The sequence below is a fragment of the Enhydra lutris genome, unplaced genomic scaffold (genome assembly GCF_002288905.1).
Source record: "Enhydra lutris kenyoni isolate GAN:26980312 unplaced genomic scaffold, ASM228890v2 scaffoldscaffold12, whole genome shotgun sequence".
NCBI classification, from domain to species: domain Eukaryota; kingdom Metazoa; phylum Chordata; class Mammalia; order Carnivora; family Mustelidae; genus Enhydra; species Enhydra lutris.
Genome location: NW_019154096.1, coordinates 47144843 through 47214059, shown reverse-complemented (window position 1 = coordinate 47214059; position 69217 = coordinate 47144843). Strand labels below are relative to the sequence as shown.

Below are 69217 nucleotides of genomic sequence, written 5' to 3'. Positions count from 1 at the left end.
ATGGAATTGTTGACAGAATTAAATAGATCTAAAGTGTTTAGCGTGGGGTCTGATACATGGGGACGACTTGTTACCATCATCGTCATCATTGTGGCAACAAGACTTGAACTCTGAGCATGTGACTCCCAAGACCTGGGAAGCCAAAGCTCTCAAATAAAAATGGGTTTATCTTAAGTCTGTATTCACTCTAAGAAGCAGGGACTTGTGGACTTGTGGGGGGCGGGGGGTGAGAGAATGAGGCCTTGCCAAGAGTCTATTTGCATAAAGCAACCAAGGATCCTCCTGGGAAAAGAACTCACCAGTCTGGGTGAGAGTAAGAACATCCAAGCCTAGTCCAAGGGCAAGGTCCAGAGCTGGAGAAAAAGAAGGTTGTTTTGGTAATGAACGCAGGACAGAGATTGTTGTCAGCCGGCTGCCCTTGAACGTGTGTAAGTTAGAAGGGGTAAGAAGAATCTACTTTCGGGTCCCTGGAACAAAGGGTTTTCTTTCTAGGTTAGTGGCCATTATGGCCTTGCACATGGGTGCTATGAGGAACTGTGCCCAGCGTTGTGGCACCAGAACTGCCATGGAGATACAACAGCGTCCCTGTCCAAGCCCGTGACTCATACGTCACCAAAGGCCCTGGGTTTTCCAGCAGGAGCAGCTCGATATTAGTGGCCCAGCCACAGTGACAGCCACACAGAGGAGTTGGCAATGATCCCAGCAGAGAGCCAGAGCACAAGAGAAGGGAGGTGAGGTCCTGGTGTGTGTTAGGGAGCACATGTGGGAAGTTCTCCAGGCATCCTCAGGAACGGGACAGGGGCTTTGTGGAGGGGCTGGAGTTTCTGGGAGAGCCGATGAAAGCAGAGGGAGAGAGGAACAGCCTGTGCTGGTTCTGATCCCAGCTCTCCCCTCAGGCTGGCTGTGGCCTAGGAAACACGCATTATGCAAGTAAACAAATCATTATTATGAGCCTCAAAAGCTCCAGCTTAGCCCTGCCTCCCTTTTACAAACACTCACACATGCAAATGGGTGTCAGTTCTTGTGTGTGTGTGTGTGTGTGTGTGTGTGTGTGTGTGTGTGTGTGTATGCATGGTTGTGATGTAAAATGTTGCTTACAATCAGTCTAGGACCAAAAAAAGAGAAAGAAAAAGAAAACGCTTCATCAGAGTATGGGAAAGATCTTCACCCACCCCAGGAGTCTGTGAAATGGCTGAGAAATGTTGATCTCAATTCCAAAAGAATTCACTTACTGATTGAGGGCAGTAAGTAGACTGGTCAGAATATCATTTCTGTTATTTACTAGCTGTGTGACCTTGAGCAAGTTGCTTGGCTTCTCTGTGCCTCATTTTCTACATTGATAAAGTAGTAGTAATGCCATCTTTACATAGTTGATATTAGAATTAGTGATAATGCACGTGGAAGGCATGTCACAAAGAAGGCATTCGGCTACTGATAGTTCTGCCAGAAATTAGATGGGAAGTGGGCAAGGGCAGTGAGCAAAGGACCAGATTTTAAAGATTACTTAGAAGGAGTGTGTCACCGAGGACTCTTTGGTAGAATGTGTCAGACATTGATTCTGCCAGTCTTAGTATAAAAGGCCCTCATTGCCATGGTGATAGAGTGACTCGCAGAATCCGAGGATGGTCTGTCTAAGCAGGTTTCAGAAAGGAGAAACTTGGGGGAGCTTGAGGATCTAGGGGGCAGGAGACAAGAGACAAGGTCCTCGGGTGAATCCACTCCAACCAGTTCTTGTCCCCATGTCCCTACCCAGAGGAGAGAGCTGTGGGCTGAGCTGGAGTCAGGTACCCACCCATCTGCTACGGGAACAGACACCTGGGCAGCAATCCCACCAAGTGAGGATGCAGTGGGGGGGTGTGGCACCCCAAAGGAAACTTTGGTCTTACTACCAAGAGCAGAGAGGAGGGCTGGGCAGGTAAAACCAAGGGATACTCACTAGGGGACGGTATGTGTGCTAGCATCTGTTAGCCAATATTGTACCCCTTGGCCCCAACCTATCACCCCAACCAACCAACCATATAATTTTTAAGAGAATGACCAGAGGACAATTTAGACAAACAGATATGGGTAATTTCTCAAAAGACAGCTAAACCCTTGTGTCCTGACTATGGAATTGGGGACTTTTTGACTCCTATGGTCCAACTTTGGCCAAGAGAGGAGTTAGAAGACAATAGGAATAAGGCTAACACTTAAAGAATGCGTATTTTGTGCCATCTGCTGTTCTAAGCCCTTTATGTAATTAATTCATTTAATCCTCGTAACAATCTAATGGGCTAGATATTTATTATTATTGTTGTTGCTGTTATTATTTCCTCTCCACTTACAGAAAAGAAAACTTAGGGCCAGGAGATGAAGTAGTGTGCCCAGGGTACTGTAGCTGGTGAGGAGCGGCACTGGGATCTAACCCAGGCATCTGAGTCTGATGCCCATGGTGTTAGCCACTACAGGGCGCTACCTCCCCAAAGGGTCAGTGGGATGCGGGATCCTGGGTGCTGCTTTGGAGGTCCATAGTGCCTCAGGGGGAAAGTGCTGCTCTTGTACTACAATTCCCAGCATGCAACTGGGCTATCATCTTAACCCCTTCCTCACCAAAAGTTCCTGGTGATCTTGAGTAAAAAAATTTTTAAGGGCAAATGTGGCCAAATCTGGTCTCCTTAAAGGATGACTATGCAATTGAGGCATGAATGCAGCTATAAGTGGAAGTAGATAGAGGAGAAGGTAAAATTCTAGTTTAAAATATCCTCTACATTTTTTTAGTGTTACTGAAATTACTGTGGGAAAGATGGTTTTTATTTTTATTTTTTTTAAAGATTTTATTTATTTATTTGATAGACAGAGTACACAAGTAGGTAGAGAGTGAGAGGAGGAAGCAGGCTCCCCGCTGAGCAGAGAGGCAAAGGCAGAGGCTTTAACACACTGAGCCACCCAGGCGTCCCAGGAAAGGTGGTTTTTAAACTGAGAAATGTTTACCGTGATAATATCACTAAGGGCATTGTAAAGCACCCATTCTCAAACTTTGTTGCACTTTGTAATCACTTGGAGAATTTCTAAAATACTTAATGCTGGGGTCACATCCCTAGAGGTTCTGATTTAATTGGCCTGGAGTATGACCTAGACATTGAGACTTTTAATTCTAAATTGTAGCAAATTTCTAAAGTGCAGCAAAATTTGAGAACCCTTGTTTTGAAGAAGAGAAATATTCAGGTGGGGTCATAAAGGTAAAGCAAAGTGTGACTAGCTCAGAGACCTTGTCAGGAAAATGACAGGGAGACAGAATAGACTATCAGGCGGTGGTTTTCAATCCTGGCTGCACATTAAGATCACCAGGGAAATGTTTTTAAAAATTACCTTACCCCAGACCAACTGAAGTAACATCTCTGAGGATGTATTCTGGTGAGAAAACTGAACCCCAGAACAGTGATTCTCGAAGTGTTCCCAGACCAGCTATCACCTGGGAACTTGGTAGAGCTAGAAATTCTTGGGCCCCATCCCTGACAAATGGAAAGAGAAATTCTGGGGGAGCACCCAGCATTTTAAGTTTTCACAAAGCTTCCCAGTGATTCTGATGCACCGTCAAGTTTTGATAACCACTGCCCTGGCATGGAGGCTTCATGGAGAAAAGAACTTGGTCTGACGTTTTCACTAATGATCCTAGGGAAGTGGTAGGTACAGAGAACGTGCTTTCTGTAGTCTGTTCCATTAAGGGCCCTCAACGAACCAGGCCTCCCATTACTCACGTCCTTGTGCCCTCTCCCCTGGGAGCAGGACTGGCCCTCTTTAACCAACAAGATGGGCACAAGTGATATACTGCCAGTTCATGGCCAGAGTCTTAAGAACTAGCAGCTTCTGCTTTCGTATTTTTAGAAGGCTTGATGTGCTTTATCAATAGTCAGGCTGTTTGTGACGAGGCCACATAAGAGTTAGAAATCCTGAGTCTCCATAGAGAGACACAGCCACCCCAGCACCCAGGCTGAGTTCAGCTCCAGCCAGGTTTACCAGATGAATGCAGCTGCAAGAGGGACCACTGGCAAGACCAACAGCAGGAACTCCCAGCTGAGCCCACACCAGATCAAAGAGCCGTGAGCAAATAAAATTATTTTAAGCCAGGATGTGTTGGTTGGTTGGTTAATGTAGCAACAGGAAACATGAAACAATGCTCAATACATACCTGTTGAATTAATGGTAAAAGTGCTTTGGGGACATGGAGCTAGAACACAGTCTCTCTCCTTTGTCAAAGGAGGAAAAAGAGGAGTTAGATAAAAAGCAGGGACATACTCGCCAGTTGACAAAAAGAATGGCTGAGGAGGGGACTTTGACCAGATGCCATTAATACTGCGCTCTCAGCCCAGCAACAAAGGCCCACAGTGCCCAGCCAAGAGCAGAAGTGTCAGATAACTAACTCTTGCTACCACACACTGACTACTGATTATATGCCAGGCATATGGATAAAACATTTTTCCAATATTAATTCTAGGCAACAAATATTACATATTTAAAATACATAATTAACTATGGGATGCCTGGGTGGCTCAGTTGGTTGGGCAGCTGCCTTCGGCTCAGGTCATGATCCCAGCATCCTGGGATCGAGTCCCACATCGGGCTCCTTGCTCGGCAGGGAGCCTGCTTCTCCCTATGCCTCCGTCTGCCAGTGCTCGCTCTCTCTCTCTCTCTGACAAATAAATAAATAAAATCTTTATAAAAAATAAAATAAAATATATAATTAACTCATAATATTCTATATAATTGTATTATGTATATTTGAGTTATATATTAATTCTTCTCAACAGATTTGCATAAGTACTATTATTATCCCATCTTACAGATAAGGAAACCATGTGACACTGGTGTGTCAGAATCAAGGACAAGAGAGAGAAGGGTCAGTGGGCTCGTAAGCTGCTTGGAACTGTTTACCTGCCCCTTTTGATTGCTCTTCATTCATTGGTTCAACGTGTACTTCTTCATACTCTGTTATGCATGAGGCATTGGGGAACGCAAGGACACATAAGTCTCTGTCTTCAGCCAATGGAATGAATACGGAGATTATAAGACGGTAGATAGCTCACTCTTCCTTCTTAGTTCTCGCTTTGCTTCTTGGGGATGCAGAAGTAGAATTGTGGATACAGATAGATCTGAGTTCAAATTCTGACATTGCCCCCTACAGGCTGTGGGATCATGGTCAGTCACTTAGCCTCTGTCTCAACATCTTTGTGTGAAATCAGATTAATGTTGACTTCACAGGCTTTTGCCAACGGCTGGATGAAATCACATCAATGAAAACATTTTATCAACTCTAGTCTTTTACAAGTATGAGGGGTTCTTTTGCTGTTCTAGTCATGTTTACTAAATTGAAATCAACCCTTCATCCCCAACAAGCTCCTTTTTTAAAATTTTTTTTAAAGATTTCATTTATTTATTTGAGAGAGAGACAGAGAGAGTACATGCCGAGGGAGATGGAGAAGCAGATTCCCTGCTGAACGGGGAGCTTGATCTCAGGACCCTGAGATCATGACTTGAGCCAAAGTCAGAAGCTTAAACGCTGAACCGACTGAGCCAGCCAGCCACCCCTTCCCCAGCTGACTCTTATCTCTGATTCTCTCCCCTTTTTATTCCCCGTAAGAGGATAAAAGTAAAGGTAGCCAAGATTTGTTTTAATCTGGTGTAGTACAACAGGCAGACATGGAAATGACTGTCATGAAGGAAGAAGTTGCGGTACCCAGCCCTGGAGTGTGAAACAGGAGGCAGGGCATGCCGTGCAGGAAGCCCACATGAGGAAGCACTAGGGACCGTCAGGAGGCAGAAGTCATTAAGGGAAAATGTAGACAAGAGACTTTATTGTGCTAATTTGAATAATCACGGTGGGCTTTGGGACATGGGTGCTGTCCCCCATTATCGGGTACCTGCTTCTGGGATGATTAGGGCAGGTGGACATTGGCTCAGAGTAGGAGAGCCCAGTAGAGGTGATGGTTGGGGAGATGGACTCTGCCTTGGTTGGTTCACATATAACAGATATTCTCACAGATGAGTCATTTACTATTTCTAGGAACTGGTGAACTCTGGCCGGGACAGTCCCTCCAGTGTCAGGAAGGCCCCAGATGTCAAACCATCAGAGTAGAGAAAATAAGAAGACGTGTTTAATACACCCTTCCAAACACTCCTCACCCTTCCAAACAACTGGCTGGGCTCTACAACAACTAAGACCAGTGTGGAAGCCTGGGGAACCACCCCACTAAGAGTGGGTTAGGGTTAGGGTTAGGATTAGTGGTCTGTAAGGAAGGGAGCAGGAGGGACAGTGAATCCAGTGGGATTTTGGCTCTCGCACTCTTTACTGTACCAAGATTCCAAGCCCATCACAGAGTGAAACCCAGGTGAATGGGATGAAACGCAGCAAGTTGTACTTCTTTAAAAAGCCTCCTTGAAGGCAGGATCTGCAATTAATGAATCTTTCTAGTCCCTGGATTGAAGAAGGTGATGATGTGCTGCTGTTGCTGACAGATAAAACTTAGCAGGTGCTTACAGTGTCCCAGGCGCTGGTGTGGGGGCTTGGAGCCATTACCCCATTTAATTGTAACACAGTTTGGCTACTCTTGACTCCTGATTTATAAATGAGGAAACTGAGGCACAGAGGCCAGGCAGCTTGTCCAAGATAAGAGGTCCACCTGGCTTGAAACAGAGACATCCACACTCTTCCTCACTCCACAGTGCTGTCTCCTTGCTGCAGAGCGGTTTCCTGGAACAAAGGTGACCCCACCTTACTCACACAAGGATGGGCAGGAACTGTGGGTACGGAACCTCTGGGAGTGATGGGTATTGGGCCCTTGTGCTGGTCTGGCCGTGTACCCAGGGCTGATCCCTTGGAGAAGTGGTGGCACAGGGGAACAGGGGCACAGGCATAGCTCTTGACATCGAGGCTTTGCTTTTCAAAGGAAGTGCCGGGGCTGGGTGAGATCTAAGGATCCTGTACATGTGAACGGCCTCTACCAGGAGTCCTGCGGGAGAGGTTATTGGAAAGGCAGGGAGAGTGTTGAGCAGGTTCTTGAATGTATAACAACAAGTTACTAGTAGCTCTTTGGGTGCCCTGAGTTGTGCTAACATTGGCCTAGTTGCCTCCTGCTTCACCATGGCCGCAGCCGCCGGACTGGAGATGACAACATCCTGAAACTCTGGAACCTCCACACACGACGAGGAATTGTCCTGCCCCAAAGCTCTTAGCGTTCCCGCTGAGAAGGAATAAAAGAAGTTCTCATAGTGGGAACATAAAAAACTTCCTTGTGTATTTTTCTGAACATTAATCAATAATCCATTAACCCAAGGAAGCTGAATGCTCTACACACAGAATCCAAAACAAACTGACAGATATCCTCTGGCAAGAACTGCGGAAGGGCTGTGTGGCCGTGGACAGGCACTTTGTTTTCTCAGGTCTCAGTTTCTTCAACTTTCTTATACTAACATTCTAGAACTTCCAAACTTTTCTCCTCAGGCAGGAGAAATGCCTTATCAAAAACAGAAGCTTGAGGGGTGCCTGGGTGGCTCAGTGGGTTAAAGCCTCTGCCTTTGGCTCAGGTCATGATCCCAGGGTCCTGGGATGGAGCCCTGCATCGGGCTCTCTGCTCAGCAGGGAGCCTGCTTCCTCCTCTCTCTCTGCCTGCCTCTCTGCCTACTTCTGATCTCTGTCTGCCAAATAAATAAATAAAATCTTAAAAACAAAAAACAAAAAACCCAGAAGCTTGAAAAGACTTTGTTTTCTTCGTTTTGTGTATAGTACATGCACGTACCACAGTTAAATAAAATGCCCATGGCAGTGTTTATTTTATTTTTTTTAAAGATTTTATTTATTTGAGAGAGAGAGAATGAAAGCAAGAGACAGAGCATGAGCGGAGGCGGAGGGGAAGAAAAAGGGAGAGAGGGAGGGGGAGAAGCAGACTCCCCGTTGAGCAGGAAGCCTGATGTGGGGCTCCATCCTAGGATCCCAAGACCATGACCTGAATCAAAAGCAGACAGTTAACTGACTCAGCCACCCAGGCACCCCACACATGGTGAAGTTTAAATCAAAATACAAAAGCATACTTTACCGAGTATATTGACTGTAGTTAACAATACCATACTGCATATTTGAAAGTTGCTGGGAGAGTATATCTTAAAGGTTCTCATCCCAAGGAAAAAAAACTCTTTTGTGGTTATATATGGTGACAGGTGTAGATTACATAGATTAATTGTGGTGATCATTTTGCAAAACTATATATAAATGTCATTATGTTATATGCTGGAAATTAATGTACTATTCTAGGTCAATTGTACCTTAATTTTAAAAAAGTGTACAGAAGCAAATGATCCAAGAATATTTTTAATAAAGTCTGATTTTAGGGGTGCCTGGGTGGCTCAGTGGGTTAAAGCCTCTGCTTTCGGCTCAGGTCATGATCCCAGGGTCATGGGATCGAGCCCCGCGTCGGGCTCTCTTCTCCACGAGGAGCCTGCTTCCCTTCCTCTCTCTCTCTGCATGCCTCTCTGCCTACTTGTGATCTCTATCAAATAAATAAATAAAATCTTTTTTAAAAAAGTCTGATTTTAGCTATTTAACATTTTCTCTAGAAATGTATTTGAATATTTCAGAGCCAAACACCAAAAAGGCAGGGAAGATCTCAGTAGGCTGCCCTTCTTACCGGCTAGACTTGAAGAGCAAAAAAATGTTGTTAGTGAATAAAGCAAGCATAATTCTCTGTCATGAGCAAGATGAATGAAATTGAGCCAGAAATATGATTTGGGGTGGTACTAAAGGGCCTCTGAGAGGCATTGCCCTAGGGAGGACTTGTTTATTGGAATATAAAGCTGAAAATATGATTATTCTCCTTTCTTCTTCTACTTTATGCCCAAATCACTCCCATGGTAGTTATTAACAGTCCTTTTTTTCCTTAAAGGAGACACTTCTTCACCATTTCAAGGAGACCATTAAGGGCTTTTTTGTTTAGTTATTTTGGTTTAAGAGTCTGAAATTGAAGGTGAAACCTGCAACTAGACTGTTCATGCTTTGGAAATGTGAACAACATGATGCTGGATTTCAAGCTTGTCGCTTTTGCCTTATCCCTTTAGAAAGGCCCTGTTTTGTTTTGTTTGGCTTTGTACTCTCGTTCTGGAAGAACTGAGAGCTTTCCATTGCTGCCCGTGACTTGTGGCCTGTACTACACCCATTAAGTTGCCGTAGGAATGATGATCCCAGAAGCTTGGAATTTAACCCCAGAACATGGCAAGGGAATGACGGAACTGGTTATGACTATAGGATTAGTGCCCTGCTGATCTGGAGCAGGGAGAAACATCGGCAGCAGGGGAGCCTCAGGCTTCTGCACCAGCCCCTCTCCTGGCCACACACTTACCACTGCCTGGACCGCTCCCAGTGGTGGAGCCAGGGAGACGAAGAAGCAGAACTTATTGGACCAGTTGATCATCTTACCTGCCCTGCGTGCCAGGCATTACCATCCTCACTCTGCAGATGAGAAAACACAAGCTCCCAGAAGTTCAGTGACTTGCCCAAGGCCATTTAGTTTGGCTTCAAACTGACTTCTGTCATCTTTTTCCAAGATGTTTATCATAGGATTCTTTAGTTTTGATGTATATGAAATTATGGGCAGTTCTAGAGCCCTTCCTTGTCCACGTGAGGCGAGTACTGTGTAAGATGTCTGTAGAGTGTATGGCATTTGGGGCATGGAAATGAGTGAGGCTGATACAGCCCTGGCTCTGGAGGCTCTCAGGGGAAGCCTAGGGGAACCCTTGGGTCATCCCAAGCTAGTAGGATGCAGTCTAGTGTGGTGGCTACAGCTCAACAACTGGTGTTGACATTTACTGGCTGCATGACCTTGGGAAAATGTTTAAACTTCTTTATCCTCAGTTTTCTCACCTATAAAATGGAGATACTAGTACTCATCTCACAGGATCTTTAGGAAAAGGAATAGAGATAACTATGTGCAAGCTTAACACACAGCAAGCTCTTATCATTCGGATCTGTCTCTCAGTCTCCGAGGTACCCTTACGAGAGCATCCCTCCTGAAGCTGTCAGAATGAGTGAGGGGAGGGGGTGCCTGGGTGGCTCAGTGGGTTAAGCAGCTGCCTTTGGCTCAGGTCATGATCCCAGGGTCCTGGGATGGAGCCGCGCATTGGGCTCCCTGCTCAATGGAGAACCTGCTTCCCCTTCTCCTTCTGCCTGCCACTCTGCCTACTTGTGCTCTCTGTCTGTCAAATCAGTCAATCAATCAATCAATCCTAAAAAAAAAAAAAGTGAATGAAGAGAGAAATCAGGCCTGGCCATGGGGGAGAACAGCCTGGAGTGGCTGCCTTCCCGACCCAGGCTCTACTCTCAACCCCAGGCCTCTGTGATGGGTTTCCTCTGGCTAGTCTGAAGGTAAGTCAGAGGATCCTGAAGAAACACAGTCCAGTGGTGGCCTTCCTTCCTATCCCCACTCTAGAGAGCAGCCAGATTTCAGAGGGGCTCTCAAATGATGTCATTAACTCTCTGAGACGATTGTTCAGGTTTTTCTAGGAAAACCCCACTTTCCCCTTTTGTCACTTTTCTGGACCTACGTTGAAGTGATTTGTGCTGGACATGGGCCCTCCTTTTTTTTTTTTTTTTAAAGATTTTATTTCTTTATTTGACAGAAAGAGAGATCACAAGTAGGCAGAGAGAGAGGAAGAGCAGGCTCCCTGCTGAGCAGAGAGTCCGATGTGGGGCTTGATCCCAGAACCCTGGGAGCATGACCTGAGCCAAAGGCAGAGGCTTTTACCCACTGAGCCACCCAGGTGCCCCAGACATGGGCCCTCCTTAAAGGGACTGTTCATCATCTGATATTTGACTATAATCATGCCACTCAGATTAGAACTAAGTAAATGCTGGATTTTTTTTTCTTCTTTTTACTGTGAACAACTGGATCTTATTCTTACTCAGCATAATTATCTAAGTTCATTCATTCAACAAATGTGTGCTAAGTGTGATTTCTAGGTGAGGCACAGCCCAGCACTGGACATTCAGTACAGGGCAAGACCCACAGAGTTCTGCCTTCAGGCATCACATAGTCTAGAGGAGGGGTCAAGAATTAAATAAGAGGAAGCACTTGGGGGCCGAAGGCAGTGTCAGGGGAGAGTCAGGTCGGTGGAGCAGTGATAATAGCACAGAGACTCGACTGAGGTGTCAGGAAAGTTTAAACTAAACCCAGAGGACTCCGTTTCTGTTTTGGTCCATCCTGGCAGCCTCCCCAAGGTCCCCAGATTCCTTGTGGATGTCAGGTGGCTCTCTACTGAGATGGTCCCACTGTAGTACATGTGTCCCTCTGCTCCCAAAGATCTGGGAAAACTCCTCAATCCTTGGCCTCTGAATCCTCCCCACAATGGCCAAGGCTTCTGAGGGATGGTTTCTAGGGTAAACCAGGGAACACAGACCATAATGTGAAACAAGAGAAAAATACGAGAGGAAAAGGTTTTCATGCCTCTGTTAGGAAAGGAAAATCTTTTCTCTTCTAATCTCTTAGAGTTTCTACCTGAGCCCTGAAAAATAAACTGACAAAAGGCAGATTAATAAGAGTTTTGTTTTTTTTTTAAACAGAATTTAATTATATACTTATGCACAGGACTTCACAAACAAGCATGACTTAAGGAGGTGTTAGAATTTGGGGCTCAGGTATCACCTTAACAAACTGTGACACTGTCTGGAAAAGAGGTTAGACAAAGGAAAATGGGTTTGGGGCTTCTGGAATGTGGATAAGTTATAAGAGGAAACAGATGGTAAATAAGAGTTGTTTAGGGGCTCCTGGGTGGCTCAGTCAGTTAGGTGTCTGCCTTTGGCTCAGGTCATGATCCTGGGGTCCTGGAATCAAGCCCCTATATAGCTCAGCAGGGATCCTACTTCTCCCTCTCCCTTCCTTGTACATGTTCTCTCTCTCTCCCTCTCTCTCTTTGGCTTTCTACTCAAATAAATAAGTAAAATCTTTAAAAAAAAAAAAGGTTTTAATAAGGTTTGTTATATAGATAAGAGTCCTCTCAGGTGATAAGAATTGTCCCAGAACATTTTTTTCTCTGGTACTGGAGAGGTAGGCACATTCACAAGTGAAAATTTATATTACATTTACAAAGGGAAATGTGTGCCCTGCATTTAGACAGGAAGGGAAAGGGCAAAGAGATAATTCCTTTCAGCTCAAAACAAACCTTATTCCAAAGTGGTATATATTGGGGTGGCATACTCTGATATCTTTCACTGGTCCCTGTGTGGGTATTGAGCACTGTGCTGAAAACTTTTCACATATATTTCATTCCATCGTTTTATTCCTCATTATAACTCTATGAGGCTGGTGTTCTTAGGCCCATTTTTCAGGTCAGGGAACTGAAACACTGTTGCTCCTGAAAAGGGGTATTTAAAAAGAAGTAAGAACTGGGACCCTTGGTAGGAATGGTAAGTCCTCCTCACCTGGGAATATGGGTCCCAGGAAGAGCTCCATCAGCATGAACTGAGTAGAGCAGAGAGGGAAGGTGTGAAGACAGGAGTAAGAGGAGGAGGGAAGCCCCTCAGCTAGTCTCTCCCAACTTACCAGGACCCTTCCAGGCTCTCCTCCCACCAACCCCAGTCACAGTCCAGCTGCCTGCACGCTCCTCTCTTGTACCTGCCTGCTCCCAGGAATTTGGGGGGCTTGGTGGCTGGTTTCCATCACTCTCTCTGGTCCCTAAAATCCTGATCCTCAGGCACTTGACAAAATACAAGGAATACTTCACAGTATTAGCCTTAAACATCAATGTTCAAAAAACAATAATCTATTAGCAGCAGCAGAATTTGATTCCCTCTACAGGCAGAGTAAACCTGAAGCAAAATGTAAAGTTGGTTTTCATCCTTTTTTGTATTCCTTTTCTCCTTCCCACCTGGCCACACACTAACAGGGCCCTTCAACCTGGGTTTGCTATTCTATCTCCCTGTCTCAGCTACTAGGAAATTATCTGATAGGATACGATGTATGAATGACACTAAGCGGTTCCTCTAAGGCCATTTGTATCAAAATAGGGCACAGCTGCTTTAAGCTAGTGGATTTTGGACTGAATTTTTTGGACTGTGCATTGAATTCCCTAAACTTTCCCTCTCCCTGCCTCTCCTCCCCATAAATACACTTTGACCAGAACAACTCCACATGTTCACGAAGATTCAGGGTCCCACTGAATTTCATTTGAATGATCAGTTAAGAGATGCCCTGAGCCCAAAGAAATGAAGTTTTAAAAATGGCAGAGCCAATTGTGCTGTTAAGAGCTCCGAAGCTACTAAACACATTAAGGGTCCCCATTCTGCTCTTTCCAGCTGTGCAATCTTGTGCACATCACTTGATTTCATGGAGCCGTGGGGTCCACACTTATACCCCGACCTTGTTGGAGAGTTGGGAACAGTAAGAGAGATCCTGTAAAAGGACATGCATTTGTGAAAGGTTGCTGTGAACCATTTTTCAGGCATTGCCAGCATGCGATGGAGGAGAAGTTTGGGGGTCATGGGGGGAACCCCTGAACTCCTCAAATCATGCTGATTAAGTGGCCACCTAGTCACATGACTATTGATTTAACTCTTACTGTAGAAACACTGGCTTCCTCATTGACTTAAACTCCTTGCATTTGTCAAAATTCCTTTTGCCGCCCATCTGGTTCTCCAGTGTCTAATAAAAATTTGGAAGTTTTGTGAAAACTCAGCAGGAACACTTTTTATGGAATGTTTTCTCCTAACTAACCCAGAGGGGCAGCAGATTATGCTTCCCCTCTGGGTTAGTCCTCAACTGAATTCAGCTCTCGGCCCTGTAGCCCTCATGTGGAAAGGCAAGGAAAGCAGAGCTGAGCTGTGGGGAGCAGTGCCAATTGGAATGCCTCATGCTTCTGACTCATTTAGCATGTCAACAGAAGCATCTCCTCTCTCCCCATATTTTTTGCAAGGAAATGTTATTAGTGAAGCAAGGTCCAGGCAGAAGTATTGCACTGACATTGTGATCAGGCTTAAAGACAAAGCAGAGAGAGACATCCACATATGCCTTGGTCACTGGATCAAAGGGAAAAAAAATAACATTAGAAAAAAATGGGAAGGGAAAGTCTAGGTTCCCAAAGCGCAAATATCACATGATGATAGATAACTATTACCTACTAAACCTTTGCTGTTCTTGACATTCTGCTTCTACAGAAATTAACTTGTTGAATCTGTGATTGCTGTAAAGTCAGGGTAGGCTAACGGCCATCGCAAAAACTCCCCAAATCTCAGTGACTTAATAGATTAGAGGCTGACTGCTTACTCACAGCACACCCTCCTCAGGACCTTGGAGTCCTCCACTGGACTCTGCCTCCCAGTAGCAGATGAGGGGAGAGGGAGAGAGTGCAGGCGGGGAGGTTCTGGAGCAAGGTTTTCTTCAGGTCTAGCCCTGGATGTGGTGTGTATCACTATAGCCCGCATTCCATTGGTCTGAACTCAATGTCATTGTCCTTTACAGGAGAAAAAGGAGACAAGATTTGGGGACTACACAGCATGTGCCATAACAACCATGGCATCCTTTCTCAAAGATTTTTTGAGATTCCCTTGTTTAATAGCCTCTGCTGTGTTGTGGCTGCAGGGACATCTACCATAGTGTAGATTTGGGGACAGGGAATTAAACCCTACACCATTACCTCCATTTTGCGCTGGGCAGTAATGACCCCACAATGTCACCTGTTGCTTCATTTCCCTATTCTGTGTTCCAGGCACCTAGAACCGTAAATAACCCTATAAACTACCCTGTTCTCCAGGCCTTCTCACTCATTATTCCTTTAGCCCAGAGGCGTCTAGAATCACTGGAATGGGCCTAGACATTGGGAATTTTTTTTATGTATTTGAAAGAGAGACATGGAAAGAGAGAGAGAGTACAAGCTGGAAGAAGGGGAGAGGGAGAAGCAGATTCCCAGCTGAGCACAAGAGCCCAACACCTGCACGATCCCAGGACTCTGGGATCATGAAGTGAGCAGAAGGTAGACACTTTACCGACTGAGCCACCCAGGCACCCTGGGAAATTTTTAAGCTCCTTAGGTGGATCTGTTTTATGGCCAGGAAAAAGAACCAATGAAAGGATTTGTTGAATGAATGTACTCTTTAACCAAACGGTAAGATCGGTAAGATTTTGAGGAGTCCACTCTCATGACCAGGATTATCTCTCTAATTATCTTAGGCTGACACGGGTATCTTTTAAAGGGCTTTTAACACCTTTAATCTATTCTTCTCATAGAGCTAATAGTCCATGTTAGGTGATTGACTGGCCTGGACCACATTACCCTAACAATTTGGAAGACTGGCTATTCCCAATGTGCTGTCACAGCTCTCTAGTGCTCCCTGAGTCCATCACTGCTCTATAGGACAATAAAGTGATGGCAGTGGGTTCTGGGTTTTGCCCCAAGTCTAAATGTGGTACACACAGCACCTTTTAAGTTATCTCTGTATTCCAAAGGAATACCAAGGAGAAGGCCCAGGTTGCCTGTGGGCAGCTCCCTGCCACACAGCACCATCATGTACATAAGACTTGCAGATTTCAAGGCTCTCTACCAGATTGGCACCACTATGATGAGTCACTAGAGGAAAACGATGACAGTGCAAATGGAAAACACTACTGTGAGTGCTGGGCCAGGGACGATGTCTTCATCAAGCCATCAGTTGTGACAGTGGGGGACTTCCCACAAGGAAGACTGATGATGAGATGTGATGCCCAAAGGGGGGCATTCCCCTGCCCCAGATCCTAACTCGTCCACTTCTTACCCCTCCCTGTGCATGCCTATGGCCCTCCTCCCTGATCCCATTTCTATTTTGTTCACCTTTTCCTTGCCATTGAGTTTCGAATGTTGTGCATTATATTTGTTAGAAATCCAAGGAAAACAAAAAACTACTCTGTTGTTGGTGATACTTTCTGCTTTCCTAGGATACCTATCTGCTGTTCTCCTTCTTATCCTTGAAGGTTCTACTCAAATGTTACCTCCTTGAACTCAAACTCAGGGTTTCTAGGCTCTCCAGGAGAGACGACAGTCAAGACAAGGGTTCTCAGCATGGGGTGAGGCTGATGCTGGACTTGCTGGTCTGGCCACGCAGGCACCCTAGACATGCCTTAGGATAGGCTCTATGTGTGTGAGTGTGTATAAACTGGTCAGTGACTAATGCTGGAAGCACTGATCTGTTTGGTGCAGAATCTCTTAGGATTGTCAATGGCTGTCTGTCTTGGTGCTGTAGCAATACCTAAAAAAAACGAAAGGCTCCTTCTACACAACTTCATTTCTTTTGCACCAGTATAAATCTGTACCAACAGCCAATGACAGAGTCCTTAGGTGGATGGACCAGACTTTCTGGCTTCTCCTTCTTGGAGGCCATATTAACTAATTAACAAAGAACAGGTTGCTCTCACTCTTACTTATGTGCCGGGCACACTAGTAAGAAGAGCAGATGGACCCTTGATCAAGAATGAAACCTCAAAATCATTATATTTTTCTTTTATTGATGTATAATTGATGTAAGACATTGTATTAGTTTCAGGGGCACCGCATAATGACTCAATATGTGTACACATTGGGAAGCAAACACCACAGTAAGTCTAGCTCTGTCCGTTACTATGCAGAGTTAGGAATCTTTACGGTCTAAATCCTAACACAAATGTGGCCTCATTCTGAACCAAAGGCAGAGGAAGCAAGACTACCAATTAAATTGTTGAAACAGAGACCTATAATCTGATACCTCATTTTCTTCCTCATATCTCTGATGTGCGGAACTCCTTCAATGAATGTGCCCTGAGGGCTCGTGAAAGGTTGGGCACTCTTGCCAGTGCTGGGTGGTGCTGGGTCCGTGGCAGGAAAGGGGGTGGGGAGGTCCATGCCTTCAAGGAGCCTCTGGTCTGCAGCCGGAAGGTCTTGCTTCATTCTCAGAATTTCTCTTTTGCAGGTATCTGGCTGTGTTAGGAGGACTTTAAAAGCAGTGTTAACATTTCCCCCTGGAGAGCAGAGCGGTAATAATCAGTATAGGAAGAAAGGGATGGTTGCTACTCTGGTACCCATGAACTGAAGGATGAATGTCTTGGTTTCATGTCTGTTTTCTCCACGTGAGAAGCAGTTCGCTTCCCTGATTCCATACCGTTGAGGGTGACTTTTCCATTCTTCTCTCTTGGAAACATAATTTAATGGGAAGCATCTATTGGTGGGCTGCAGGTACGAAGAATTCTAGGATGATGTATTTAATTTCCCTCTTGAAATCAAGTCACATTTATTAAGTGTTTTTTATATATAGGAGGCACAGAACAAGGTGCTTCACATACATTATCTCACTTAGTCTCCTGTAAGCCTTCCAATTGCCCCATGAGTGAGGCATCATTAGCCAGCTTTCACAGAGAAGATAAAAGAGGAAAGAGGAAATGGTGGCTCAGGGCTCTGAAAAGTGCTAATTCACTTCCAGGGGATGAATGCGCTTACTGTCTACTTTCTATTCGACGGATTTCACTAAGCATGTTTAATATTAATACCTGTCACGTATTTGCATAATCCTTTCAACTTTTCAAAGCACCATAATGTCTTCCAGATCTTGTTTGATGCTCATGCTAGTTCTGCACTGTTAACAGTCTAGAACTCCTCGATGGCGTTTCTTTTCTAGCCTGAATGTCTGCAGAGAAACTTGCTTTTTCAGCCAATGGAAACCTTGCTTCCAGAAATCAAATCTACATCTTATCTGCTGGGTCTCCCTGGAATGGCGTAGTCGACTGCTTAGCACAAGCAGCAGACATTGGCACTCATAGCGGGGCTGATTGCTATGGTTACATCTGCCCCCAACATTCTCAAAAACTCCAGATTTTAGAAATGTAAGTGCCTTTACTACCCTGCCTTTGTCCAGATCTTCCTGCTACTCAGTTCACCCCAGTTAATGACAGCCCAAGAAAAAAGAAAGAAAAAGAAGGGAAAAGCACATTTGTGGGCTTGTGCACTGAGGTGCATTTATTCTCAAAAAACAAACAAACGAACCCCCCCCCCTCAAAACCAGAAACCAGCCTAAATGAAGCAGGGAGGGGTGATGAGAGATGAAACATAAAGCAGGTGCTTACTTAATTGCTGCAGCTGGTGTCAAGCATTTGGAATAATTTTTCTCCTCATTTTATTGGCACGGGTGTTCATTTAACTACTAGCTGAAGCATCTGAAAGGAGTCTAGGAACCCACTCTGTTCTTGGTTTTACAGAAAAGCAAGCAAAACAGTTTTCTTTTTTCTTTTTTTTTTTTTTAAAGATTTTATTTATTTATTTGACAGAGAGAGATCACAAGTAGACAGAGAGGCAGGCAGAGAGAGGGAGGGAAGCAGGCTCCCCGCTGAGCAGAGAGCCCGATGCGGGACTCGATCCCAGGACCCTGAGATCATGACCTGAGCCGAAGGCAGCGGCCTAAACCACTGAGCCACCCAGGCGCCCGCAAAACAGTTTTCTTAAAATATTGTAAGTAAATAACAATCCTAGGATTTTTATTTATTTATTTATTTTGGTTTCAAAACAACTCATTGATTATAGAAAGGGAAATTGGCTTGAATGCCATTTTCCATCTTATTTGATTCTGCCCTAATGCCATGGGTCAAATTTTTAATATGTTACCAAAGACTTGATTCAACTTGTTCAGACTCATTTATGTGATATGGATTTCAGAACTGTATGTGTGAGCTCAAAGCTTTCCAAGGTGTTTTCTTTGGAAAAGCAACTTGTTAGATTCTCCACTTGATGTGGCAACATTCATTTTGCTGTTTGTCTTTTCTCCTTTACATGGTGAAGGGACAAGTCGCAAAAATGTTGGCTGCAAGTTACTTTATGCTCTGTCATTCCACAAATGTTTGTAAGGCGTAAACACGGGGCCAAAACCTTTTGAAGAATAAACAACGTGCCAAAAACAATACAAAGAATCGTGAGGTATACAAAGATAAGGTCTTTTCCTTTCAGCAGATTGGGTCATGGAAAGAAAGGGAAACGAGTACCAGGAATAACATAACGTAGTTCCAAGGGAACTTACAGTAGTGTGCCAAAGAAAAGCACATGTAGACCCGTTACTTCTGATGGCAGATCTAGCTTAAAGGAAAAAATTCTTCTTTTTCCCCTTTCTTAAAGTAATTTGATTTAAAGAATGCTGTTCGATTACTGCATTTAAGGTGATATTTGAATTACTACACATTTACTATAACTTTTTAAAGATTTTATTTATTTGGCAGAGAAGATAGAGCCATAGAGCACAAGTGGTGGTTGTGGGGGGAAGCGGTATCAGATGGAGAAGGAGAAGCAGGGTCCCTGTCGAGCAGGGAGCCCAATGTGGCTCAATCCCAGGACCTTGGGATCATGACTTGGGCTGAAGGCAGATGCTTAACCACCTAAACCACCCAGGCCTTCCCCCCCAACACTTACCATAATTTTATTGCCTTCTATTGACTCTAATCTGTATATATGAGATATATATTTGTATATTTTACATATTTTATAATAAGTGTGTAATTACATCTTATAGAAATATGTTTATATTTTATATATTCTCTATATATAATTAATACTTTTTAATTATTTATTATTATTATTATTTATTATACTATTTTATTAATTTTTTTTAAATTTTGGAACTTTATCTCAGGTTGCATTTCATGGAGGGGGAAGACAGGTTGTAGTGCAGAGAGGCCTTTAAGAGACCTGGTCCTGGTCTTGTTTTCTCCTTCACCACTTGTGTTTAGGATCTGTGAGGCCTTAGCCCAGAACCTTGCCCTAACCTTAGCATAATGCCTCCCATTTTCTCAAAGGAGCCAAGGAAGCTGGAGGCATGAGGGAGGAGCAGAGATGCCAGAAGTGGGACAGGAAGAATAGGACTGGAGAGGAGACATCCCAGAGCTCTGCTCTGTCAGCCTTCTCTTTAAATACCACAGTATCAGGGCGCCTGGGTGGCTCAGTGGGTTAAGCCTCTGCCTTCGGCCCGTGTCATGATCCCAGGGTTCTGGGATCGAGCCCCACATCGGGCTCTCTGCTTGGCAGGGAGCCTGCTTCTCCTTCTCTCTCTGCCTGCTGCTCTGTCTACTTGTGATCTCTCTCTCTGTGTCAAATAAATAAATAAAATCTTTAAAAAAAAAATACCACAGTATTTGTAGAAGGCCACGAGGTCAGGACCACTCACCATTTGTGGTGGGTATGATTCCTCTTAATTACCAGTGGGTATAGCCCTGGCTCTGGAAGATGGGGAGCATGGTCTAGCAAAAAATATCGGAAAGATCTACAGGGTGGCTAAAGTCTGTGCGGAGCTGTGTCCACAAAGCCTTGGAGACAAAAAAAAAAGAGTTCTAAAGGATGGGTGGAAGGAAACGGGATGGTGTGGATTGAGGGAGGAATGCCATGTCTCTCTGGGGTTCTTTACTAATGGCACAGCCAGCAATTCATCCAGGCCCTAGTTGACCACATGCCTAGAGATTGCTGCTGGTCCCCCAGTGATCCCCTCCCTTCACACGTGACTGTCCTTCCTCGGACACTCCACTCACCATGTTGCTTCTTAGGCCGTGATTTCTCATGAATCCCTGTTACCTCTCACATCTCATCTCGACTTTTCAGCTCGGGGTTTGTTCTTTTAGCCCAGGAGGCACAGTAATAAAATAGGAGATCTAGCTTCTGCCTTGGTCTTTGCAGTTTTCAAACTGTGTGACTCTGGGCATGTTCTTCAACTTCCCTTGCCTTCATTTACCTGATCTATAAAATGACTGGGGACTCCAAATGTAAATGGTCTCCTAGAACTGTTTGTCCACCATGACCACCCTTGCCAGGGGTGCCCAGATTCTGTTTTGCTGGCCCACACTCCCAATAGCATCTATACTCCCAAGAGGTCTTGGGTCACAAGTTTGGGTTTTAAAAATGTCATCGCCCTAGCTTGTCAAGACCATCTCCTGTTATTCTCTATGGCAATCTTCTACTCCAGACGCATGGGTAGCCTCAAGGACTCTGAACAAACTCAAATGATTCCATCCTAGCTGCTCTGGCTCTGGACCATAGCAACTGCCAGAAAGCAGCTTCTGGTGCCTCACCACCCCGTGGCTGTCAACTCCCAGATGAAAGCCTGTCTTACCCAGAAGTCCTCGCTGACTAACACTTCCTACCAACGGCCAACTCTTGCTTCCACTGTGTCAAGTATAACAGCCATGTTCTTGGCTCCAGTGGCCTTTGGCAATCTATTTTAAAATTCCAATCATCCTTCCAAAAGTGCTTCAAAAAAAAGAAAAAAAAAAAACCACGATTGTTATTATACCTATGTACAGTGTTGGAGGCTTCCCCCCCGCATTGTATCATAGATATTCTCTCTTGTCTCAAAGTCTGCACAAGGTGTAAATGAATGCCTTGGGACTCTGTTAATGTATCCCTTCATGTGGGGCAATTAAGTGTTTAGTTTTTCAATATTATACATACCTCAGTACATGGTGCTTTTGAATTTTTTTTTTTATCACCTCAGATGTGTTGTTACTGTAGGACAGAAATGTTCTTACCTGCTTATAGCATCTTGTGGTTTAGAAACCCCCACACAGGTCTTACTGACACTCTGGCACACATCCAGGACAGTTGTCCCAGCCTCCTTCTCTGCTCTTTCAGCCTCCCCGTGTGCCCACACTCAGCAGATGGCCTGCCCAGGGCACCATATAGCTTGGTTTCAAAGATCCCTGCCTCTTCAGCTCCTGCCTAATCCAGCGGTTCTCCAGCTTCAGGTACACTGGAATCACCTGGAGGGCTCGTTAAAGCAAAGATTGCCCCATCCTCCAGAGTTTCTGATGTAGTGGTCCGTGGTGGAGCAAGAAAATTGTGTTTCTAGCCAGTTGCTGATGGTACTCATGCTGCTGGGACAGGGTCCACACCTGGCGAACTCGGGCCGTAATTCTTCCCTCTGATGTCAGGGGAAATGGTTTAGCTTCTCTAACTCATACCCACCCAACTATCCATCCTCTGAAACTCCTTCTCATCTTCTCTGAGACTGGACACCTATTCCCATTTTCTTCAAGTGCCTCCTATATCTGTGCCACTGAAACTGTCCTTACCCGGTCCTTCAAGCTCCCTCCCATCCCTGCCCCTTCAATAGTCACCTTCCTCTTAACAACATTACCCCGTTCTAGTTAGAACTACCAACCCCAGTGGCTTTCCTTCTGCCGCACATTTTTCTGAACTTAAATTTGATCTTTACTTGCTACTTCTACTTCTTATCCATGTATTTGCTTTCAAATTACCAGAAATTTCCCAAGCTACTCTCTTGAGACTATCTGAAAAATTGAAAATAACCCTTCTTCCCAAATCCCATGGCCTTTCTTTATTATGTAACAATAGCAATTGATATTCATTGACTTCCAACTGTGTTCCAGGCATTGTGCTAAGCACTGAATATATAGTTTGTATATATAAATATAATCTCATTGTGAAGATTATCCTCATTTCAACCCTATGGGGTAGATATTATTTTTTAGATTTAAAAAACTATGCTCTGAGAGGTTAAATAACTTGCCCCACAGCTTATGTGAAGGAACCAGAATCACACCCATTTCTGATTCCACATCCCATGTTTTACACATTACTCTAGAACATGCATCAGTATCTCTGAGCACCTATTAAAATGCCAATTCCTGGGTGCCCGGGTGGCTCAGTTGGTTAAGCGACTGCCTTCGGCTTGGGTCATAGTGCTGGAATTGAGTCCTGCATTGGGCTCCTGGCTCCTGCCTGCTTCTCCCTCTGACCCTCTCTCCTCTCATGCTGTTTCTCACTTTCTCTCTCTCTCAAATAAATAAATAAAAATCTTAATTGTCAGTTCCTGCTTGAAGGACCAGATGTTCCAAACCAGGTGTGGCTGAGGCCTGGGAATCTGAATTCTTAATAATGCCCCAAGTGATTCTGATGTAAGCGTTCCCAGATCCACACACATTTTGAGAAACAGTCCCTCGGTATTGACATAATTGGCCACTTCCTTTCTTTAAACATTTCCTTCGGTTGCTATGATACAACATTTTTTTTTTCTGGTTCTGTGGGCTCTGAGTCTGTTGTTCTCCATCTCCTTCTTCCTCTCCTGGCCGTATCAGTGGTCTCAGACTCTGTCCCCCGCCTTCTCTTCTCCCTGCTGTCTCTCCCCGTGCGCCCATCCACTTGCAGCACTCCAACTCGGGCAGATGGTCCCCAATCCAGCCATTCTGGTGCCAGCATCCTGGTGAGAGTCATGGAGCAGCGTGATATGATTTCGGAACAACGGTGAACTATTGCCAGGCTCTGGACAGAATCGTGAGGCAGATGATACGTTGATCTGGGTGCCCCATCACCCGACACGACCCTTGGGTCTCTCCCTTTTGCCTGTAAGAGACCAGTGCCTTGCAGCTTTGTCATCAAATCAGTTCAGCAAAAAGATGATCATTGTACACAGTCACACTAATGTGTTAATTCTCATTTACCCCTCGTTTGCATTTTTAAAGCCTTTTATCTTTTTGGGGGGGTTCAACCATTGTTCACAAGTTGAAGACATTTCAGGCTTCACTTAGCAGATGGGGGTAGTCAGAGGGAAACTGGGTCAGAAGAAGGAGGACAAGCTGGTTTGGGAGCAACCCTTCTCTTCACCTTTGCATTTTTTGAAGCTTAAACTCAAAAGGCAACCAGTTCTGCCACTGGGAAGTCAGGACCTGGCCTTTGTTGCCTCCCAAGCACGGGGGCAGGTATAAGCAGTAACTGTAGCTGCTGCGGACCAGTCCCTAGAAGCACAGAGGGTGAGGACAGACTGAAGAGTTGGCTGCTCTCTTGGCTTCCTGCCACGCTCCACACTCGGAGTAGCTGGCTCTTCTTCATTTTCAAGTCTCGGCTGAAATGTTCTCTTCACAGTGGCCATCCTGACCACCCTACTTACCCAAATCCTTCTTGGGGATTCTCTACGTTGACAGCTATTTGCCTTCGTTGCGGTTATTAGTTTGTAATTATTTTATTTGTCTATTTATTATTCTTCCTGCCCTATTTGGACAGGAAGGCTCCAGAGGACAGACATCAGTCAGCCCAATCCCCACTGTGCTCAGAGCATAGTGCTGGCTCAGAATCCATAGTAAGTATTTGTAGCAGAAATAGCTGGATGGCTGTACCTCCACCACACGGCCCCCCATGAGCAGTGCTTGAGCTAAAATAACTGTCCCCAGGAGCCATCAGAGTGCTGACAGACTAGAGGCAACCTGAGAGCAGCTGGTGCCCCTCACGGGTGGGGGAGTGGTGCCGGGGGTGCTCTGAGAGTGGCATCAGGAAAAATTATGAAAGACACTGAGATAGGCAGAAAAGGGTTACTAGGCTGGCACCCTATTGAGTTATTGGGACTTCGATCATCTTTGAGCTATTTTACAACATGTTAGGTTGTACAAAACCAATAGCATACAAATGATTCTTACCAATAGAGATGCAAATGCATTTTGTCAGGTGAAAGCGCAATTGATTATTGCCCTTGGATATTGACCAGTTTTACATCTATTTGTAAATTCCTGTCAGCTTTTCTGATTGCCTTTATGGGTGGGTTCTTTAGATTCTTCTTCGTAACTGATGGTAAACTCCAGCTGGTTGTCTCATGAATTAGGTAAATAAAATCTCTGATATGTGTTTTTATATCTGTATATTTGTAGTCATGATTTTGGCTTTTAAAAATTATCTTTTTAATTAAAGGGTACTATCAATAAAGCAATAAGATAGCATGTAGAATGGGAGGAAATATTTGTGAATCACATATCTGATAAGAAATGAATACCTGGAATCCATACAAAACCCAAACTCAACAACAGAAAAAAAACAAAGAATGCAATTCAAAAATGGGCAAAGGACTCCAACAGACAGTTCTCCAAAGAAGATACAAAAATGTCCAATATGCACATGAAAAGATACTCAATATCATTAATCATAAGAGAAACCAAATCAAAACTACAATGAGCTACCACTTCACACATACTAGGATGGCCCTAATAATAATAATTTTTTAAAAAATTTATTTGACACAGAGAGAGAGCACAAGTAAGCAGAGCAGCAGGCAGAGAGAGAGGGAGAAGCAAGCTCTCTGCTGAGCAAAGCCTGATGTGGGGCTCAATCCCAGGACCCTGGGATCATGACCTGAACTGAAGGCAGCCGCTTAACCGACTGAGCCACCCAGGCACCCCTTAATTTTCAAACATAACAAATATTGATGAGGATGTGGAGAAAGTAAGAATGTAAAATGGTAACTGCTGTGGAGAACAGTTTAGTAGTTTCTCAAAAGGTTAACATAGAACTCCCATATGACCCAGTAATTCTACTTCTACATATATATCAAAGGAATCAAAAGCAGGGACTTGAACAGATGTTCATACTGTCATTATTCACAATAGCCAAAAGGTAGAAACAACCCAAGTACCTTGTCAATGGATGAATGAATGAATAACAAAATGTGATATATATGCAACAGATCGTATTCAGCCGTTAAAAGGATATAAATTGTGGCACATCAGCATATAGGTGGACCTCTGGGCCATGGCCATGTCTGTTGGTGCAGGTAGAAAAGAGCACCCAGCAGAGCCTCAGGAGTCTGAGAAGGCATAGACTCTGAGGAAAAGGGAAAACTGAGTGTGGTGTGATGGAAGCCAAGACAGACTAGTGACTTACTGTTGACGTCTTGTAACTCACTGTCCAGTTACTGGGGGCCACTTCAGCTGCTGTCTAATTCTTGTCATGTGAGGGCATCGTCCAACAGAGTAATACTTTTGGTTATAAACAGAACCTTGTCAACAACACACCTCATTGTCAGAAATTGTGCTAAATAGTATAGGCTGAGTAAGGACACCGTCTAATAGAAAACAAATCAGGATGCAGTTAGAAGAGACTTTTATTCAAAGATATTTACAAGGGAGGAAAGGGACTATTGCAACAGGGGGAAGCTACAAGTGTCTCAGGGGTCAGGGCACATAAAGGTTGTCTTCTGCAGAGAGGCATGAGCAAGGCTGGAAAGAAGCGAGTGTGGGGAAAATGGAATGAAACAGTGGCATGATCAGATGGTAGATCAGAGAGGATTTTATGCTAAGGCCAGTCTGTTCTCAGGAGGGGCTTGGTGCTGGCTCAGGCTGTGGGTGGGTCAAAGTTCAGGGGCTTGGAAGATGGAAAGAAGCTTACCCAAAGTTTGGTTAATAAGCAGTGTGTTCTAATTGATCAGTGGAATAAGCAGTTCAGCTCATCATTTAAGAGGCAAAGAATGGGAATTTGGAAGGTCTGTGTGTAGCTTTGTCACAGGTTAAACAGGGGTTATCTGAGTCTTATCTAAGACTTATGGAAAGAATAGTTCTTCACAGTAAGCTGTTTTCCAGAACACAAAAATGAGGGGATTCCTTTAATTGTCCTTGTTTTCTAGGTTGTCAGCATGTTCTGGGATGTGAGTTCCTTCCCCCCAGTCTGGGAGTCACCCTGCCTTTCTCAGCCAGCATAGATATTCCTGACCAAGGACTTAGGGACCACTCCTTGCTGTGGCCCAAGCTGTGACCTCTCCAAGCCCCCTTTCCTGAGTATTTATTTAACGCTTTGATTCCTTCTCCCTGACTTGCCAGGAGCCTATCTTGTCCCCAAGAGATTAAACCCAAGATAGCTTCATAATCTTCATATCCAAAGAGGATAATGGACCACCCCTTGGAAATTGGCATCCTATGGGCTGCTGGATGCACCTCACAGAAGTGTTTTATTCCAAATGCTGTTTTTCTTTGATTTTTAAACTTGAATTAGATGCCAATATTAAAAATCAGCCTACTGAATCTGAAAATCCAGATTTCCAGCCTCTCTGGAAAAATGGATTGCTCAGGTAATTCTGGCCTACATTTCTATTGTAAGCCACCCTACAGCATTTAACAGAATTCCTGACAATAAAGTATGTCATTGAAAAAGTTCTATTTATGGATCCAAATATGACTTTGGGTGCTGTTGCTCATGCTCATGGCATGAGATCTCCATCTCCTGTTTACCACCGCTCCTCTGAGCCTATTCAGTCATTTGTGTTATTGTGTGTGTTGAAGTGTTTCTATTTCCTACCACCAGTGATCACTTTCAGTACCCGAACAACTAGTCAAAGAGGTTTTACTTTCAAGAGATTATGTAATTAAGGCATCATTTAGGAAAATTGCTTGCTACTTATATATAATTGCCTGAGCACATAATAATGCTGAGATGTGTCCTTAACCATGCCCCAGACCTATTTCACCAGACATTTTCCTTGACTATACCAGCATTCCTTCTACGTGGTCAACGTGTGTTCATACACTGTGGAATCATGGGATTTGGTCAATTCCTCCTTGGTTTTTGGTTTTGCCTTATAAAAAGAGAGGCTGTTGGTGGTCACTGGTGAATGTGGAAGGCCTGGGAAGTCATACTGTCCTTTCCTCTGGATGCAAAGTCAATGCAGTTTGTAGCATAGAGTTAAATCTGTGATTTAAGCATTTGGAACATAAACACAAAGTCCTCTCTCTCTTAAGCATTTCCAGTCTTCCTATTCTCAGGTCTAGAAGCCTCTCTCTGGCACTTCCACAGCCTTTTGGGTCTCTCCCAATCACTGCCCACAGCGATGTAATCTAATGACTTGTGTCTGTGTCTGTGCCCCCTAGAGAGCTTGGGCCTTGATGGGGGAATTATGTATTTTCCATGGTGATGGGCCCAGGCCTAGCCAGCCCTTGAGGCAGAATCCAGAGATATGACACCCATCAACCTTCATTAGTCCAGCGAATCTCTCTACTTTGCACGTGCCTGAGCAAGGCATGAAATCTTTAGGCACACAGATATTATATGACAAAAAATAAGTGCATCAGTTTTCCGGTGACTTTAGTGTTCCTGGTGTCTGCTTCTCATCTCGTCTGATCTGGCGTCTCCCTATCTCTTAATCACAAGGCTCCTTACCCACGACTGCCTCAGAGAGGAATTTGATAGACATCCTGTCTCCATTCTTGCCTCCTGGGAGCAGGCCTAAAGATGACAATCAATTCATTTGGTAATTGGTATCTTGCTGTCTCTCCACTTAACTTCCCAAAGTCCATCCAACCTCAGTGTTGGTGCTCTGGCAGTTTCCTTTGGGCGTTTACACAAGTAAGTGCCTGACCTCTGACCAGCTTGTGAAAGATACCTATTGGACTGTATCTCTGTTCACCGACAGAGCTCTACCATGGAGGCTGCAGGGCTGCCCTCTGCCCGACCCTGACTTGTAAACATCCAGGAAGCACAGGCTGACCTTGCTGAGGATTCTAGGCCTGGGGGCTTTCAGTCCTTTGGGTGCTGACTAAGCACTTACAGAGCTCCCCCCTCACCCCCACCCCCTGGCTGCCCCCATCTCAGGGCCTAGGAAATTTGTCTTTGACTATGTAGCATTTATATGCCATGATTTCCCAGGAAATCCCACCTCTCTATTGCCCAACCTATTCTGTTATGCCTGACACTCCTTTAATCACTGACACTACCATTAACCCATTAAAGCCAAAATTTTTAAAAACCTCTAGGAATAGTTCAATTTTTTTAAAATGCAAATTTTTTATTGAAGTATAATATTCACACATAAAAGTACGCAAACCAGGAGCACCTGGGTGGCTCAGTCAGTTAAGCATCTGACTTCTGATTTCCGCTCAGGTCATGATCTCAGAATCATGAGATTGAGCCCCACACCATGCTCCACAGGGAGTCTGCTTGCGATTCTCTGTCTCCTTTCCCTCTGCCCCTCTCCCCGTCCTTTCTCTCTCTCTCTAAAATAAATAAATCCTTAAAAATGTACACAAACCATAAGTACAAATGAACCACTCATGTACTGAATGCAAGGATCAAGAAACAGAATATTGCCATCTTCCCCAGAAGCCCTCCCCACCACTGCCTTGTACCCCCTTCTTGTTACTTGCTCTTGACCCATCAGGGAAACCATTTATCCTGACTCTATATAGATGAGATTGTAGTATGTGTATTCTTTTGCATATGCAATGTTTCTTTGCTCAGTATTATATTTATGAGATTCATTTCTGTTGTTGCATATAGTTGTGGTTTATTTGCTATTATTGCTCTATGGTCTTCCATTGTGTGAATAAGCTACAATTTACTCAACTATTCTAATGCTGATGGACACTTGGGTTGCTTCTAGTTTTTTATTTATAAATAGTGCAGTTATTTGTAACTAGCGTTCCATAGTTCAGGTCTTCCAATGAACATATGTATAGTCTTATGTTGAAAATACACTGAGGAAAAATTTAAAAAAATTAAAATTAAAAAAATTAAAAAAGAAAATATACTGAGGAATAGAATACATGAGACACAGGATATTCATCAGTGCTAGATCCATCCTTTCCATTTAACCATTCTGGAGCATGTGTAATGGGGTATGTTGTGTTCATAGTTTCCATTTCTTTGATAACTACTAAAGATGAGCAGTTTGTTTTATATGCATTGGCCATTTGGATATCATTTTTTGGTGAACTATTCGTTGGAGACTTTGGCTAAATTTTCTATTAGGTTTTCACCTTTTACTTAATGGCTTTTAAAGTTCTTCATATAATCTGATAATTTGTGAAATATGCATACTTACTTTGTGAATTAAGTTTTCATTGTTCAATAGCTTTCAGAATGAACAGAAGTCGTTAATTTGTTGTTTTTTTCCTTTATGGTTAGCCCTTTGTGTGTTCTGTCTAGGAAGATTTTTTTTAAGATTTTATTTATTTATTGACAGAGAGATGGAGAGAGCACAAGTAGGCAGAGGGGCAGGCAGAGGGAGAGGGAGAAGCAGGCTCTCCACTGACCAGGGAGCCCCCTGCGGGGCTCCATCCCAGGACCCTGGGATCATGACCTGAGCCGAAGGCAGTCGCTTAACTGACTGAGCCACCCAGGCGCCCTAGGAAGATTTTTTTATGCCCTAAGGAAGACATCATCAAATATCATGAAGATGTTTTCCTGTGTTCTTTGAAACTGACTTTTGTGTGTGGTGTAAAGTAGGAATCAGTATTTTCTTACATATTATTTAATTGACCCAGAACTATTTATTGAAAAGTCCACCCTTAAAACTATGTCATTAATCATGGGATTATATATGAGTGGATCTGTTTCTGGGCTATATTCAAGCAGCAGTTAATTTTTAAACTTATTCTCAAGAAAGAATGCTTGTAATCTGCTTCTTTCCTCAAGTAGTATTCATTACATACTCCTTATGAACTAGGCATCATGCTAAGCATTTTTGCTACATCATTTAATTTTAAAACTCATTAACCCCCTGTAAGATAGCTACTAGTATAATCTCTGTTTTGTAGATGAAGAAATTAAGACTCAGAGAATGAAAAATTTGCCCAAGATTTCCCACCTAGTAAGTGGAAGACAGTCTGGCTGACTTTGATATGTGTCTCTTTACCATACTATTTCCCAGAGCAGCTTTCTGAGCGGGCAAAAAGAGTATGTATGTTGACAGTGAAAGGTAATGCAGAGGAGTGAGACTAACTTCCCTCACCCCCACCACATACCTATCATAGTATTTTGTTGCTTTGAGTTATATGGCACATGGCACTGGTGTACATTTAAATTTTCACATTCATTGAAATAATACACTTTATAGATTAGGAACTATAGGTTTATGCCATTTGCTAGGTAGTTGGCATATGATAGAATATATATTCCCAACATGAGGCTTGAACTCACACCCCCGAAATTAAGAGTCTCATGTTCTACTGACTGAGCTAGCCAGGCGCCCCCACAGAATATATTGCTGTTATTATACTATAAATTCTTTATTACTTGTTAACCTTTGAGAGTAAGGATTGGCTTTTATATATTTGTAACCCTTATATATTTGCAACTCTACCCAGAGCAAGCACTACAATTAATATTTATGTTTTTATAGTTGTTGAGCTGATTATTAACTTGAGATTTTCTGTTCAGGTAGCTTTTCTATCCTGTACAAATTATTTTTAGTTCAGATTGTGTGATTCATCCCTAACATATATTTCCTATTTTTTTCTCTTTCAATAATTGCTGCCTCAAAGGGAAAAATACAAATCTTTAGCTGAATGATCTGGCACAACAAATCTAAAATTCTAGTGTTAGAATCAGAAGCTACTTTCCACACAATCAATGAGTTAAAAGAGAGGGAGAAATTGATAGATAGAGACACAGAGACAGACAAAAAGCTGAGTCTTGTAGAGAGACAAGCACTCCTAGTTCTAGACCTTCACCAGGTCTGTGGTTTTAAGTTCTGTGCTTTAATTTCTCACGTGCAAAATGGGGCTAATAACAGGGCTTGTTTTTAAGAGTAAAATGAAGCAGTGGACAAAAACATACCAAGAATGGTAGAAAAATGCTATTAAATGTCAAATACTGGTAGAAAGTAAATTGAATACCAGGTACAGATGTATTTTATGTATTTTAGTGATAATAAAAGAACTAACTATAGATTTTAGATTTTTACTAAAATAAGGAACTGCTTGACAAAGTAATTCATTATAGTATAAGTATAATGTTAAATTGTGAGGCTTCCTATTACTGCAAATTTTTTGAGTAAATGTCTTTATTGAAGCATAATCTGGGGCCCCTGGGTGGCTCAGTCAGTCTAGCATTGATCTCAATTTCAACTCAGGTTATCAACTCAGGGTCCTGAGCTCAAACCCTGCATCTGGCTCGGTGCCATGTGTGCAACCTGCTCAAGGCTTACTCTCCTTCCTCCTCTGACCTTCCCTTGCCTGCTCAAAAAAAAAAAAAAAAAAAAAAAATAGTATGATCTGATTGTATTTTGAAATAACTGAATTTACACTACTTTGACTTACAGATTTTTAAGATCACATTCACTGCATTGAGTAAAACAGGATTTATCTATAATTTACTGTCAGAAATAGAAGGGGGCCTTGAATATCGTTATCTTCTGTTTAGCGCAGAAGATGTAAAATGATATGTATGTTAAGTGCCAAGGTTTTCTCTGAAATAGGCCCACTGTAAAAGTCAGTGGCGTGCCAGTTCAATTCACCAAATATTTAATTAGCGCTTCTGATTTCCAAGGAACTGTGTAGGGGGCTGAGGAGGCAGCAAGGATGAACAGCATCCTCTGAAGGCAGGCAAGACCTGAACCCAGTAACTAGTCTGCAAAGCAGAATGAGGCATCATAACATAGAAAAGGTACAACACAGGGAGAACCTAGTGGAGCTCAAATAATTAAAATTTCCTGCTTACTTTTTTCCCCCCTTTTTCTTCTTTTTTTTTAAAAGAAGTCTTTTGGATCCGTTTTCACATGTGCCAGGTGGCTGTCTTCAGACAATCTGCGACCCTGTGAAATCTCCTATTCCCTCTTCTTCCTTTCCTCCCATATTCCAAGAGCTCTTCTGCCACCAGCACTGCATTTGGAATAGTATCTATTGTGTGGGTGGTGAAACGATGGAAAGTTATTTTTGTTCTAATTATGAGAACTGTTTTATGGAGTGGGGGAGGAGAGGCAGATTAGAGACACGCAACGAGGATGCTCCGAAGAGGCGTTACTAAGGTTACTAGAAAGAGGACGGCAGGTGATATTCAGGCGGGGTTTTTTCTAAAACAAAACATTTTCAAACGACGGGCGTGGGCGTAGTGTGAGCTGTGCCACACGACAGTAGATGACGGGCTCTCGAAGGGAAGGAAAAAATTGAGGGCTGCGACTTGAGATAGCAGAAAGCCTCTGCTTCCCCTCCCGGACCTGTTCTCCGTCACCTTTGTTTCCCGGGGCTGGTTCTGGCAGTAGCACAAGGTCGCCGCGCCCGAGTACGGTGTTATTTAAATGTGACACGCGGCCGAGCCAGCCCGGAAGCAGCGCCCAGTCGGGATCCGTAGGAAGAGGCGGGGAGCGGGCTGCGGCGGCTGTCTCTGTGGCTAGGCTGCGCGGCCGGCGCGAACCAGACGGGCCCTGCAGCGGCTCACTGAGGCCGGGGTCGTCTCTGCAGCCTCCGGGAGAAAGGGAGAGGACTCTGCAGGGCGTACTTGGCGGAGCAGGGAGGAGGGAAGGGGTGTGTGATAAGGACCTTGAGTGTAGCCTGGGTTGGGGAGAAGGACCTCCAAACTTGTTCCTCTTTTGCTGTTAGTTGATTACTTTTTTTTTTTTTTTTTTGGTAGGTTCTAGAGACACCCGGCGTCTCTTCCCGAATTTCTCTCGGCCCTTGTCAGTCGATTCGTAGCCCGAAGTGAGTGAGAGCTTCTTAGTGCAGTCCCTGATTTTTGATGGGTATGGGAAGAAGGAAGATGCCAGAGAAAAGGGGGGAGGGGGAGCAAGGATAGGAGGTGGTGTCGCGGGTTATGGGAACAACATGACTTTAGTAGTAGTCAGCATTTACAGGATTTTACCGTACTGGGCTCTGTTCTAAAACTCTTTATATGCTGTAGCTTATTTAACGTCCAATCCTATGAGACCAGTACTCTTATTAGCCTTGTTATATAGAAAGGGAAACTGAGGCTCAGGTTAAGGAACATGCACAACGAAAGACATGAAAATTTCAGAGCCAGGATTTGTACTCTGGTAGGCTGATGCCAGAGTATTTCTCTAAGCTCCACACAATGGTTGACTCCCATCAAGATGTAAAGAAAATAACATAAAGGGTGAGAAGCCGGTATGGCTTGAATAGATGGGATAAGACAGCTGGAACAAGGAGTTGATATGATAAAGGGTGTGAGATCTGCAGGTGTTGACAGATGTAAGGGAGGGTAGAGTTGAACTGTGGCCTTCTAACCTTTATCTCTAACCTGGGCTAGGACCTTCCTCTCTAGAATTCTGGGGGACAGGGAAGAGGGTGTACACCCACACACCTAAGTTTGAAAAAGTTCACAGACTTTATTCAGGGTAGCCAAGACTAGTGCTGTTGTACCTTTTCGTAGGTCCAGTGCATTATAGTTTAGGGAGTTCTTTCCTCATTTTCCTGCTGCACTTGTAAATATTACAGTTTAAAATTTTTGATAGGTCGTTTGACCGGGACTAGTTCCTTGTAGCCATATGATTTGCGTATGACATCAAAAGTCAAATCATCCTCTGATTCCCCATTAACGTGTGTCCCAAATTCAATATAATGCTGCAGTCAGAGGCTTCCAACACAACCGAGTGACAACTGAGCTCTTTCAGTATTTCTAAGAATTTCAGTTAAAAATAAGAGCTGGAACAAGATAAAGTTAACTAGGCCAAAGAGCAAGGTTGTTTACTTTGTGGAAACTAGGTTTAAAAGAAAAAGGAAATCTCAACATATGTTGAAAAAAAAGATAGGAAAGTTTTAATGACTTGATAGTGACTGTTCACAAATACAGTGAATCTAATGGAATATAATCATGTTAACATATTCCAAAGGCAGTTTAGAGTAGTTGAAATCATGAGCTTAAGAATCAAGTAGTTCAGTTTAGCCGTTTATTTGCTCTATAGTTGATTTACTTAACTTTGTTTGTCCTTGATTTCTTCATCTGTAAAATGGAGATCATAGTTCCTAACTTGCAGAAGTGGAAGCAGTGTTTGTTAGGGACTTGCCGTAACATCTGGGACAAAGTTGATAAATACACAGCAACTGTTAGTACTCCGAGTCAGAAGTGAAGCATTGCTGAACTTATGTGCAATCACACAGCAACTTCTAGATTTCATTTTCAATGAGAATGTCAGAGAGTAGCCTCCTGGTAATTAAGGTGTAAAGTGTTGATTCATTTCTGAAAGTTTAGTCTGTTATTTCAAAGTGAGTGAAAGTTTTAGATGCTGGATAGCCCAGGAATGGTGATATACCCACCATGATCCTTTACAATTATTATGGCTTTTCAAGATAACTTATTTTTGAACTATTCTGTTTCCCGAACTATGGGCAACTTAAGTTCTAAGTAACTGACATTATACTCCCTTTACAGATGCATGGTCATGGAGGCTATGACTCTGATTTTAGTGATGATGAACATGGTGGAGAATCTAACAAAAGGAAAAAAAGGTAAGTAATTTTTTATTGATTTGTGTTTCATATCCTTTCTAGATTGCAATGAGGTATAAATAAATAATACTGAAAGTTTTTGGATTGTGTTTGCATGTGAAGACAACAATGCTCTACTGAATGAATTTTCATTTATTAAACTAGAATTAATTGACTTGAGAATTTGAGAACATTTAGGTGAAAAATAAGAAAATAGTGTTTATGCTGTGAAGGGATTTATGGGAAGGGAAGTGGGGGAAAAGGGGAATCAATGAAAACTCTTGGATTTCTCTCTTGCATCTATTATTCATTCAGCTATTAAGGATTTTACTTGCAAACGTCATAGTGAAGAGAAGGGACTTGGTTGGTGGTCCCTTTGCAAGTATGTGACTTCAAAGTGAGGTTAACATGGAGAGTGAGATTGTGATATGGTGCATTTTTATGGTTTTGTAAATGAGCAGACTAAGTGCTCAAAGGAAGGAGCTCATGGAAATTTTCATTGAATTAGAAGGGACAAGAACTGTCAGCAAATAAAGCCTGGGCCTTAAAAGGAGGTCGCACCTTGATGTTGCTGTGAGAAGGGACATTGTTTTCAGCTTTTAGTGTTTAGAAACTGATTTTATCTGTTAACTTAGGAGTGGTTAACGGATTCATATTAACCAAACTTAGAAAAATTGCTATATTATTTCACACCGAGAGCAATATATTGGGTATACTAAATGGGACTGAACATTTTTGTTGGGTACTCAGTCTTCATGGATGACCAAAAGAACAGAAATAGTGACAATAAATTATATTGTATGGTTCTTTACATTTTCAAGATTTTTCATTCAAAAATATTACATTGTCAGACTAGAATTGGAGCAAATCTAGTTGAATAGTTTCTACTCTAGGGTTCTACCTATCTTCAGAACTAGGGCTGATTATCTATAGTCTGTCTCACTTACAATCCACCCTTATTTTTTTATATTATTGATTACCAAAAGCTTCATTATCTCTACTTTACAAACGGGAAAATTGTGGCACGAAGAGATTAAGTAACTTAAATTTACTTAAGGTTAAGATAGTGCGTGGCAGAGCCCAGGTTTGGATACCAGAACGTGGGTGATCTGACACCAGAATCCATTTATTTGTTAGTTTCACTTTCTCCGTTTTATAAATGATAAAGTTAAGATAGTAATTAAACTACTTAAGGAGACATAAAATGTCTCATTAAAGATCTGTGAGTCTTTTTTAAGTTAAGACTTGAATTTTTAAAAACCTGTTCCTGTTATGAAAATATGAAGAAACAGGAAACATCCTTTGAGGAAAAATGAGCTCTTTTAATAATTTTTCTTCTTCACAAACCAGGACAGTTGAAGATGATTTATTGCTCAAAAAGCCATTTCAGAAAGAAAAACATGGAAAAGTGGCCCATAAACAAGTTGCAGCAGAATTGCTGGATAGGTATGTACTTCAGTGTAAATTACTTTTTTTCAGTTTAAGATGTTTTTATAAACTCAGGGACTTGGGGATTTAATTCTGTTAATTAGAATATAGACATTTGAATTTGCTTAAAATTTATCTTTTTACAGGGAAGAAGCAAGAAATAGAAGGTTTCACCTTATAGCTATGGATGCTGTATCCTTTTTATATCTCTAGATTTTTCTAACTAATAAAATATTTTAAAATCTACTTTTTTATTTCATAAAATCTTGTGAAGTCAGGTAGACCTATATTATATTTTTAAAGGTAACTGTTTATTGATATGCAATCTTGTCATTTATATTTTGAGTACAATTTTCTTTTTTTAATACATAATACATAAGGAGGACTCAGAAACAAAAATAATAAAACATATTACTAATGATCTATGAATAGGTTTACAAAGTCCATGAACCTGCAGATATTTTTCCAACTTATTTTTGCCAAGCTGTCAACATTTCTCATTTTAATACTGGTCTTATCTTTAGTCTCATTTTAACTCTTATTCTCTTACTACCTGGTTCTTGGCTGTTTAAGGTCTTTGTAAAACTTGTATCTAGAAGTAGATGTATTTGTGGTCTGTCCTCAGGCCTCATTCATCTTTCAGGCGTGACTTGGGGCTGTCGTTAAGCTATATCTTGCTTCTCTATTATAGCCCCGTCTCATCTCAGCTTTTTGGTAAGGCTGTCTTACCTGTCTGACTGCTGCCACTGGCCATCCATATTACTATTGGGAATATTGGAGAATGAAAGAGAAGACGAACAAGACCTGACACGTTTCTGGGTATTTCTTATTATAGTCAGGATTAAGAGAAGGGGACAATGGCAGTTAGATACATCCCCTAACTGTTGACATCTGTTTTACTTTGTTACCATTTCCTAATCCTTTGTTTTAAGTTATAGAAATTCTCTTACCACCAATTTATTCTTCTTATCTTCTAACTCAATAGCTTAACTTTCCCATGGATCTCATCTGTCACTTGTTCCTTTGGCATTTCAGCATCTCTTGTGCCTTCTATGACACCAGTCATTTGGAGGTGTTGGGGTATCTAGTTACAGACTGATGAGGGTGAAAGTGTAGGTCCCCTTTTCTGGCATGGGTGGAGGTGGGGCCATGGTTATTTCTAGAATTTTTCGCTGGAGTAGCGTAGGTATTGTCTCTAAGTTACCTGTCTTGTTGGGGTGCCCTCTGTCTTGGTTATTCAGTTAGAGAGAGCAGGCTTTGTTGGGACTTTTCTTGTCTGTGCTTGTTGGCATTTTCAGCTTGCCAGCTTCTTCATTTTCAAGTCTGAATTTATGAGTCAAAAAGAAAACGTGGGGAGCTAACCACCATGTGTAACCATGGGTCTTGAGCTCCCTAGCTGTTATGCCTTCATCTCCTCACCTTTCAGGATCTTCGTATATTTGTTTTAGATACAATTTCCAAGGTTTTTAGTTGTTCTTAGTGGGAAGAACAGGGAGAAGTACATCTTTGTCTACTCTAGTTTCCTGGAAGCAAGGTCCCATTCAGCACCTGTTTTTATAAATAAAGCTTTATTGGCACATAACTGTGCTTATTCATTGAGGTGTTATCTGTGCCTACTTTTCATGCTAAAATGACAGAGCTAAGCTGTTGTGACAGGTGCCATATTGCCTGCATATTGACTATTGACAGAAAGAATTTGTTAATCTAAAAGATTGAAGTGACTTGCCATGGTCATATGACCAGTTAGAGAAAGACCAAGAGCTAGAAAGGATGCAAATCTTTGGATATCTAGCTTTTCTCTTTTTTCCTTTTCTGAAAGGTTAACTGGTTTGTTGCCAGTCTTGGAAGTATCATATTATGGTTCAGTATTCCGTTAGAACGTACTGTGATGAATTAAGTCATTATTTATCTTTGATATAGTAGGGTGTAGTCAGGCAGTACTGTGGATGAGGTCAGTTCTTTATTTGCATGTCCAGCTCTGGAGAGAATACTGTTGAGCTTTTCAAAACAAAAAGTAAGATGCTCATATATCTTGTTATATTGCATTAAAAATAAACATGACTGAATTCTTTTTTTTTTTTTTTTTAAGATTTTATTTATTTATCTGACAGAGATCACAGGTAGGCAGAGAGAGAGGAGAAAGTAGGCTCCCTGCTGAGCAGAGAGCCCGATGCGGGGCTCAATCCCAGGACCCTGGGATCATGACCTGAGCCGAAGGCAGAGGCTTTAACCCACCGAGCCACCCAGGTGCCCCTGAATTCTTAAATATTAAAAGAAAGTATTAAAAAAGAACATCTGAGTTCTTAAAGGTTTTTGAAAGCCTAATGTTAGGATTTAATACTATAAAAGTTGTATCTTCTATTTTAGAGGCTTTATCATTACTGGAATAATTAAATTATATGTTAAGGTAATAAAAGGTAAATTATACTTCTTTATTTATTTATTTTTAAAAGATTTTATTTATTTATTTATTTGTCAGACTTAGAGAGAGAGAGCACAAGCAGGCAGAGTGGCAGGCAGAGGCAGAGAGAGAAGCAGGCTCCCCGCTGAGCAAGGAGCCCCATGTGGGACTTGATCCCAGAACGCTGGGATCATGACCTGAGCTGAAGGCAACAGCTTAACCAACTGAGCCACCCAGGTGTCCCAAATTATACTCCTTTAAATTTTAGACACTATAACTTTTCATATTATGATTAAAGTGAATATTAGTGTGAGTCTGTGTGTATTTCAACAATAGAATAAGAAGCTCTCTTTCTCCCCAGGTAGAACTATATTTTATCACAAGAGTAGTATATGCTTGAAAAGTGTTAAAAACAATAGGAACAGTATTAAGTAGAAGGTGAAAGCCCCTCTGCTCTACAGTATTGACTCCTAACAGTTAATATTTACCCTTTTAGATATATTTTTAAAAAGATTTATTTATTTCAGAGAAAGAGAGAGCATGTGAGTGGGGGGAGGGGCAAAGCAAGAGAGGGAGACAAGCAAACTCTGCACTGGGCATGGAGCCCCACATGGGGCTCAGTCCCAGGACACTGAGATTGTGATCTGAACTGAAACCAGGAATTGGATGTTCAACTGATTGAGCCAGGTGCCCCCTTTTAGATATTTTTTTAATTCATAAGCATATATAGTAGCATATATATTTGCATATTAAAAAAACTAAGTAGATTTATACTGTTTTTCTTTACTTACTCATTTATCATAGACACAGAACAACTCCTAAGCAAATCAAATCCTTAATTTTTTGCATTTCAGTATCAAAGGCACACAAAATTTGTAAATGACTATATTTTATACTATGGTGGCAAAAAAGAAGACTTCCGGCGATTGGGGTAAGTGTCATGAAGTTCACATAGAACAGGAGGAAAGTGTGGATGTCTTTAAAGACTCACAGCTACTGTGTCTTCAGATTCAGTCCTCCTCTCCAGCTTTCCATTCCAGTTTCCATATAATATCCTGAAGTGGAGAGGCTATCCATAACTTCTTGCTAAGTATCTCATCATGAACCCCATTTCTCTGGCATTTGGCCTCAGGTAGCCTGCTGAGCCAGGTCTGCACTTGGTGATAACAGGTTATGTGACGAATGCTCATGTGCCTGATTATGCAGTAAATTTTTAAAAAAATTTTTGAGCAAGGATCTTTGAAATAATTAATTTTTTAGACCTCAGTGTTTGGGATTGGTTTTTAAAAAAAGGTAGGGCAAACAGGAAAAAAACCAACTCCTTCCTATATTTGAGGCTCTTCTATCAGAGCCTCTTGGTTGTGTGTGGGGTTTTTTCCCCTGACTTAATAATTTTCTGAGTTTGGTAGAGCCTTAAAAAACTTTGTATGATCTCATCTACCCCAGATTTATCTCCCCCTCTCAATTTAGCCTGTTTTCCCCAACAATCCCTTGTTCTTACCCCAAACTGTTAGCATCTTAAAATATCATTCCCTCCCCCCATTCTCTTCTGCTCTTACTCAGTCTCTCTAGGAAGCTATAGTAAAATGAGGTATAGAAAACTCTTTACACAGTTTTTAAATGTGATGAAAATGGGGTTATTGACTTTTTTTAGATAAAACTTGCTTTCATTATTTTCCCCTATCCACTTAGTGTTTATTCAAGTTTATTCAGGTTCCTCCTCCTGCCTTTGGTGATTTAGCATCATCCGTATAATTGAAGCCAGCACCATAGGTGAATGGATGCCTTATCCATTTAACTTGCTTCTGGAGCAGCATTCTTTATAAGTGTCTTTTGAAAATATGGAATTTTTTCTCTTTTTTTAAGATTTATTATTTTATTTGAGACATAGTGAGAGAGAGAGGGAGAGAGAGCAGGAGCAGGGAGGAGAAGAAGCAGGGAGCCTGATGCATGGCTCAATCCCAGGACGCTGGGACCATGACCTGAGTAGAAGGCAGATGCTTAACTGACCCAGCCACCCAGGTGCCTCAATATGGAAATTGTTTTTATAAGTATATGTACATTCACACATAAAACTATCTTTATCTTCATGTATTTTTTCTCAAGTGCTAAAAAAAAATCTCACAGAACTGTTTAACCTCCTAAATTTGACCAATTTTGTGTTTATGTGTAATTGGAATAGTTTTATTTTCCAGGGAAAATGACAAGACAGACATGGATGTTATACGAGAAAATCATAGATTCTTATGGAATGAGGAGGATGAAATGGACATGAATTGGTAATTTTTGCCGTCTGAGATGTAATGCATGAATTGCTTTAGTCCCGTCTCTCCTGCTGTTTCCGTGTCTTACATTCAGCCCCGGCATGAGGAGTTCTGAATGGAGGACATAAAAACATGCCTAGTATTGATTCTGATTTGGTTCTTTTGGTCATTTTTAGCAGTTTTAACTGACTTCTCATTGCTTGACTTTGTCTTGAAAAGAAAATATATTACACTTTTACCGTATTGTTTGTTGTCCTATAATATGGTTTTTAAAAATTTTTTAAAAATATTTTGGGAAAAAGTAATACCTGAAAGTGGTTTTAAAAATGTAAACATTGCAAAACGTGAAAAAGAGTAAGGCTCCTCTCCTCTGACTGTAAATCTTCCTGTTTCCCTCCCTGAGAGAGCCACTATTAATAGTTAATATTCAGGTATTCTATGCACATGTAAGTAATAGGCCTCTTTTAAAACATTAATATTTATATCATATGTGTCGTTTATTTGACATTGCTTTCACGTGGCAAACTGTGGTTGAATTTCTAAATGTAAAAGATTTATGTTTTTTTACGGATCTAGGGAGAAGAAACTTGCAAAGAAATACTATGATAAATTATTCAAGGAATACTGCATAGCAGATCTCAGTAGATACAAAGAAAATAAGGTATGCCTTCCAAATATTTATAGAAAGTTCTTATTTAATTACCGTATTACTTTTTATTATACTATCACACCCCATATTATTCTTTTAAAGGTGCTAAATGAGCTAGGTTGCCCTGCATCTATGAAGTGTCATTTGGACAGTTTAACTTCTGCAGCTATGAAATTTACAAAGGGCGCCTTAGTCAAGGGTGCTTTGTGAGCTGAGGCATGAATAGTCTGAAATTAAACACAAGTGGCTACTGGATCCTGTTTCATCCTAACTCTGGCCTAGAGCCTCTACTGATTATAATGAATGATTTGACACTGCAGAATGATGTCTTGTTCCACAGATGATGTTTGAAATTGATAGGCTTTTTTTTTTTTTTTTCAAATAAATTACCATCTATAAAGAGGCAGATGTACATCTTCTTTTATACCAATGTCTGTGCTAGTAGAATTAACTCTTATCAGTGCTATTTTGTAATGGCAGATTTCCATTCCTGCTTTACATTAGTTACTTTAGTTGATAGTAAAGTGATTTTTATTTCTATCTCAAATTTCACATTCACAGCTAGAGAAAGTAACCTGGAACAGATGATCTCAGTTTGAAATAGGGGAGGGAATGTTGCATAAATCTATGTTTTGGATAGTGTACATTCATATTAAGACAGAGAATCTATTTTAAAAGTTTTTTTAGATTTATTTATTATAAGAATTTCTTTTTCATTTAATTAAATCTCGAACCATGATTTATTTCATATTTTTTCCATAGTGCTTTTAATATGTGGGTTGCTTCACAATATTTTTATAGATAAGAGTGTCCAATTTTACAACCTTGTTTACAAACCCATCCCAAAGACTTCCTTGGTTTCTTAAGAGCCATTTCTCCTCTCTGTACTAGTTATTGATCACAACAAACCCAAAAGGCACCACAGCAATTGGAGTTACTTGAAGTTACTACACTGCAAGTCAAGTATGAAATACAAATCTTTCTAGGAACATAATAAAGCAGCTTTTTCCATGCTAGCTTATTTGTTGATTGCTGTTCAGTATTTATTAAGGACTGTGAATTAAAACATGATTGCCCTTCAAAAAAATCCCTATAATTTAGTTGAGGGGAGGAAGTACACATAAAACAACAACCAAGTATTTATATTCTCCATTTGAAAAACATGTATTATTGGAGATCATACTTTAAAGAGGATAATCTTGAAACAAATTACATTTTCCTATTAGAACATGATGAGTAGTTAGATATGAGGGTAAATCTAAGTAAGAAATCAGAAATAGGAAATGTGGAGTGAGGCAGGTTTTTTTTTTTTTTTTAAGGCCCGATTTTTAGGGGTAGTTTTTAAGTTCACAGCAAAATTGAGGGGAGGGTACAAAGATTTCCCATATGCCCCTTACCCCATATATATGAGGGGTATCTTTTCTAAGGGAAAGATGACTATTTTTTTTGGCACACCATGTTTGAGTTAAGAATAGTGCCTTTGATTTCCTTGCTAGGATGCATTTTCTCATAATTTTATTTATACAAAGACAGTGTTTTACTCACTTGTAGTTAATCAGCTCCTTGCTGATTAACCAGTGCCTAATTAGTGCCTAACCAGTGATTAATCAGTGCTGATTTTCCAGTGCCTATTACTTGGGGCATTTTTAGTGAATTCCAGCCTCTGTCCCACACACCTGTTCCCTTCCTTACTACTTCTTCCCTTTCATCATTGAGAATTTGGTTGGATTGTTGAATCAGTTAGGATTAGAACCTGCTGCAAGGACTGAAGCACTCCTAAGTAACTGACTTAAATGAGCTAGAAGTTTATTTTTCTTCTGCACAGAAGTACAAGTTGATGGTCTTGGAGCTTCGTGTTTTCAGGAAGTTAGGCTCCATCTGTCTTACTGCTTGCATGTGTGATCTCTCTGTGCTAGCGGGTAGAGTAAGAAAAGGAGGCTTAGCACCAAATCCTGAGTAATTCCAGTGTTTAATCCAGCCTATCAGCAGGAAAATGTATGTTGGGCAAGAATATAAAAACACATTGAGGCAAAACCTCTATACGATCTTTAACTAGTAGGACATACTATGTTTGTTTATTATATTTCTTATCCCCCTGTAAGATTATAACTTTCCTGATAATAGACACTATTTTAATAATCATCTTATATCTTCAGCAGAGTGCCAAGCCCAATAAGTAGTTGCTTAATAATTGTTTGTTGAATAGATTAATGAGTGGAAGGAAAAGTTGAGAAACTATAGTTGTACACATTTGTCTGTGCTTCAGTGGGCATCCCAACATATATGTTGGATGGCAGGCAATCTTAACATACATAAATGGGCTTAAAAGTAGAATAAAACAGAGTTGTTTTATTTTTTTTCTAGGCTGGGGAGGGAGGTTTTTTTTTGGATTTTAATCAGAGTATTTTCAAATATTTGAGCCCCTAGTTGCATTTAAACTACAAAATTGCCTAATTCAAATAATAAGTGATAAAAATAGACAAAGTTAACCAGGCATTGAACAGTTCATCTGAATTATCTCTCATAATACAACAACCTATTAGACTGGGGTTTTTATACATAAAAAGAAAGTAGACTGAGAAGTTAAGAGACTTTTCAAGGCCACAGAGCTAATTAATGAATGGTAGAGCTTCTGTTGGGTCTGCATGATTCTAGAACTGAGCTTTTAACCATTATAGTAAACTGAATAAAAAATGAAATAATTTATTAAAACTACAGAAAATTAGCCCATGAATATGAAAGAGCTCAAAAAGGCAGTGAAGAAAAATTATTTTTAGCCAAAAGAACAGTTATGTTTAGGAATCCGGAGGAAAGTTTAGGGCTCCAGATGGTCCCCTTTCTCTTTTCTCTTCATTACTTTGCCAGTGGGGAAAGAGCCATACATGAATCAATGATTGTGGTTGTTTTCCAATAAAATGTCATAAAAAAGGCAGCAGGCCATGGTTTACTAACCCCTAGGATACTATGTACCAGGTACTATTCTAAATACTTTGTGCGTATTATCCCACTCAAACTTCTTAATCCAAAGAAGTAGGTATTGTATTTTCTCTTCATTACATATGAGGAAGCTGAGGCACAAGAACATTAAATACCTCGTCCAGTATTATAAAGCCATTAAGTGGTGCAGCTAAGATGTAAACCCAGACAATCCAACTCTTTTGGACTATAGTATATTGCCTCTTTGCTGTACCATATCCTCTTTTTTTTCTGTCAGTGTCATAAAACAAGATAAATATTTTTTATTAATTTAGGTATCTTGCAACCTAGCACCTGTACCTTTTAATAGGTAGTTTAAAAGTAAATAAGATTAATTCCTTAATAAGGAAGTTGGTAATTATTCAAATGTTTTTTTAAACACCTGGAAACCTATAAGGAGAAAAAAAATCTCTCACAATGAGAATTATGTTTGCTTCTTCTTTTTTTTTTTAACTTTTTATTTTAATCACCCTGTGTTCATCACAAGTGCACTTCTAATCTGCATCACCTGTTTCACCGCCCCCCCCCCCACCTCCCTGCTGGTAACTATCAGTTCTCTATAGTTAAGAGTCTTTTAGTTTGTCTTTCTCTTTTTTTTTTCCCTTTGCTCTTAAATTCCACATGTGAGGGAAATCATATGGTATTTTTCTTTCTTTGACTGACTTATTTCACTTAAATTCTTAAATTCCACATGTGAGGGAAATCACATGGTATTTTTCTTTCTTTGACTGACTTATTTCACTTAGCATTATACTCTAGCTCCTTCCATGTTGTTGCAAATGGCAAGATTTCATTTTTTATAGCTAAATAATACTCCATTTTATGAAGAAGAGGTCCTGTAGTGCCCTGTAGTATAGTGTCACCTGTTCTCTAGGGCTTGGTTCTTCTGGGGGTGTCTCCAATGTATACTACACGCATTCTGCTTTTGTGTCCTGACCACTTTGTCCTTCAGGCCAGTCATCTGCGAAGGTTCTCTTTGCCTGTCATAGGCAGTGTTTTAACTAGGTGTGCTCTGGTCTGCTTGTGAAATGAGACCTGTCACTGCCACTACTAGAACCAAGGCTTGCAAGACTCCTGGGTAGGGAGACATGGTGTGGAAGGGATTTGGGCTAGTTGTCTCGGGGGAGAGAGCCCCCTGTGCTGGGATGGAGGCAAATGTGTCTGGGAAGCAGGGCTTCTCTGGAGCGTGGGGGCCAGCAGGGTTTTGTGTGAGCAAGTTAAGTAGTGAGTGTCAGCCCTGTGCTGGTTTCCACAGGTGGCCCTGTGTTTATGCTGAGGGGCAGGAGAGGGAAATGGTGCTGGCCAGTTTCTTTATCCCCAGAGGGGTCTGTCTGTGAACACTGCCTTTCTGGGACATGCTCAGAGATGAGCAGCTAATTTCTGCACCGTGTTCCCCATGCACTCTTCAGATCACTCTTTCTATGCTGTGTGTCCATGGGGTGTTTGCCCTGTCTTTGGTCCAAGAGTGGCCCCAGTGTCCTCTATGTTTAGATGTATATACAATTTCAATAGTGTTTAAATTTATGCTGGTATAAATGTAATTTTTTTCTCATAGTTTGGATTTAGGTGGCGAGTAGAAAAAGAAGTAATTTCAGGAAAAGGTAATTCTTTTTTTAAAGTTTTACTTTTTGGGCGCCTGGGTGGCTCAGTGGGTTAAGCCTCTGTCTTTGACTCAGGGTCCTGGGATTGAGCCCCACATTGGACTCTCTGCTAGGCAGGGAGCCTGCTTCCCCTTCTCTCTCTGCCTGCCTCTCTGCCTACTTGTGATCTCTCTCTCTCTGTCAAATAAATAAATAAAATCTTAAAGTTTTACTTTTTTATAAGATAAGGTTTTTTGTTATTGAATTGAAGTCATTGAGTAAGATTATTTCTCATGTATACAATAAGTGGTTATCTATATAAGTAAAATTAAGACAATATATTCATGATATATGACTAGCAAAGGTCAAAATATAATGCTTTAGTGATTTTTACCTTTAAATTTTTGCTTTTAGAACATTCAATGGAGATTAAGTAGAAAATATTTAAAGAATTAAAGGAAACTAATAAAGGATGAATACTTGAGTTTTTTCTTTTATCAACTTTTGAGATAATGAGTAGGTATTACCGTATTCAGTCTAATCACATTTTGAATGTAAAGATTAAATATCACTTTGAACTAATAGAATTTTTGAACAGGCTAGTTCTTACTTTGGGATGTCATTGAGATTAACCCCGAATATTTAGTTTTATGGCAAAAGATCAAACATTTGGTAGGCAATCAATAAATGCTTTTTCTGTGCATAGTTGTAATCTACTCATAAATCTCTGAAAAATTAATGTCTATGTACTGTTTCATGATATAAAAGCTTTTTATTGATAATTGCATTTTAAAGTGTTAATGCTTCTGAAAACTACATAAGAGCATTTAGGAAATAATTTTAAACTAATAACGTAAAGAACCTTTAAACTGAAAATAAAGGTTGTACTTTAAAATGATTAAACATTGATGCCGTCATTGTGGATCATTTACATCTTCCATGAATTGGGTGTATGTGTGAAGTGTAAAACTGGATCCGCAATAAAAAAAAAAAATTAAGGAGTAGGAATTTTTTTTTTTTTTAGATGAAGGATCCGCCCTGAAGATACTCTAAAGGAGAAGGAAAAAGAACAAATTTAAAGCTAGTTTTAAGGGTGCCTGGGTGGCTCAGTCATTCAGCGTCTGCCTTAAACTCAGGTCATGATCTCAGGGTCCTGGGATCAAGCCCTGCGTCTGGCTCTCTGCTCAGCAGGAAGCCTGCTTCTCCCTCTCCCACTTCCCCCTGCTTGTATTCCCTCTCTCCCTCTCTCTCTTTCTCTGTCAAATAAATAAGTAAAATCTTTTTTAAAAATTTTAAAAAATAAAGCTAGTTTTAACTTTTCTTAGTATGACAGTTTAGTTTGTGTTTTTATCCAAACAATGAAAAATTATGAAATGTCTCACAGTTTTAAAATTTTGTACTTTTATTAAAATGGAATTTTCAGGTGATGGTAAGTAATGCTGCCTTTGAAAAAATTGATGAGCATTCTTTAAGTTACTATAACTGAAAAAAGAGATGAGTTGGTAAGAGAAAGCTATTGCTCTGATTTAGAATTATTCTTTCGTTGTTGTTGTTACTGAACATGCACAGATTTCATGAACTATTCATTTGGAACAAGTAAAAAAATGCCAATTTAGAAAAGTTGTAGGCTGTTTGGACTGATAATTTTCAAAATTCATTTCGATAATTTCTTTTTTAGATTTGTTTCTGTTGGTGCACATTATTGAGATAAAAATTCTTTTTTGTTTGTGCAAATACAAGGTTCATCTGTTGTGAAAGTAAATAGTTGTTGAGTAGTTTATTTTTTTTTTTTTGAGGATCATCAGTGTTAGTCCTTTTTTACAGAATGGTTTAATAAAAATACAGTGAACGTGATAATGTGCTGTTAATTTTAGGGTCAGGTAACTCTTAAACTTAGAGTTGGGTTTGATTACTTAGTCTACTTCATCTCAGAGTGCTTCCATTTTAAAATATGCTTTAAAGAAAGTGCCATTTTATGCTGGTACTTAAAATAGAAGCCATAATGTTAATACTTAAAATAAGAATTAATAAATTTAAAAATTATTATTATTAAATATTAAAAAGGATTCACCCAGGTGTAAATACGTGTACTTTGGAAATGTATTTATTCTTTTAGGGTATTATTGAGATTATTTTTTTAGTATTTCCATTTTCCAAAGTGTAAGATTTCCTAATCAGGGAGTTGCTGAAACACTGATCTATACAGTGTATCAATCTCTTGAGCAAGAATTCTGTGATTTATTTTTTTTAATAACCTTTTCTTCACCTCTTTGATCTAATACTTGTATATACATTTGTTAAGTATATTATAGTTATTATGCTCAGTTATTTTTTTAATCCTGACTACCTAGAACTAAGAACTTATGTATGTAAAGAGCAAATTTTAGGAGTAATTCCAGATAGTACAGATAAACATTGTCACCAACTGTCATAGCTAATATTCCTTTCTTTATTGCAGGACAGTTTTTCTGTGGAAATAAATGTTGTGATAAAAAAGATGACTTGAAGAGTTGGGAAGTTAATTTTGGTTATATTGAGCATGGTGAAAAGAGAAATGCACTTGTTAAATTAAGTAAGTTGACTTCAGATGGAATATAATTGATTTCTTCAAAGTTTATCTAGTAATTTAGATTTAAAAATATATAGACTAATTTAAAATTTAATTTAAAAAATTTAATGTATCTTTCTGGAAGTGCTTTTTCTGAGTTTCCCAAAGTGACAGATAACTTTTGAGACTTCAGTTTTTTTACTCTCAGCATTATGGTGACATTTAGGTGAAAGAGTTCTAATGCCAAATATAAACCTATAATTTGTAAAGTGACGACCTCCTCCTGTTATGGAATATTGGTGAGAATATCATCAGTGCAGAATAAGATGCGGAGTATCAGAAAAAGCAATGTAAAATCTCATGTTACCTGGTAGCCATATTGTTGTGGTGTGGACAATAATTACACTCTTCGTGTCTATAAAGAACAAGTTTTAGGATAGCTTAGTAAGGTTTATAACCCAGGGTACAGCAGCTTCTCTTGATATGAATGTATTAGAATCTGTTGTTCCTTCTCCCGCCCCCCCCCCCCATGAATTAAGCTAGTCTTATGTGTCAGCTTCTTCAGGCCATCACGTTAGCAACCTTCTCTGGGTCCTACATAAATGTGCTTCAGAGTTTTCTGCCTACTCCCTATAGGAGTCAAGAATTTCCTCATGTGCTTCTACTTAATGCACACCAATGTAGAGGTTCCTCCTGGAAGTGTTCATGATAGAAAAGTCAACTGCTGTGAACTGAGATTAAGGCAAAGGAAGAGGCCATAATCGTGGAACCTTTTGAAAAGTTTTTTTCTATTTGAAAACTCTGAAAGCACTTCAGAGGAAGTAACTATAGCCACACTGTTGTTACTAGATATCTTTGATGTGAGACACACATTAATCCTATATATGAAACAGAGTTTGCTTTTAGAATAAATTGACAGCACTTTTTTCTAAAGTAATACTAGAATATTTTCAATTCTTCAAGCATTCTGTTACCCTTTTTATTATGCATATGTATTTTTCGAGGTGGAGAGAATCAGATTGCTTATTTGGATTGTTTTTTCAGATAATCTGTAAAAGGGATATACGGAATAATGAGAATGTATGATATTAAAGGTAGAGTATCAGTATAGTTAATTCAAATTCAGCCTTTCAGTGGTGTCACTTTTTTTTTTTTTTTAGGATTATGCCAAGAATGTTCCTTTAAATTAAATTTTCATCACAGGTAATATTATCCTGTAAAATGCTGTTGTTAATGTTTAGTAGTCTTGGACATAGTCACTTACCTGCACTGAATGTCTAAATGTGGCCTTACGAGGTTGATGGTTTAATTTATTGATTGTATGGAATATCTGGCATTACTGTGTGATACACCAAACACATATCCCAGGGAACTGGAAATTTGCTATGCCTTACTCTAGCCAGCCAGTTTTAAACATGAAGACCTGTGCACGGTGGTAGATAGATGCTAGAATTTTTAGTCTGGAGTTAACGTTCAGAAGCCATAATATTTTTGGAAACTGTATTGTAAAGCAGATCTTCATAAAGTGTTTCTTAATGTCTCATTAATTTTTTTTCTTTAAATTCTTTAAATTTAAATGCAGTTAATTAACATATAATATATTATTTGTTTCAGGGTACAGTTCTGTTATTCATCAGTCTTATAATAATGCCCCAATGCTAATTACTGCTAATTATCCCCAGTGTCCATCACCCAGTTACCCCACGCCCCTCCTCTCTAGCAACCCTTAGTTTGTTTCCCAAGACTAAGAGTCTCTTGTGGTTTGTCTCCCTCTTGGCTTTCATCTTGTTTCATTTTTTCCTCTCTTAACCCTATGCTCCTCTACCTTGTTTCTTAAATTCCACATATGAGTGAGATCATATGATAATTTTCTCTGATTGACTTATTCACTTAGCATAATATCCTCTAGTTCCATCCATGTCATTGCAAATGGCAAGATTTCATTTTATTGATGGCTGTGTAATATTCCATTTTATATATATATATATCATATCTTTATCCATTCATCTGTCGATGGACATCTGGGCTCTTCCCATAGTTTCACTATTGTGGACATTGCTGCTGTAAACATTGGGGTACAGGTGGCCCTTCGGATCACTACATTTGTATCTTTGGGGTAAATACCCAGTAGTGCATTTGGTGGGTCATAGGGTAGCTCTATCTTCAACTTTTTGAGGAACCTCCATACTGTTTTCCAGAGTGGCTGCATCAGCTTGCATTCCCACCAACAGTGTAGGAGGGTTCCCCTTTCTCTGTATCCTCACCAACATCTGTTGTTTAATGACTTGTTAATTTTAGCCATTCTGTCTGGTGTGAGGTGGTGTCTCATTGTGCTTTTGATTTGTATTTCCCTGATTCCAAGTGATGTTGAGCACTTTTTCATGTGTCTCTTGGCCATTTGGATGTCTTCTTTACAGAAATGTCTGTTCATGTCTTCTGTCCATGTCTTGATTGGATTATTTGTTCTTTGGGTGTTGAGTTTGAGAAGTTCTTTATGGATTTTGAATACTAGCCCTTTATCTGATATGTCATTTGCAAGTATCTTTTCCCATTCTGTCCGGTGTTGTTTGGTTTTGTTGACTGTTTCCTTTGCTGTGCAAAAGCATTTTATCTTGATGAAGTCCCAATAGTTCATTTTTGCTTTTGTTTCCCTTGCCTTTGGAAGCGTGTCTAGCAAGAAGTTGCTGTGGCTGAGGTCAAAGAGGTTGCTGGCTGTGTTCTCATCAAGGATTTTGATGGATTCCTGTCTCACATTTAGGTCTTTCATGTATTTTGAGTCTATTTTTGTGTATGGTGTAAGGAAATGGTCCAGTTTCATTCTTCTCCATGTGGTTCCTATTTTCCTAACACCATTTGTTGAAGAGACTGTCTTTTTTTTCCACTGGATATTCTTTCTTGCTTTTTTGAAGATTAGTTGGCCATAGATAGAATTGAGGGTTCATTTTTGGGCTCTCCATTCTGTACCATTGATCTATGTGTCTGTTTTTGTGCCAGTACCATACTGTCCTGATGATCATAACTTTTAATAGAGCTTGAAGTTTGGAGTTGTGATGCCACCAGCTTTGGTTTTCTTTTTCAACATTCCTTTGGCTCTTTGGGGTCTTTTCTGGTTCCATATAAATTTTAGGATTATTTGTTCCAGTTCTGTGAAAAAAGTTGATGGTATTTTGATAGAGATTGCATTGAATGTGTAGATTGCTCTAGGTAGCATAGACATTTTCACAATATTTATTCTTCCAGTCCATGAGCATGGAACACTTTTCCATTTCTTTGTGCCTTCCTTAACTTCTTTAATGAGTACTTTATAGTTTTCTGAGTACAGATTCTTTGCCTCTTTGACTAGATTTATTCCTAAGTATCTCATGGGGTTGGGTGCAATTATAAATGGGATTAACTCCTTAATTTCTCTTTCCTCTTTCTTGCTGTTGGTATATAGAAATTCAACTGATTTCTGTGCATTGATATTATATCCTGCCACTTTACTGAATTCCTGTATGAGTTCTAGCAATTTTGGGGTGGAATCTTTTGGGTTTTCCATATAGACTATCACTTATATCTCATTTAAACCGTGTTTTCTTTGGAGTTTGTCATTCTTACAAAGTATTATATACCTTAATTCTCATTTCAGATGTTAAAATCAGGCCCCTGTCAAGTGCTAGGATGTGTCTTTCATGTTGGATGGGGGAGGAATTTCAGTGTTCTGCAATATGCACTATATATAAATAAGATCATGGGCTTTGAAACAAGACCCTGTGTATTCCTCTCAGCTTCTCCACTCACTAGTTGTCTTCTTTGGGCAAGGTACTTAACCTCTGTGAGAGTCAATTTTATCACCTCTAAAATTGAGGATGTCAAGGTTATCATGGGGATTAATGAAAGTGCATGTAAAGTGCTTGATGTAGTGCCTGGCATATGGGAAGTTAAGCATAATGGGGTCTCTGGCATTGAAGATGTTCAGACAAAATCTGTGACCTGCCATTGTTGTGATGGTCTGGTTTCAAGGCCTGAATAACAGTTGAAAGTCTAACAGTGAGATTCTGCAACTTTATAAAATGTATATGTCAGTATATTAATTTTAAAATCAGCTATGTTATAAATGTGCTTTATCTAGTATTTTAGTTATTAAAAATAAATATTAAGTAATGAAAAATTTTTTAATTCTTAAAATTAGCAGAATTTTAAAGATTACTTGAATAGCCTAACTTTCATTTCCCATCTCCATCAGTGATCCTGAAAGGTACCAAAAAAATTTTTTTGACCTTGACTTTCGAGCTCTACTTGAAAATTGAATTGATTCTTATGAGAGGCAGAAAGTGGTTACTGCCTTAAATAGTCTTACAACATTTGTTATAAGTACCTTAAGTTAGAAGGTCTGATGAGGAAGTTTCTTGAAACTCAGGCTCTTTGTTTTCTCTTCATTCTCCTTCATGGTCCTAGTTTTAGCATTATCACCTTTTCCTATCTAGTATTTCCTTTCTTAACCAGTTAAAATCAATTGTTTGCCAACCATGGTACTGGCAGTCTTATAAACCTGGCCTAAAAGAGATAAAGCTACAGCAGTAAAAGGACAAATGGTCTAAAGTAGACATTTAAGTAAGCCCCTCTATCTCCATTCCTTCATGCCTTTACTGTATTCTTTTATTCTTAACAGAAGAATTTTCTACTTAGTGGTGGTTTAGAGCTGTTACAGCATTTCTTCTTATTTTCAAAGTATGGTTTTTTTCAAAGTATAGGTAGCTATGAATTTAAATGGAGAGAAATGATGTTTGTTTTTGTAATTTTAAAAAAAGTGGCTAAATGACAGAATATAAAAAGGAGGAAATGAGTAAAACTATGATTTATATTTACTAAGGTTTGTATATGGAACTTATAAAAAATGATTTCTCTCAGTTTTAGGCTTCATTATCTTACAGAATTGTCTTTAATTAATATACTAACATAAGATATTTACAGACTTATTTAAGGCTTCCTTATGTTAATTACATTGTAAAAATAAGTTACTTTAACTGATTTGACTTTTGCTCATTGGTTCTTATTTTTCATAAAGGTCAGTTGAAAAAGTTAACTTTAATTTTATATTGTTTAACATAAAGGCGAAAAGAAGTCAAGTCAAAAAAAAGAAAGGATAAAACCAAAAAAGATTGTGAAGAGTCATCACATAAAAAATCCAGATTATCTTCTGCAGAAGAGACCTCTAAGAAAAAGGAAAAAGGTACGAGGGAATTAAAATACATCTATTCACATTTTTTATCATGCAGTGTAATCTGCTGTATGTGTCAAATGTAGAATTTAATTGGTGAGTACATTTAGCTTTCTATTTTATACTAGTTGAAAGGGAGATGCCTGGGTGGCTCAGTTGGTTAAGCATACAACTTTTGATTTTGGCTCAGGTCATGGTCTTGGGGTTGTGAGATTGAGCCCTAAGCCAGGCTCTGTGCTGGGCATGGAGCCTGCTTAAGATTTTCTCTCTCCATCTCCCTCTGCCCCCCACCTCCTGCTTGCTTTCTCTCTGTCTCTCTCTCTCTCTCTCTCAAATAAAAAAATAAATAAACCTTATAGGAGTTGAAACTGGTTGGGGAATTTATAAGATTTTTTTTTTTTAAAGAGAATGGGGCAGGGGCAGAGGAAGGGAGAGAGAGAGAATCTTGAGCAGGCTCTGGAGCCCAGCACAGAGCCTGACTCTGGGCTTGATCTCAGGATCCCAGGATCCTGACCTGAGCCAAAATCAAGAGTTGGATGTTTAAAAGACTGAGTCACCCAGGTGCCCCCTGATTGGGGAATTTAGATATGAATTTATAGCAACTCAAGAGTTTCAAGAACAATATTGATTTTAATGCATTTTGGGCAGATGGTAATAATATTGCAAATAACACTCATTACCTTGAGCAAGTCCTTGAACTTCTTCAGTTTTACATCCCTCATATAAATAGGGGGATGTGAATATCTGGCTTCTGTACTGTTTGAGCTTATTGTGGAGAACCAAATAAGAATGTGAAAAGCATTTTGAACACTGTTAAACAGTACGTAATCTATAAGTCAGTGTAAACTTAGAACAGTGGGATTTAATTACCATGGCCTATGTGATTTTCTCACTAGCTTATGAGCTTCTTGAAATCATGGAGCTTGGTATATATATGTCCTCAGAACCCATCGTGGTCCTGTGCACATACACTTAGTAAATAATTGTTAAGTTCAGATCCATCAGTCAGTTACTTACTTCTTCCTCAGTAGTGCTGAAACTCTAAGCTGTAATCTCTTCATGTGTAAAATGGTTAAGCTAATAGTTCCTAGCTCATAGGATTGTTCAGAAGGTGAAAGGAGATAATAGAAACAGTTTGCATGGTGCTTGGCGCATAGTTAGCTATTATGAAGGTTATTGCTAGTTTCTTTTTCAGTCCGTAATAGAGTGAAATTGGCTATAACTTCAAGTGAATTGAATTTAATTTATGTCGATAATGATAGATTACATTGGAGTCAGCCACATGTTAACACAGTACTTGGACAGGAGAGGGCTCCCTTGCTCCAGCTGTGAAGATTATTAGCTAGGTTTCATTCTTAAATGTACTTTTTTCTGGTGAATCATAATATATTCAAGCATATAGTATCAACAAGTTTTCAACTTGGTGAAACTGATAGATGGTGAGAGGAAAATATTATTCTTGTTTATAATGGTATTTGAGAAATGATATTTGAAGTAGAATACTTTATTGTATCTAAATCATTTCCCAACTCCAAAATAAATGTTAATTAATAAATGTGAAAATTCCATTTGAGTTTGAAAAATTTTTGTTTTAAAAATGTTTGATGTATCATACTTGAGAGTTTTGTTGTATTATTATTATATTATGTAATATGTATAAATCATAGTATGGTACCATATTAATCACTATATATTCCAAATTAAAGAATAATTCCTACCTTGGAAAGGCTTGTTTAGCACCTTCTAAGCAGACAGGTAGCTGGATATTCAAGATCTGGTACGGGGTTGGAACCCTCAGATTATGCATACATACGCATGTGATCTTCCTTAAAGATGTTTTTCCTGTGAACACTACAGTAGATGACACCTCTGTCAAGCTAAGAACTAATCAGATATCTGATCTTTAAGTCAGGATGATTCATACGCATCGTAAAGTTTGAGATGTACTGCTCTATATTAGGTACTTGTTCTGCTTTTGCTTCAGCACCTCCAGGGAAGAGGAACTTACTACCATCCAAAATATTCTTTTACTTTTCAGTTAGTTGTAATTGCTAGCAGGTGTCTTAAACTAATTTAGCCCCAATCTACAATTTCTTCCCTTTGGTTCCAGTTATGTCCTTAGGCCTCCAAAGTAAGCCTAACCCGTTTTTTACCTGTAGACATTTGTAACGGGTATCATGTTCCTCAGATGACAGGAAAGAATTTGTCACATCGAAGCTATATTTTTATTTGCTTTCTGATGAGTAGGAAATTGGAGGGAAGAAACAACAAGCCAGAAACAAAACAAAAAAGAAATTATAATCCAAAGCTGCAGTCCAGGCCTTGGCTACCTGTGGAGTCTTGACCCTATGGTTCTGACACCCTCTTCACTGGGCCTGAAAGGGGCCATGTAGGTATCAGCTTTGGTTTATGAGACCTCCTATCCAAGGAGAGGAATTGTTACTCTCCATCTGTTAGCTGTAATTTTTTTTCAATTTATCAGTCTTGGAAATTATTTCCCTTGTAGTCTTATTACGGGAGACCCTGTAGAGTGATGATTTTTTTAAAAATTACGTTAGTAGATTTTTAGTACTTTTTTCTTTCTGTTTCTCTGGATAACTTGTAGAACTGAAACTTTGTTTTATGAAGTAATATTTTGTGTGAATTTTAGTTACTAAGAATTGTCATCTGTATTTGAAAAAGTATTGTGAAAAATGAGTATTTATTTATAAACTGCTTTCTGATGTTGAACAGCTGTAGATAAAATATGGTTATATTGCAGCTATTCTATGAGTTTTTTTTTAAGCAACCTGAGATTTTTTTCTTTTTTTTTACAGGTGTTCATATTTTTTAAGCTTTGTGCTATGTATTCTAGGCATAAAATAACCTCTGCCTTGAAGAACCTAACATTTTAATTAGAGAGATAAGTCTGAGGAACATGAAAGATTAGAAGACAGTGAGGTGTTTTTCTTTAAGACTATTAAGTAAACTAGACACTTAGGAAGTCTTAGGAAGAATTCTGGTTACAGCTAGAACTGTTAACACGATTGCAAAATGATTTTTAACAAAACAATGCTGTTTTCTTTTCAGGGCATTCATCCTCAAAGAAATCAGAAAATTCTGTAAACAGTAAGTATCTAGTATTTCTTTAATAAAAATGCATAGATTAAAGTTATTCACAGTTTGGGTTTCCCATCAATTGTGACTTGCTCTGATCTATCATTTTTTGATTTTGTACCATGTAGAAAAAATCATAGAAAAAAATAGCAAAAGTGTACGATTTCTTCCCCAATTTTGAACATTTTAAACTTTCTTATTTTAAAATAGAAGAGCATAAAATTTTCTTCTTCAGTAAATACAATGGATACACAGTTTAATTTCACTTTTTAGAATATGAAGGAAGAAAAGTAAAAGGATGAGGTTGGAATGGAAAAAGAATTGGGGAAGTGGATTAAGATTTAAGAAATGTTTCTTGTATATTGAGTAATCTCTGTTATTTGGTGATTTTGACTGATCAAATGAAATATGTGGTTTATATATGGAAAGTAAGATGTTGGCAACTGGTTACTAGTGGTTAGTTTTTTAATAAGTACTGTGGTTTTCACCAGATTATATCAAGTCAGTTTAGATTTTATTGAATATTTGCCATAGATTTTATTATTTTTTTCCTGCAACATTCCAAAAAACATTCAAATGACTTATAGATACAATAAAATAAGGTTTATAAAAGTAAAATCAGGATAATGGAAAAATAAGATAGAAGAGCAAAGTAAAGTTTGAAGTAAAATTAACACAGACAGACGTTTACTAAAAAGTCCTGCGTAATTACAAAGGTAGATCACACGTTTGTCACTGTTCTTATAAACAACCAAACCAAGGGAAACCGCCAGCAGAAATTTTAATTGTACCCATAAGATCATATGCAGGGTATTCATCTCTTTTCCAGGCAGAGTTCTGAGAGCAGACTCTCCTGTGTATTCATAAAAGGGACATCCACCTGTGATATAACAAACAGTAGCCTTGCATCTCAATAGTAACACAGTGTCAGATTTCTTAAAGACCTTGCAGTAGGGTTAGGGCTAACAATGAAGTGTGACTCAGTAGCCTGTCTAATTCATTTTATAATATCTGGACTTATTTTATGACATTTCTAGGCTTAGAAATTTGTAAACTTAAAAATTAATTTTTTTACCGATATAAAGTAATATATATTTACTCTGGCAAACTCAAGAAAAAAAAATTAGTAATTACTCCAAATCCCACCATTCAAAGAGAAACATTATTAGCATTTTATTTTACTTTTTTTTTTAAAGATTTTATTTATTTGACAGAGATCACAAGCAGGCAGAGAGGCAGGCAGAAAGAGAGGAAGGGAAGCAGGCTCCCTGCTGAGCAGAGAGCCTGATGCAGGGCTTGATCCCAGGACTCTGGGATCATGACCTGAGCCAAAGGCAGAGGCTTTAACACACTGAGCCACCCAGGCGCCCCAGTTAGCATTTTACTATAATTCTTAAGGAGAATTTTTAAGGGGTCAGTAATCAGAAATTTTGCACTATGAAAAAATAGAAAAAGAGAAGTTTTAAAATATTTTTGTTTAAAGATTTAATGGAGAGGGAGTTGTCAGTGGAGGCATTCCTCTAGTTTAGGAATACAACATATTCCTTATGAATTATTTTGCTCATACCAGTTTTATTTTCAGCATATTTGAAGTGTCCTAAGCACTGATACTTTGTTTCTTCCCTTGTGAATCCTAATTAATCTATAGCTTTTTTTCCTAAATTAGGTGAAGTGTAGTGACAGTTTCTAGGATATAGCTGGGCATGAGACCATTAGACTCGGGCTATCTGGGCTGAAGTAGTATATACATACTATCTTTCATTTGTACCTAGATAATGTTCAGTTACCCTTTTACCACCATTTAACATTGGATTACTAAAAACAAATCTATGAAGAAAAACCCAGTTTCTGTGAGGAAAAAGAATTTTAACTTGGATTTGTTGATTATCTACTCTATCAGCCAAAGTGGCAATGATTTACTTGTATTACCTCATTTAATCTTAATGATGGGCATATAATATCCCATTTTGCAGAATAGGAGAACCAAGACCAAGAGAATTTACATAAATTACCAAAGTTCTATTAGTTGGTTAATAGCAGAGCTGGGATGAAACACAGATTTATAACTCCACAATGTCTGTGCCCCTTTACCTATATCATCAATAACTGTTCAGTGAGTCAAATGTAAGTACACTCTTCAAATCCCAGTTTTGGCAGATACATTGTATAAATCTACATTAAATTATTTGATCTTTCTGCGTCTCAGCTCTATATGTAAAATAGGTATAAAGAGACTTAACTTTGTATTATTGTCAGAGCCAAATGAGACAATATATATGTAAAACCAACACAAAGTAAGTTCTTGTTAACCTGTAGCTATTATTATTGTTATAGAAAGGGGGGAAAAAAAAACAGCCATTAAACAGATTCTGTGTTTTGTTCTCTAGAATTGGTCAGATCAGAAATTAAGTTTGTTTAAGTTTGACCTGTCCATTTGTTACCATAATTGGAGACTTGCCACTTCTTCAGTAAGCCCAAGTTATTTAGGCATCATATAATATCTAGAAAAACCAAGATGACATATCTGCTTTCATTATTCAAATGTATGGGGAAAATTATACACAGTTTGCATTTTAGAATTTGCATTATAAAAGGAACACTGAAAACTTAAAAGCAGATTAAGAATGGAATAACCAAGGCATTGACAGACAGAACTTGAAATTGTGTCATAGGAAGAAGGTTGAAGGAAATATAGATGTTTAGTTTGAAAAAAAGTGAAGGGATAAGAGGGAAGGGGTGAGGAGGTAGACATGGAAACTGTAGATGTTTGTAAGACTGCTTTTGTGTAGGAGACTTATTTTTGATGACTATTTGGCAGAATGAGAGTCTCTGGATAAAAATTGCCCAGAGACAGATTTTTGCCTCATTTTAAGGAAAAACTTGTCAATTAGAACTATCTGAAGAAAGGAACAGAGGACTGGGCTACTTCATGAAGTAGTGAAGTGTTAAGCAGAGATTGGACAGCCACTTGTCAAGGGACATGTTGCAGTATGAGATTCAATCATTGGATAAGGGCTAGATCAAAGACCTGCAAGACCCCACGGAGAGTCAGTGATGTACATTCTGATCCGTAGTTGCTAGTAACGGCTGTGTAGTTTTGACACTGATACCAGAGCACGCATTTGTATTGCTTATTCTTCTCACTGTGTTTTCCTTAGCAGTGCCCCTCCCATCTCAGGCCCGTCGTGGCTGTTACCATAGGAATGGTTTCTAGTTACTGCTGTTCTCAGGGAACTAGAATGGTATAGATTCAGAGTTGAACTTAAAGGTCATGTAGTCCAGTCTTCTAGATTTGATTCTCTAACAATATTTGGCTGCTTTTTAAGCATATGATCTTTGAAAGAAGGTTACTTTATAATATTCTAAACTGATTCGACCTTTTAGTAAAACTCACTTGTCTAGTATCAGAAAACTGGTATAGGAAAACTGGCATGTGGGAAGTACTCTTGAAAGGGAAGAGAGGGCAGGTGTTTGTAAGGTCTTTTAAAATTAGCTGCCCACTTTCAAAGATCTTGTAAGTTTTGTTCTTTGACATCATTAAGAGGGTAACACCATAATGTTAACTATTAGGCCTAATTAGTTTTTTCCGTGGTTTCTTGATCTCATGTTAGTGAGTTTTCATAAAAGTAAGAGTAGAACACTTTTATTTTCTCTTCTCACACATTCAGTTAGAGACACTGGCAGTTTCTGTGCTCGTTGTCATTGAGTGGGAATCTGGTTCCCAAGGCTTTATAATTTTATCATCTTTTATTGTCTTTGTATGTAGATCGTTACAAATACAACCCCTGGGGTGCCTGGGTGGCTCACTCGGTTGTGTCAACTCTTGATTTCAGCTCAGGTCATGATCTCAGGGTTGTGAGATCAAGCCCCATGTCAGGCTCTGCACTGGGCATGGAGCCTGTTTAAGTTTCTCCCCCTTTCCCTCTGCCCCCCGCACCCAAATATAACCCTTCTCTTTTTTTTTTTCCCCTGCCATTTTTGTTATAATTTGTGCCAGAATAGACACAGTTAGGACCAAAGTTCAGACATGCATATTGATTGAAGGTTCAAAGTCTAACAGGTAAAAGGCTAAAAAGCACTGTGGGCAATCAATGCTGTTTTATTTTTGTGTGTGTTTAACTAAGGGACATTCTATATTGATAGGCTGAATTTGTTTCACTTCTTTTTGAGACTAACTTATTAGAGAGGAACTATTTGCTAATATAATTACTTTATGGCATATACTTTTATTGCCTTATATTTTTCAGTATTTGATAATTTTTAGTTCACTAATAATAGGGTGATTTTTGAAACATGTTGATTTTGCTATATTTTAAAAGAAATTTCTTTTATTGTTTTGACTGATTTTTAAAAGCAATACTTGATCATTGTTTAAAATACAAAAAATTTAGAAATGTTTTACATAGAAAGTGAAAGTATCCCAGGCCACAGGTGATATAATTACTGTTGTTTTGTTTGTCCTTACAAACTTACAGTATATATACACATATGTAATCATAAATGAGATTATACCATGCATACTTTCTGTAATTTTAAAAATTTTGAAACAGCACGACATTTTTCCATGGTAATACTATAGATATGCTAAGGTTTTTTTAATAGCTATATTATATTAATTTAACCAATCCTTGATCCCTAATTGGTAGGGATATAGGTTTTCTTTTATTGTTGTTGTTGTTGTTATGTAATGAACATCTTTGTACATGTATCTCAGGTGCTTATTTATTCTAAGTAAATAATTAAATTCTTAAAAGCAGCATTGCTGGTCAAAGGTTATGTAAATTTTAAACTGATCTGTATTGCTAGATTTTCCTCAAGAATGAAGTTCACAGAATTTTTACTCCTAACAAGTATGAATATGTCTATTTCTTTATTGAAACCAGCTTCTTCTAATTAATCAGCATCAGATTTTTGAAAGCATCTGACAATATTATTCATAATTTAACTAACTAGTTCCATGTACTAGTTCAGTTCTTGAATTCTTGATCCTAATGTAAATATACTCTACCTTAACCTACATGTCTTTTATATGCCAACAGAAAGAAAAAACTAAATCAAAGGCAATTATATTGCAAGAGATCATTCCTTTATGAGTTAGTACTGGAATTACCACAGTAAAAGTGGAAGTGCCACTTTCAGTGGAAGTTCCACTGAAGTTCCCTCAGTGTAACTTAGGGAACTTTCCCATTAGACTTTCCTTGGTTTTTTTGCTGAGACTCTTTGGTATATCTCAGCTTATTTATTTATTTTTAAGAAGAATTTATTGGTCTGAAAGAGTGAATTACATTTTCAGAGCCATAAAAGTGAAACTAAACTGAAGTTAATTTAATTGCATTGGTGGGTAATTCAAAATATGTTTTAAATATAACACATTTTTAAAAATCTCTTTTAAATGAATAGGAAATTCTGATGAAGAAGAAGGTACTTCAGAATCTGAACTTTGGAAGGGCCCCCTACCAGAAACAGATGAAAAATCACAGTGAGTCCTGATATTACTAGATAATGCATACCTTTTGCATCAGTAAGGAAGCTACAACCACAGCCATTCTTGATAACAATTAATGAAAAAGCTCTTCATCAAGAATGTCTGTTTAATGCCAAGGACTACCTAGCCTGGTAAGATCAGAGTTTATTCCTAGTCATTGTTTGTGGCCACAAACTGCTAACTCATCCAGCTTCCTCTCAGTGAGTAAATCCTACTTCAGCTTTCCTTGCCAAATGACTGTCCGGTCTTTACTTAGGATCCTTTAGAGAAGGGCTGTTCCCTAGTTCCACAGCAGCCTGTTCTTGATATTCTGATTATCATAAATGTGTACAGGGAGCCCCTTGAAGCTGTCTGTGTATGGGTAAAAGTTTACTTGCCAACAACCGCCTTAGCCTCCTGAAGACAGGATAACTCAGTGTGTACATTGTTATCTGTCTTGAGTTGGAAGAGCCTTCTGGATGTGGGCCGGAATTTTATCACTCTTGTCATATACTGGGATGTTCAGCACTTGAGCTTTATCTGTAACAAGGCGATAAAATAATACCTACTGCAGAGTTTATTGTGAAGAGTTAATGAAATAAAAATTTGTAAAGCACTTGGTACAATACCTACAAATATAAGTGCTCAATAAATTTTAGTCTCATTTTGTTAGTCTTTAGGCATATTGGCTCAAAATGGAAAGATACCTGTCGAATCAATCATAATTCACTAATTTAAGCTACTTATGAAACATCTTGCTAATTATATGTTCTCAGTGTAGTAGAATTCAGGTGTTTTAGAAAGAGGCTTTTTAAACAAGAGCACTTTTTTTCTGTGAACTTAACTTTTTTTTTGGTAGCCAAGTAAAGAATTCCTAAATGCATGGTCAATATAGATCAGATTATAAGAAAGCTATTACTGTAAATAAAATACTGCTATCCTAGTTAAACTATGGACTAAACTTCTAATGGTATAACTTCCCATGAAGAGCTTTACAGCTGAAATTGACAGATTGGCTCACCTTTTAAGGCAGTAAAGATACTTGAGTAAATCCTAAGAAGACTCTCATCATCCAGAACTTTTTGTGACCTTATAAGTACTTGACAGTGATCAAGTACTGAGCACCTAAGCCTACACAGAGATTCAGTTAATTTCCTATATTTAAATTCTTCCTACAGTTTAAAAAATTTTACTGTATATTGCTGGCATGTGGGAGGAAAAGTATGGGGGATATCAAATTACAGATAATTCTTAAATCAACTTTATCTGGTTCTGTAGTAATATTTTAAAAATTTGAACATGGGTATAATGGCTTTATGTATTCACAGTTATTTAAAACCAATAATGGAGTCCCATTGTGAATCCTTGATCTACAAGAACTTTTTCTGAAGAGACTGGTAGACTGAATTTTACTTTCCAGCTTGATTCCCTGTCCCAGAAGGGAGAAAGGCAAAATGTGTGTGTGTGTGTGTGTGTGTGTGTGTGTGTGTGTGTGTGTGTGTGTATGATCATTTAATCCTCACAGCACCTCTGTGAGGAAATACATTGTTCTCCTTTGTACAAACATGGAGACTGAGCCCAGAGAAGTTAAGTAACCTGCTAATATAAGCTAATAAGTGACAGAGCTAGAACTTAAACATTGTCTGACTTGAAATCCTGTGGTATTTTCCTGTATCACTCTGGTTCCAAGTGCTAATATTTATTTAGTACTTGATAGTTTTCATTTTATTTTACCATATTATAGTACAATTTAATATCTCCTTTCAGATTTTGATTCATTGTTTTACACATGATATTTACTGCTACGATTATATATTTACTATTCCCATAGCAATAAAGACCTACAGCCTAAGCAGATTTTCCCCATTCCTAGGAGTAAGACTTGTATTTTTCCTGAAAATAGTTTTCTTTTTCATTCATTTCTTGGTCAGACTATAATTTGAAATGAGAAAGAACAGAGAATTCTGTCAACCAAAAAAGTAAAGAGAAGTAGTAACGTTTCATAACAGTTATGAAGCACGACTCTTCACAAATAAAGTAACATTTTACTTTAAAGTAAAATCTTAGGTAATAAATACATTTAGGGTGTGGGGGCAACATACAAAACATTTCACATTTAATCAATCTGGGTATACTTATGATTATTCCAAAAGCTGAGGATTATTTGATGGCTGAATCATGAAATATATCAATGTATAGAAAAATCAGCAAATGAGTTAAAATATTTTATTTTCATTAATCACCTATAATGTGTCACCTACTAATTTTTTTCTGTAATTGTTGATCTTAATCAATACATATACTTTTTCCTTTAAATAGAGAAGAAGAATTTGATGACTATTTCCAAGATTTATTTCTGTGAGATGGAAGAGAGAAGCCCACATTCCTTACTGTGAAAGTACACTTTGAAACTCTTCACAAAAATTTTATCTACAAGTTGCAGCTTGAGTGGTTTATCTTCAGAAATAAAAATCCAAGTACTCTCAAGATGTCAGCTGCTTTGGAAGTTTTTCAGTTCTATTGGAGACATGTTTCCTCATCCCTTATATATCTTTTCAGATGCTTATTTACAGCCGCTCCATCTGTAGCTGCTAGAGGATAAAGCTAGTACACTGTATGGAGAGTTCATTGTTCCTGTATTTTGTAGGGGTTTTTGTTGTTGTTTTTATTCATTCACATTTATCTTCCCTTGCCTGAATTAATTTAAATTATTAGAATTACTGGTATCTCACAAAAATTATAAAATAGAGTAAATATGTCTTCACCTTCTTTCCTTTGATACACGGGTACCCCTCCTTTTAAGCACCTACTTTCCCATTACCACCTGTTTCTAGCTGCCTTTTTTTTTTTCTTACTTTTCTCTTGCTTCCTTCTCACCTATACTACTTATGGGAGCTTGTTATTATCAGATTTGACTTCCGAGTGTGTGAGTAGTTTATTATAAAGTAAATTAATACTGTGAGGCAGCAGGAACAGCAAATGAGGTCACAGAAGTCTACAACAGTAGATTAGGTTCACAAAAGTTGACTCTCCAACAGAGATATTCTATAATAAGATAATTTAACTAATAATAGTATATGCTGGAGCTTATCTCAGATGTAGTCACACAAATACGGATATACTTATACGCCAGGATATAGTATAAAATGGAACTTCTTAATTTGCTGATCATCCCCCTTAGAGTCGATGAATGTGCTTTAGGAGATCTAAGCACTCCTAGAATCTGAGTGTAAACTTCTGTGATTATGTGTATTTATGGGGGGAAAAGGTCCATAATTTTCATCAAATTTTCAAATGTATTGATTTTTTAAAAAAAGGTTTTAACCCATTTTTGTAAAGTGCAAAGAGATGGATAGGAAGACGCATGATTTAGTGAAGAGAGGACCTATAAAAAGCAATCACAGCATTTCAATTATTTTGTTAATTAAGTATTTTAAATGACATTTAAACATGGAATGATTGGCATTAAATTGCAGAATAAGTAGTTTAGTGTCTTATTTTTAAGTGGTTAGTATCTGATTTTCCTTTTATTCAATAGTTGTTATTCATTAATTCAAATATTTATCAGGCTTCTGTTATATGTGAGGCACTATGCTAGATGTTGCTACAAAGGAACTATCTAGGAAGTAATTACACAGTCATTTCTAAGCCATCAAAAACAGTAAATCAGTATTGGTTTGTTAATGTTGAACATTGTTTTTAAATCCCCTTATTAAAGAAATTGTATTTTTTTTAATCTCACTACTTACAGTGAATAAAAAGGAATCTTGGTTTCTAAGGAGAAAGTGTTGAAATGTCCGAAAGCAAACTGATATTAGTATATATGTAGCTAAAACATGTTTATGATTAAAAAAAATTCATAGTTTACTGATCATCAGAAAATAAAATTCCTATAAATGATAAGTAGGAAAACTAGACTCTCAAAATAAATTCATGTATTTGGTGTTATAAGTATGGTTTATAGACATTAGGTTCATTAGTAAATTTTAGATCATTATATATAATCACAACACTTAATCCATTCATACATAATCGAAGTCATATATTTTGTTTTGTATTTTTCTTGAAATTATATTTTTAAGGAGCGTTTGAAAAGGCCACAAGATGATGAGTTTAAAGATTAATTCTCCGACAGACCTCTCTCATATTTGGCTATAGTGCAGTCAGTAGTGTTCAGTGGGCCACTGTTTGGGATATGAAGTTAATACCTTCTTCTACTTGCTCTTTAGCAAAGTTCCTATTTTTGCAGATCTTCAATGGCAGTACATCTCTGCTCCTCAACTTGCTTTCTAGTGAATGAGGAGGGGATGTTGTTTGAGCTGATAATTTGGGGTCCAAAATTACATAAAACTAAAGAAAGAGTTCCTTTTTTTTTTTTTTTTTTTAAGATTTTATTTATGTATTAGAACATGAGCAGGGGGAGGGACAGAGGGAGAAACAGACTCCCCTCCAGGCAGGGCTAAGTTGGGGCTTTCTGAGATGATGACTTGAACTGAAGGCAGACACTTAACCGACTGAGCCAGCCAGGTGCCCCTAAAGGAAGAGTTTCTTAGGCAGTTTCTAAAATAATCCTAAAAGTAGAGTTTCAAAATTATTTTAAGTAATGAAAGTAAGGTGTACATGTTATCACTTACTCAAGGTGATGACTTATTGTCTATACAACACTCATGCAAGTGTATATAATAAATGAGTTTTTTCCCCCCTAAAGATTCTTTATTAACTTACAGGTACTCTTCATTTATACCTGTTTGTTATGACATTTATTCAAAATATCATTCATTTGTATTCACATAGCAATCCTATGATTCTAAATCTTATAATTTTTACTTGTAAACGTACAAGAAATGGTGATTTTTTCCCCCTTGGCCTTAACATTGAAAAATATTTTCTGTATAACAAAACATTGGAGGTTTATAGTCTATCAATTTGATTTATTAAAATTTAGATACCTTTTGGTAAGAAAAATCTGTGGCAGAATTTATGGCATAATTTTTACTTGGTCAATGATTTTAGATAAGTAAAGGAAGAAATCCTAAATTTCTCTGATGTCTAAACATGCACCATGTAGTAGTAGTAGTGGATTGTCCTTAGTTTCTCTTGACAAAAGAGTATTTAGAATGCTTGGTAGATGGTTTTAGTAATCTTTTTTTTTTTTTTTTAATAACCTCTGTTGAAGTGCCACTAAACTGCTTTTGATAGTAAAGTTCTTGCATAATCAAATCACATGCTTCTTAATAATGCATAATATTTATTAGCTGATTTAATTTACATTAGGATTACCCGGGGAATATCTTATAAGCTGATTATTCTTTCAATGAGAAGAATAGAGTATTGGGGTGCCTAGGTGGCTCAGTGGGTTAAAGCCTCTGCCTTTAGCTCAGGTCATGATCGGAGGGTCCTGGGATCGAGCCCCGCATGGGGCTCTCTGCTCTGTGGAGAGCCTGCTTCCTCTTCTCTCTGCCTGCCTCCCTGCCTGCTTGGGATCTCTCTCTCTGTCAAATAAATAAATAAAATCTTTAAAAAAAAAAGAATATTAAAAAATATTCTTAGTTATACATAAAATAATTGCTTTCAGACTTGGGGAGAGGGATGGGCATAGGGCAAAGACATAAACTGCCAAAAGCAGTGTGGTCTTTACCCTTCCATTATCAAGGTTAAAAAGTAGAGGAAAGATGATAAGCATTTCAGATGGAATAACATTTGACATCCTATTACTTGTTTTGTGTATAGTACTTACAGATGTTATAAATTCTAAATTGTATTTGCTCTTAAGATGCATAGATGAGAGATTTTTAGTTTAGGAAGGAATCTGAGATATGAATCACAATTGTTATGCGCTGAATTGTGTCTCCCCGCCCCCCAAATTCATGTTGAAATTCAACCCCCCAGGACCTCAGAATATGACTATAATTGGAGGTAGGGTATTTAAAGAGTTAATTAGAGTAAAATGAGATCATAGGAATGGGCCCTAATCCAATATGATTGTGTCCTTATAAGAAGAGGAGATTAGGACACAGACGCACAAAAGGAAAGACTATGTGAGGGTAGAAGGAGAGAAGATGATTATCTACAAGCCAGGGGGAGAAGCCTCATAAGAAACCAACCCTGACAACACCTTGATCTTGGACTCCTAGCCTCCAGAACCGTAAGAAAATAAATTTGTGTGGTTTATGCCACACAGGCTGGTATTTTGTTATGGTAGTCCTAGCAAATGAATACTATTAATAAGAACCTTTAAAAAAAGAATTGGTGACTGGTTTCAGGATTATATGTTTTTAATTTAAAACAAATTGGCACCAAGAATGCGCTTATTTTCATCTTCTGTTTTGCACTTTTGTTGAACTTTAATTTACCCTCAGGGTTTTCAGGCTATCAATATATTTCCTTTTGGTGGCCACAAGGGTAGTGTATCTGAAGATCCTGATACTCTGTTAGTTGATGGTGTGCTGAATGAAGTTTGTTTCTTCTGTTTTTCTTCAAAAGTAGAAACGATATTTGAAATTTTGACCAGTCGGATTATATTATAACATGAGGCATGTTTTCGACTTTTTGTCATCACCGCCACCTCCTACATCTTCTGTGGCTAGTAAAAATGAGAAAAAGCGGTAGCATTGGGAATCCATGGTCACGCAGTGTTTATTCTAAAACTCTGATGATGTTAGTATCAACTTCATAGCTAGTTAATAGTTGTTAACTTAGAACAA

At 39.1% G+C, this 69217-nt stretch overlaps 1 protein-coding gene across 1 annotated transcript; it reads left to right on the top strand.

Moving 5' to 3' along the window:
• The first annotated feature begins 32827 nt into the window (after nucleotides 1-32827).
• LOC111145317 (protein FRA10AC1) lies at nucleotides 32828-66328 on the top strand. Its single transcript, XM_022500154.1, has 15 exons — nucleotides 32828-32990; nucleotides 33097-33164; nucleotides 34852-34928; nucleotides 36258-36353; nucleotides 36482-36527; nucleotides 39591-39667; nucleotides 40932-41015; nucleotides 41577-41661; nucleotides 46181-46226; nucleotides 48664-48777; nucleotides 49914-49956; nucleotides 53847-53965; nucleotides 57023-57061; nucleotides 62450-62528; nucleotides 64833-66328. Exons 3-15 carry the CDS (start codon nucleotides 34852-34854, stop codon nucleotides 64873-64875), a joined length of 948 nt encoding a protein of 315 aa, XP_022355862.1. The 5' UTR covers nucleotides 32828-32990; nucleotides 33097-33164; the 3' UTR covers nucleotides 64876-66328.
• The last annotated feature ends 2889 nt before the right edge of the window (nucleotides 66329-69217 follow it).

Bases quoted from the DNA above. Each gene is read 5' to 3' on its own strand.
- LOC111145317 (XM_022500154.1), top strand. From the start codon at position 34,852: ATGCATGGTCATGGAGGCTATGACTCTGATTTTAGTGATGATGAACAT. The intron at 53,966-57,022 runs GTACGAGGGAAT...TTTTCTTTTCAG, and splicing joins CTCTAAGAAAAAGGAAAAAG to GGCATTCATCCTCAAAGAAA. The intron at 57,062-62,449 runs GTAAGTATCTAG...TTAAATGAATAG, and splicing joins ATCAGAAAATTCTGTAAACA to GAAATTCTGATGAAGAAGAA.